Source organism: Benincasa hispida, chromosome 6 (genome assembly GCF_009727055.1).
Source record: "Benincasa hispida cultivar B227 chromosome 6, ASM972705v1, whole genome shotgun sequence".
Taxonomy (NCBI): Eukaryota; Viridiplantae; Streptophyta; class Magnoliopsida; order Cucurbitales; family Cucurbitaceae; genus Benincasa; species Benincasa hispida.
Window position 1 is genome coordinate 6,769,806 of NC_052354.1, and position 72,089 is coordinate 6,841,894.

General features: G+C 33.8%; 4 protein-coding genes and 1 long non-coding RNA gene across 7 annotated transcripts in view; 1 reads left to right on the forward strand and 4 right to left on the reverse strand.

Annotated features, from left to right (window-relative positions):
• Positions 1-14,075: 14,075 nt before the first annotated feature.
• Positions 14,076-17,159, reverse strand: LOC120079847 (6-phosphogluconate dehydrogenase, decarboxylating 2). 2 transcript variants are annotated; one of them, XM_039034280.1, is made up of 2 exons: positions 16,958-17,159; positions 14,076-15,782 (listed from the first exon to the last, which is right to left on the reverse strand). In XM_039034280.1, exon 2 carries the CDS (start codon positions 15,772-15,774, stop codon positions 14,311-14,313), a length of 1,464 nt encoding a protein of 487 aa, XP_038890208.1. In that variant the 5' UTR covers positions 15,775-15,782; positions 16,958-17,159; the 3' UTR covers positions 14,076-14,310. The 2 variants fall into 2 exon arrangements, with proteins under 2 accessions (XP_038890208.1, XP_038890207.1); XM_039034279.1 differs by having other exon boundaries at positions 14,076-15,785; positions 16,958-17,158.
• Positions 17,160-29,074: 11,915 nt separating this feature from the next.
• On the reverse strand, positions 29,075-30,450 carry LOC120079571 (basic leucine zipper 43-like). Its single transcript, XM_039033799.1, has one exon. The coding sequence runs from the start codon at positions 29,989-29,991 to the stop codon at positions 29,452-29,454; it is 540 nt and encodes a 179-aa protein (XP_038889727.1). The 5' UTR covers positions 29,992-30,450; the 3' UTR covers positions 29,075-29,451.
• Positions 30,451-44,224: 13,774 nt separating this feature from the next.
• LOC120080350 (E3 ubiquitin ligase BIG BROTHER-related) lies at positions 44,225-45,907 on the reverse strand. Its single transcript, XM_039034992.1, has one exon. It carries the CDS (start codon positions 45,836-45,838, stop codon positions 44,576-44,578), a length of 1,263 nt encoding a protein of 420 aa, XP_038890920.1. The 5' UTR covers positions 45,839-45,907; the 3' UTR covers positions 44,225-44,575.
• A 622-nt stretch (positions 45,908-46,529) lies between these two features.
• LOC120080463 lies at positions 46,530-52,092 on the forward strand. Its single transcript, XR_005482520.1, has 4 exons — positions 46,530-46,937; positions 47,448-48,168; positions 48,476-48,925; positions 52,040-52,092. It is a non-coding gene; the product is annotated as an uncharacterized LOC120080463 (long non-coding RNA).
• A 15,652-nt stretch (positions 52,093-67,744) lies between these two features.
• Positions 67,745-72,089, reverse strand: part of LOC120079766 (cell polarity protein mor2) — a 13,157-nt gene continuing 8,812 nt past the window's right edge. For both annotated transcript variants that reach the window (XM_039034139.1, XM_039034140.1), the window contains 2 exons: positions 71,444-72,089; positions 67,745-71,025 (listed from right to left, as the gene is read on the reverse strand). The exon at positions 71,444-72,089 is cut by the window's right edge and continues 125 nt beyond it. In XM_039034139.1, the coding sequence (XP_038890067.1) occupies positions 67,957-71,025; positions 71,444-72,089 (3,715 nt within the window). In that variant the 3' untranslated portion in view covers positions 67,745-67,956. The remainder of the gene's footprint in view (positions 71,026-71,443) is intronic.

Sequence of the window (72,089 nt, forward strand, 5' to 3'; positions counted from 1 at the left end):
GTGTTCTTGACAAATAAAAAACATCAAGAAAAGTTTCACTTGATATGTGAAAAACGTCAAGATATACTTTACTTGATCATTCAAAAATGTCAAGAATATAGATGTTCTTGACAAGAATAAAGTGTGAAGTGCAAAATATCTTGACATATTTAACTTGTCAAGTATGTTTGTGATTTTTTAAAATTTTTTTTAATATGAATGTTTACAAATTGTTCTTGTATTTTGATCCAACAATCACATGTGATATATTATATAATATATGACAAATATCCATCAAACCAAACACATTTTCAATCTTATAAACCAAAATTTCCTCCAATACCTTTGGCAAAAGATTACCTTTTTCAACATTATCAATATAAAACATACAACTCCCTAGACTTTCTAAGTTAGAAAAATATGAATAGTTCCATATGAACATTTCCAGAAACATAATTCTAACAGTCAACCTCATATGAATAATTCTAAAATTTACATTTCCAAAACTTCTATCAAAACTATCGTCCAACAATCGAGTGAAAAGAAGAGAGTACCTTAAGTATTGACGTTTGGATGATTAAGGATAGAGAACCTCCTAGCTTAGGATTAACAACTAAACACTTCCTTCCTCGAATCTAAACAACAAAATCCAAATTCAAAGCAAACTCCAATATATTACTTTTTCTTTTCTGTATAATTATTCTCATAAACCAAATTTTGTCTATTTTATTGAACATGTATATCAATCACATACATTAGCTCAAATTTTATCCATGTCAGTAACACTTTTATATTCAAAATTATTGGGAATACGCATCCTTCCTAACTCCTCCTCGAATTCTCCACTTCAGAGAAAATACATTGTTTTGATAGTAATAAATTAAGGATCACGTTTTATTAAGCATTAAGCAAATGATATTTATAAATTAATTGGCATGTACATTTAGTTAAAACACAAATTGATAATTTACCATCACTCTAACTTACATTTTCAGCCATATGATGTCAATAACCATATTTGGCATATAAGAGCTCAAACACTTCAATAGATAGTCAAAAGCTTGCTTTATTTCCGTCTCCTCATAAGTGAGTTCATAGATAACAATTATTGGATGTAAAATTGCAAGAGGGCAAAAATGATATGGCACTAGCTGCAGTAGCGAAAGATCCTTTTATGTTAACAGAAGAAAACAAAGCATCCATGTATATGATTTTTATTTTCAAAATGGAAAAAAAAAGGACTAAACATTAGATGTAGAGACATAATTAGGCTCCTAACATCTATAACCAATGAGATGTGCAAATATAATACGAGTTTGGTAAAAATGAAAAGGAAAATAGAAGAAAAATGGCTGTAATCTTAGATCTGCTTCAATGACATTGGAATGGAGCTTGAATGACGCTTCTCAAAGGAGCTTGAAGGGTTCAACCCTTTCAAATTGTTTGGTGCTTCCGAACAAGCCGACGAGCTGAGCACTGTCAACGCTGAAAGGAAGATTTATGCTGAACAGTTTGAGATTAAGAGCGTAGCTAGAATTTTCTCTATCGGCCGCAAGAGTGCCTTTCTTCCTGATCGTAATCGGATGAGACGACAACATTTCAGACAAAGCGTGAGGAGAAGGGAGGAGAAACCCTATGAGAACAAAGAACGAAAGAAGAAATGGAAATGGAATTTGAAAGAAGGAAAATGGAAGAAGGATTTTTTAGAGAGGATTTTGATTTTAGGTTTAGAAAGAGATGGGGTTTTGAGGGTTAGGGATGAGAGCATAAGCGGCGATGGAAGTAAGCAGCGGAAGCACTTCATGCGGGAACAAGTAGCTAGGTTTCATTTGAGAGAGGGAGAAGGTACAGGAATATTAAACCTAAATTAAACTTATTTTATAACTCTTGACATTTTTAATATGTTAAATATTGTCAATGTGAAAAAATCCAAAAAAGTCTCCCTACCTTGGCTTTTTTTTTTTTTACACTTTTCTTTTCGCTTTTCTTTAAAATTTATCTATTACCTGACATTTTTTTTATTATTAAAAATGTCAAGTAGTTAACATTGCAAATGTCAAGAAATGTAGTTTTTCAACAGCGACACAAGTTTCAAAATAAGAGAATCCTTTGTAAACTTCTTTTTATATATATATTTCTTTTTTTCCCTTCTTTCGATTCTCCGTTCTATTTCTTTCTCTAAATCTTGTACTCTCTTCTTCTTTCTAATTTTTTTCTCTAGACAATAACGCTCAATTCTCTATATTTTGTCTTCAACAATGACAGAAAAAAAAAGAGTTTTGTTTCTTCTCCCTCTGACTACGTGTGACAATCGGTTGTTACAAATGAAATTGTTTAGATGCCACATGAACAAGTATAAAGGATAAGATCAAGAATGAGAACAAAAATTAGAAAACGAGCTCTACTAAAACAAGAACGAAAAAGTGAGCTAAAGCTAGAAGAAATTAATAATCCGAAGAAAAAGAACTTGGTTATGTTAGCAAAAGATTAGAAAACTTTATTTTGAAAAGCTTGACAAAATTTTCATTTTCAAAGAAATTTAAGGTTATCAAGGACCTCACATTTCTCTCTTCTATTGATATCCTCCTCTCTTTTGTGGTCAATATAATGTTAGGGAGAGGTTGTGAATTTGATAACTATGACTCTTCGAACTTCACTTAGGTGAAGAATGCAATCGATGAGATTGGTGTTGCAGCAGAGTGTTTGAGATTTGTCTCTTTCTCTTTTTTCTTCGAGCTAGGAATCACTCTGATACCCGTTATGCGGTTGGTTTTTCGATTTTTTTGCCATTTTTTTTTCAAAACAGAAAATATACGTAGAAGCTGAGTTATTAATTTCCTTAGTTGGACTCATGATGTGATTAATAGAGATCTTTTATTCTCCATACCCTTTTGAGGATTTTTTTTTTGGATTTATGAAGTTATATTATTATAATATATATATAATATAATATCGTTCCATATTCATATAAATAAAAATGTAGGTGTTACGCTAGTATCTATAAAAATATACATGAATTAAGCACTAAAAAATATCAACTTCTTGTATTGATACATATTTCTTAGATTTAGCATTACTACCTATACCTATACTTAAAAATAAAAAAAAAAAAAAAAAAAAAACATTACTACTATATTTTGATTTGAATTCATCTAAAAAAATTGATTTAAATTCTCTTCCATTCACATGATTCAATTTCTCGTTATTTAGTTTACTAATTTGTTACCACACAGATTTTTTAGACCCAACCCATTGTAAATTTTTTCAACCAAATAACCTTTATTTTAAAAAACATGAACCCAACCCAACCAATGGGTTGGGTTGATTCAGATTTAATCAGGTCATTTATTTAAAATTTTATTCTAAAAAAGCAAAACGTAAATATGTAAGAATCTAATTTAATTATTTTCATATATTGAATTAAGATTAACAACTCAATTTCAATTTATATAGTGAAAATTTTCTTTCTAAAGTGCAAAGAAATTACTTTTAAAAGTTTTTGAAGAATAAATTATTCAAAATGTATTAGAATTAAATAAAATTAAAATCAATATATGTATAAATAATTGTGTTATAAGTAATAAAATATATATATTTTAAAGTTAATAATAAATTTTGGGTTAGTTTGAGTTATATTATGTGAACGTATGAACCAACTAAACTCATAAAATTTTCATTTATTTGAACTCAACCCAACCCAAATGAGTTGATAACCCAATCCAAACCGCACGAATTGGGTTGAGTTGATCGGTTTTTTTGGGTCATCGGGTTTTTTGAACACCCCTAACACAAATATATAATACAATATTAGTAATTAGAAAATAAGTATACATTTTAAATTTATAAGAACTTATTTGGTATATAAGTATACGTTGGCGAACTTTCAATTTTAATCATTTACCAATATTTTAATTTTTTTCAAAAGAACTTTGAATAAATACAACATTTCAATCAAAATATCATATATAGACTTCTATCCAAAATAATAATAATAAAAAAAAAAAAAAAAAAAAAGTATATATACACCGTATATGAATCATAAACTTTTCAATTTTAGTAAATAAATTTTATAACTTTTTTAAAATGATTACTTTACCTGGAAACATTCTAATTCCTCATCATTAGAATTGCTCCTCTAGTGCATCTCTTTTGACCAAATCTTTGATATAGTCCACATTATAATAATGTTTTTTCAAGCTGTTAAAATCTTCTTGAATTTTAATTCTCCTACTTTTAAAAAAGGTTAAATTTAGTCTTCATAGGATTAATTTTAAAATGAATTTATTAAAAGTATATAAAATAAAATTAGATAGGATAGAGATCTGGTATTGCCTTTATTTTTTTAAGGTTACTGTGACCGTTGCCTTACGGGGTGCTTTCAATCTATCCTTTAAATTGTCCTTTAGGATGTCTCTCGAAATGCAGATCCTATCATATATTCTTTTCCTTATTTGAAAAATTTTGGGTACTTTATTATTCCCCAAGGATTCTTTCTTTTTCAGTGTTGAGAATGCAAATTCTATTTTACTTATACTTTTATGTTGTGCAAATATATAGTTGTGGAATAAGGGTTTAGGGTTGCAATTTTTGAAGATTTGTTTTGAATCATTGTCTTGTGTTGGTGCCATAAATACAAGTGTATCAATCCATGTGATTGTGAAGCTTTTGTTATTATTGTTCTTACATATTAAATCTTGATACTGTATCTTGAGAAAGGATTTCGTACTTAATTAAGGAGGAACATAAAATTTTCCAAGTGAAATTTCCTTCATTTTAAGGTGGAAAGATAAATATTTTTATTAGAGGGAGGCTCACACTTAGGGGAGTTTAAGTGATTATTCACTAAGTTAGGCTATTCGTGTATCACTATAATTGTCATTTACTTATATAAGTACAAACTTATAATCATTTGACTTTATAGTAGTAAATTTATGTAACACGTCGCACATTTTTTTAGTAATAATGTAATTTCAGTCACTTTATTATTTGGATTGTCAGTAATTGTTATTAGTTGGGGGACATTTTTGGAATTTTGGACTTCAAGTATAAGTGCGGGAATTTAATTGTTGACGTGAAATTATTCATATTAGAAATTAATAGCAGGAATTAATTTCCTTTTAAAATGGAAAGGAAATAAATGTAATTATATTTATTTCTTTATTATTATTATTATTATTATTATTATTTTTTTATAAAAAAGTCAAACCCACATTTGCCTTTCTTCCTCACGCATCCGCCAGCACCTCCTCTCCCCCCTTCAATTTCTTCTTCCTCCAGCCGAGATCCTAGCCGCCGCATCAGTTTCTTCTTCATGACCTCCATCCACCACTGCTCAAGCGTCGTTTGCTTTTGCCGTCACTAGATCTATCGATTTGAGTAAGATTTCTGCCGTTTGGGTTGTTTTCGGTTGATTCTTGAATACTCATTTACTTTTGGCATCAATTGGTTGATACCCATTGTGTTTCAACTTTTGGATTCAAGTTTGTAAAGGTATTGAGGTATTGTTTAGTAAAGTTGGAGTTTGTTTTAGCGAGGTTTTGGTAAATTTTATGCTTTGATGACCCTCTTGTGGATTAATTTTGGTAAAGTCATTTGGAAGTGATTTTTTTTGACAAAGCTACATATGGATAATTTATTGAGAACATTGGTAGTGAAGTATGTATTTGATTCAAGCTTTAATCATGTAAGCCTAATTTCAAATATGATTAGGGGGTTGATTCAAGAATTTCATTCAAGATGAAGAAATAGTTTGGTTTGCTAATTATTTAGACTTAATATTGGAGGTTTGGAAGGTGAATTCGAATTGGACCCACCTTAGGTAAGGTTATCTGGAATATTTTATAATATTTGGGTGTTTGGATTTTGGCCTTAACTATTAATTTTAAAGCTTGGTTTATGTTTAGGCTTGATTAAGGATTCAAGAATTTCACAAACATTCAATTGCTTTTTGGTTCGACCTAATATCAAGGTAAGTAATCTTACTACTGGAACTGCCCACGAGTCAGACATTACATGTATGCTACCATGTTAAATGAAGGTTATGGCAGAATGACAATATGAAAGATTGATAGTATAACATGATTAAAGTATGTTCTGTTACGAGATTCGAATTATTTATTAACGCACATAGACACTTGAATGCTAGTATTAGATGGTATGTGCTTCCATGGTTGTATTTGATCTGATGATGTTGAGGTATATATGTATGTTGTAGAACCATGATGTTGAGGTATATGTGTATGTTGTAGAGCCATGATGTTAAGGTTTATATATATGTCATAAATTCGTACTGTGATGATTATGATGTTGAGACTGTGCAAATGTTCTTACTGATTAGTTAGATGCCCATTAGATTTTGTGTTTCCTTTGGGATTCACCAGTTTGTGTTTCCTTCGGGATTCACCAGTTTGTGTCTCTTTCGAGATTCACCAGAGGTAGTGGGCATACTTAACTACAGTAGGAAAGGACTCAGTCTTCTTCTTGTTTCATGTGCATATGTGTCCTATGAGGACTAGAGCAGTTTATATGTTTCACCAGAGGTGGGTATCTAGAGGACATAGATGCCCAACCTGATCTCAGTAGTGGGGTTACTTACTGAGTATTTTATAATCTGTACTTTTATAATTGTTCTCCGAATTGCTCTTACAAGTTTTATTGTGTGTTAAATAACTTTTATTTTAAGATTTTTATAAGTAAAAAGTTAAAACGAAATATTATTAAAAAAATATATTGACGAATATGATATTTTAACTTGAAATATATTTATGAAAAAAAAAACAAAAGTACAAATATCGAGAATTGAAATTGCACTATTGGAGTAAAACAACAATTTTTTTTTTTTTTTAAAGATTAAAAACCCTTTTATGAGGAAAAAGAAAAGGTAAAACTTAAAAAGGAAAATTACATTGGAGCTGCACTGTTGGACAGTGGCCGCTATTGAAGTTTGTTACCAGTTACGTAGAAGCAATATTTAAAATCTATTATCAATGAAAATATGGAGATCTTAATTTAAGAAAATTTCAATAAAAATTATTGACAAAATTTTAATTTCGATGGATATTTTTTTAAAAAAAATTATAAAAAATTAAATTAGTAAATAAATATTTCATGATTTTTAAACAAGTTAACATATCTATTATTTATATTATATTTATATTAATGATATTTTGTTATTTAATTATTATATTTCATAAATTTTTCTACGATATAATGGAAATATTGATTCACTTCTCATATCGATATCAAACCCATGAAAATGTGAAAATATGATATATTCACGAAAATTTAATTCTATGCATACAAGTAGTAAACAACCATATCCGACTTCTGTTAATGAATTTTGCAGCTTCAAGATGTGATTGTTTTTTTTTTTTTTTTTTTCTCTTAAGCAAGCAATACAAAAAAACCTTAAACCCTCTCAAGAACGAGAGAGACCGAAGCTGGAAATACGTCCTCGATCAAAGGAAACTTCGAAGAAGAAGCCAAATCTACTAATTTCATGCAATTAAAAGTTACAACAAACATACTATTTGAGTCCTGATATTTTAGTATTTTTTTTTTAAATTTTAATCCACATATGTATTTTCAAATATTTAAATTTAATCAAGTTACTTCTAATAAGTCTTTAAAATAGTCTTCATCGTTAGTTTGTTAACTAAAATAAAAAACCACAACTAGCATTTTTTTTCAATAATTTTGAAAACACATTCACATGGTGTCTTTCCTTTTCTTTTTTTTGCATGAAAATTATTTTTGATATTTAACTAATTTCAGTAAAAAATAATTTGAATAACTAATTTTTAGGATTTATAGAAAGTAAAAGAATTAAATTTAAATATTTAAAACTATACAGATTAAAAATAAAATGAAATACAAAATACAAGATCAAAATGATATTTTAACTAACACTCTATCTCATGAACATGGGCAGAGCCATGTAAAGGTGCCCATCAATTTATCTGCTTTTTATATTTTTAATATAAATTATAAAGCTATATATATATATATATGTTTAAATTGTGTAAGGCTTGTTGGCATGTATTGTTATTTGGATGACAGTAAATAGGAGTTTCTTACTATTAAATTTTTGTATAATGTTATTTGAATGGCGGCAAATAGGAGTTCAATTCTTACTATTTGCAACATTTGCAGATTTTTGTATGAGTTTTTATCCACATTTTTCATCAATAATGGGCCTTTAAATCTCAAAGTCATGTAAAGAATAATAAAAGAAAGTAGGTCAAATAATGTGACATTTAAAATATAATAATGTGCTATTTTTAATAAATAATTAAGCAATATTTTTTTTTATCAGCAACAAGACTTGATAGTTTATAGACTTTTTTCATTCTTTTCGAAATTCAGTTTTCAATCTCAAGATCATTCGATTAAAAAGGTATCGTTCATTTTTTGCACATAATTTTTATACTCACATTACACTTTACATATTTTTGTTTGTTTCCATATTATCTTTATGTTCACATTTACTCGTATAGGTTTTTAAATTAATTTCACAGTTCAAGCAAGATGATTATTTGCTACCACTCATTTAGATATACAAACTTGATAAGTAAGTTTTAAAATCTTCTTAGACTTTAAGTTTTTATGCCTTTAAATCTATATAATAGAATATAATATTCTTTTTATTAGTACTTTTATATAGTTAATTCAAAATTAATATGGAGAGATTATAAAAGAAGAACAACACTAGAGACTGTAGAGATATCATCTTTAAAGAAGAAAAATGTTTTAGATTCTGATCGATCTTATACAGAAATCAATCTATAAAAACTACCTACACATCCTGATCTAACAACAAAAATTTATGATTATAATTATAATATTCGAGATTAGCATATTTACTAAAAGGTCCTTGTCAGCCTCGGAATCATACTTTTTTACTTAAGAATTTTGGTACAAAGTCAAGACGATTTAATATAGCTTGGTTAAGTGAATATTCTAATTAGTTAGAATATAGCATTTCAAAGGATGCTACATTTTGTTTATGTTGCTATCTATTCAAACCAGAAGTAAGTGAAGAGTAGGATTGATTTCAAAACATGAAAACTTATAAAGGGCAATTGTAATGTAATAAATTAGTTAATATATGAAGTTATGGATACTTTTTTTTACATTTATTTATAGTTTTTTTGTTAGATTTGTACATATAGTGTTCCCTTATATAAAATTCTTGGCTCCGCCACTGACTAAAAATTATACCTTCTCAGAGAAGGTGTTTGGTTCATAGTTGATTTGTATAGTTTGAAATTTTAGAGTTAGCTTATATTTGATATCATGATATGCAAGTTTTCGTTAATTTTTTTTTTTTATCTCTATTAATAAAGAAAGATTGTTGCAAAAATAGAAATTAAGACTCAAAATGTTTTCAGATATAGTACAATGCAAAAGAATTTGTAGATATAGCAAAATTTAGATTCTACTTTCAAAGTCTATCAATGATGGACCATATATCACTAGTAGAGGTTTGTCAATAGTAGACTATATCGTTGGTAGAAGTCTATGAGCAATATCAACAATAGAATATATCATGGATAGATTTTACTATATTTGCAGTTCTTTAAAAATATTGTTATACTCTTAATTATTTTATCTAAAAGTGCTACCCAATCCAATTATTAGAAAAAAAAAGGAGTTGGGAATATATAAACTTCAACTTTAACAAATTTAATTTAAACTTCTCTCTTTCTACAATCTAAATACAATAAGGAATTGACTTGGCATGGAACTAAGTATATATACATCAATAAGGATTATTCAATTAAAGATAAGTAAATAAATAAATAAAGAGAGGAGAGAAGAATCTCCAAAGTCTAAATTTGAATATGAATGTGGCATGAAAAACAGCCATTATGGGGCCTATAATATGTAAATGGGAAGATGAAAAGTTGTTAATTCATAGTTGACTTACTTTATGAGCTTATAATTAAGCATCTAAACCAATCAAATTGGAGTATTACTTTTATTTTGAAGTATATCCATAATATGTATAAAATGGATAACAAAATAAAGGAAACCATTATCAAAATAGTTCTTCCAACTTTTTAAGTGATTTGAACTCTGTTGATTAGTTGGATCTCTTTTTCAATATGACTAGACATATATATATATATTTTGTCTAATATTCAAAGTTAAGGCAAAATATGTGAATGTTGGTATATCACCAAAAAGAAAAGGAAAGTTTTTCTTTTTATTATGAAAATGATGATCCTCCAATATTTTTCTTTTTACTTGCTAAAAACAACAAACAAAAAATATCAGCCTCCCATGCGAAGAAATCATTCCTTATCCAATGTAAAAGTGAAGGGCACATTTATTTATTTATTTATTACTATTATTATGAGAAAAACATGACATTGAATAGTTACGATTAAGGGTGTCTATGAGTTGAGTTGAAGAACTTTTTAGATCCAATCAATTGTTCGAGTTATAAATTTATTCAGCCCAGATAACTCTCATTAAGAAATGAACCCAACCTATCTCAACCATGTAACGTTTCGATTGGGTTGGTTCGAGTTACTCGGGTTATTTATTTTTATTCTAAAAGGAAGTAAAATGTTAATATGTAAAAATTTGATTTAATTATTTTCATATATTGAATTAAGATTAACAAATCAATTTCAATATATATAATGAAAATTTCTTCCCAAAGTGCTAAAAAACCTATTTTTAGAAGTCATTGGAGAATAAATTATCCCAAAAAAAACTAATGAAATTAAATTAAGCTACATATATATATATATATATTAATATATATATATATATATAAAAGTGTATCTGAGTAAAAAAAATATACATTTTAAAGTTTATAATAAGTTCAAATTGACTTGGGTTCTTTTAGGTGAAACCAACCTAACACATAACTTTCTCATTTATTTGAAACCAACCTAATCCAACCCAAAAGAGTTGATAACTCAACTAAATCACATGAATTGGATTGGATTGATCGGTTTTTTCAAGTCATCAATTTTTTTGAACACTCTTAGTTGCAATATCAACAAGGCTAAATTTGCCTCAACCAAACCACATCATCTATTAGAAAAATTGGTTGCCGTTGAGCTAACTGTAACCACATAACCAATCAGGAAAATCTAAATTTTCCTTAATGGTTAGGGAGGGACATGAAATTGCAATTATAATAATTGCAATTGAAGATCTCATGTATATTCAAGCTTTTATCTAATTTTATCCACATCATAAGGACCAAATTTACAATTTAACATATTTCATATTGTAAATTCAAATAATTTTTCTTAATAATTATACAAAACTTTCAACTTAAAAGATGCTATAAATTAATAATTAATAATTAATAGTTCATATTCAACCTTGTCACCACGTGCTCGAGATGATGCGGACGGGCCGACATCCTAAAAAAGGATTAATTCTAAAAATAAAATAAAAATGAGTCACCACCTATCTTTTTTACGGTGTGATTGGACATTAGAGTAAAATAAACAATTTTTAGTTAGAAGAAACAAAAATAATATGCAAAAACTAGAGTTGAGTTCATGAGTCATTTGTGTATGTGGAATGTGTTAGCACCCCCACAACACCAAAACGGTGGCCAAAACCTAAATCTTGAATTGAAATTATTCTTTAAAATAAAATTCGTTTAGAAAAAAAGTTTAAAATAAGTGTATTATTTTACCCTTCGTTACTCCAATATTTGAAGTTGGAAGAAAATTCCATCAATTGGGCTATATTAGTATTAAAGGAAAATTCTTCACCTCAAGAATGTGAAAAATTATTACAATTTCTCGAAATCTGTCACAGGAATAGCCTTTTAATAAAAGAATTTTTTAAAACATCAATTAGATTCATTTTTTCTTGGGATCAAATCTCGAACTCAAAAAAATGTGATCTCTCATCTCAAGAGTTTTAGAAAATCGGACTCCTGAATTTTCTAGATTCCATCGAAAAAGTGTGATCTTGAAGAAAACAAATGATTAGAAAACCTTTTGAAATAATATACTAATTTTTAAATGTTCAAAAACACCAAAAGAATGTAATTTAAAGAAAAATTTGGATGACTTAAAAAGAGTTTTAGAAAAGATTTTAAAAACTTAGATAAATTTAAATTAGAAATCAAATAGGATTTAATATGAACATTACACAAGTAAAAACATAACTTAAGAAATATGATAATAAATTAAGTAAACATAAAATAACATATTAAGATTTTAATAAAAACATATTGAATATCATTTTCGGACTTCCAAAGAACCGATTTCTCACCTCAAAAATTCTAGAAAAACAAACTCACAAATTTTCTAGATTCCGTCGTCGGAATTACAACAACATTTTTGAAACAAATATTTGAGAAAAGAGATTCAAACTCATTTAATAAAACTCAAAAGGAGTTAATTTCAAATATTTGAAAATAAACCTATAAGTGTTGAAAATGCTAGAGAAATTTTACTAAAAAAACAACATTAATTTAAATATGCAAAACTACATTTACAAAATATAAAATTTAACAATGCATTTAAAGCAATCAACGAACGAATAATGATATTTACAAATATATTAAAAATTTAATAAACTATATTAGAGATCGATCTTGCACTCCCTAAAAATCAACTTCCTCATCTTAAGATTTTAAAAAACTGGACTCCTAAATACTTTTAGAATCCATCTTCGGATATTTTTTTAAAAAGAAAATTAATTAAAAATATTAACCAATTTAAACAATTATTATCAAGAATATATTAAGTTGACCACAAATAAGAAAAAAATATATATTTAAATATACATATAAGAAAAATGGAAAAATGCTAAAGAAACAATAATCAATACTATAATAAAAAAAAATTAAATTACTAATTATAAACATAAAATAAAGATAAACACGTAAAGTTTAGGAATAAACTAACGGAGGAAATAAATAATAAAGAAAAAATAATAATATTAACAAAAATGAACTTTTGTTTACCAAGTTATTTTTTCTTCATCTATTTTATTTTACTCCATTCTTTTTTCTCACTCTAATCACTCTAATTTTTTTTGAGAAGTAAAAACAAACAATGAATAAAAATAAATAAACAACAAGATGTGAAACAATATGTATAAATAAATAAAAAGACTCACATATTTAACTCTTGGGGAACAAAAAAACAATAACCGCATATCTAATCCTTTGGCTTTTTTTTAGAGGAGCTTGCAGAAAAAAAGAAAAAGAAAAAAGGTTGCAAAACACTAAATTCTCTTGTTGTTTGAAGTATGAATCCTTAGGGCCAAAGCTCTATCAATAAGTTAGATTTTTCTTGTGTGTTGGATTCTTGACATTGTTGAGATTTTTTTTGAACTCTCCCTTGATGTATGAAAGGATGAGGCTCTAGGGTTTCGAAAGAAGAGAGGATTTGGGGTATGGTTGCTATGTTTACTTTCGGAAGAGAAAATGGGGATTTTCGTGTTGTTGTAGATGAAAGCTCTCTAGGGTTTCTAAAGAAGAATGAGAGTTTCTTTAAAGGTTTTTTTAAGGAGAAAGTTGGTTATTTAAAACTCAAAAACCTTACTCCAAATGTTATTTTTTTTTATTGATTTTTATTTCAAATTTGAAAATTTACCAAATTCATCCTATCTCTAGAAAGGAAAGACAACATTTGGACAATTAAAACCAAATTCAAAATTTTTCCATATTTGTTTTGTTTTTTTACCCTAACTAAATTGGTTACTTTAACCAAACTAAAATGAAAGTTAAAAAGAGATTAAAAAAAATACCATGAAAAATGTGAAAAATCATCAAATTAAAATTAACAAAATTAAGAAATTAAATTTATTTTAAATAAAGTTGGACAAAAATAGATGACTACATAACTAATATTTAGTAGGTATTGGGTAATTCTACTAGTTTTATAGTTTATTAATATATTATTAAACAAACTATGAACTGAAATACAATTCCTTAATATCATACCCATTCGATTTTTTTTTTTTTTTTTTTTTTCATTTTCTACCTGTATTTAACATAAGACAATATTTTAAGAATTATTTATATACGACATATAACCGTCATTATTTCTTATCTACAAGTTTGTAAAGATTATATATATATATTTTTTGCAGAAGCTCAAGAGTTGAAGTTTAACTCCCAAATTTTAACATTTCTTGGAAGAAAATCAAATGAAAATTCTTCCAAAGCATAACCTTATCAGACAACATATTCAAACTCAAAAGTCAAAATAACACAGTAATGTTACCAAATTGACACCAAAATACATATGAAATGAGCTCTGATCAACAACATTACAGAGCTAAGATTATTGAAAATAAAAACTGTTCTTACTTTCGGGATTATGGCAACAAATACATTCAGTTCTTAAGCTGTTTGGCGATCTTGAACCATTCGGTGTGGAAAGACCCTTCGATATCGGTTCTTTCATATGTATGGGCACCAAAATAGTCTCTTTGAGCTTGGACCAAGTTTGCAGGCAATCTCTCCCTCCGGTAGCTGTCGAAGTAAGCGAGACTAGAGGACATTCCTGGGGTGCTGATACCCGAGTTGATGGCCAGACATACAACTCTACGCCAAGCTGACTGTCGTTCGACGATTTCCTTTGCAAACTCTGTATCCACAAGGAGATTGGCTAGATCGGGTTTTCGATCATAGGCCCTCTTGATTCTATCAAGAAACACGGCTCGGATGATACAACCTCCCTTCCAAATCCGGGCAAGTTCACCTAGCTTCAAATCCCATCCCTTCTCAATACTCTTGGCACGGATCAGATTCATGCCTTGAGCATAGCTGCATATTTTGGATGCATAAAGAGCTTGTCTCACGTCATCGATCAACTTTGCTTTATCGACCTCTTGAGGCACCAAGACATCATTAAGACCTGATCCAAAGACTTTTGCTGCTTCTACCCTCTCTTCTTTCAAACCACTAAGGAACCTTGCATCAAGAGAAGAAGCAATGGTAGGGATTGCAACTGAGAGGTCAGCAGCTTGCTGAACAGTCCATTTACCCGTACCCTTCATCCCGGTCTTGTCCAAAACTTTGTCAACTAAATAGCCGTCGGCTTTGTCGTCCTTGATGCTGAAAATATCTGCAGTGATTTCAATCAAGAAACTTAGAAGCTCGCCTTTGTTCCATTCTGAGAAAACCTGGTGAAGTTCCTCATTTGACAGCTTCCCCACAGATCTCAAAACATCATATGCCTCAGCAATTAGCTGCATATCACCATATTCTATTCCATTGTGGATCATCTTGACAAAGTTACCTGATCCACCTTTACCGATGTAAGTCACACAGGGACCGCTATCGGGAACTTGGGCTGCAACCTTAACAAGAATGTCCTCAATGTTCTTAAAGGCCTCGAAAGATCCTCCAGGCATCAAAGAAGGACCATTCCTAGCACCTTCTTCACCCCCTGAAACTCCCATTCCAAGGTAGAGCAAACCTAATTCAGCCATGGCTTTTTCTCTTCTCTCGGTGTTCTCATACCATTCATTACCACCATCAATAATACAATCACCTTTCTCCAAGTAAGCAGAGAGGGTTTTAATGGTTTGGTCAACTGGAGCTCCAGCCTTAACAAGCATGATAATGACACGAGGTTTTTGAATTGATTGAACAAAAGATTCAGGATCATGGAAGCCATAGAGAGGAAGGTTTCCTTCTGCCTTAGCTCGTTCAACCGTTTCATCTACTTTGGAGGTCGTTCGGTTATATACAGAAATAGGGAAACCTTTCTCTGCAATGTTGAGAGCCAGGTTTTGGCCCATTACAGCCAGACCAGCAAGGCCAATTCTTGTAAGTTTCGCAGGAGCAGCCATGTTTTTATCTACTGCACATTCAAGATTTATAAGGTTTCAGATAAAAACAGATATCTAGTTTGCTACAGATCCAAAGATAACAACTTACTGTAAATACCAAGTGAACAGAACAAGGAAAAACCAACCAGTACTGCTGCGTATGTCAAAGAAATACTCATCATGAAAGCAACACATCATGCAAAGTGTACATTTTTTAAAAGTAGCCCATCGAAGAAGAGCTAATAGTCCCTTAAAAAAAGTATTAATTTAAAATTACAAATCCCGAAATTCTTAAACTCACATTATGGATGCGTTTGATATAACTTTTGGAATGGTTAATGTTGTTAACCCATTAAAAACACTTTCTTTTATTATTTTTCACAGTGTTTGATTACAGAGTTAAAATTGATTCTGAAAATTTTAAAAAGGACTTTAAACCCACTTTGACCTGCATTTGAAAGAAGCATTAAATACTACTTGTTTACAAATTGATTCGGTTAAAATACTAGCTCCTCTGGTCTTTCTACTTCATTGTAAGTTTATAACAATAACAAAGGAGAGGAGAAGAGTACAAACTAAGAATTACTGGTAAATAATTGTTGCTTTAAATGTTTGGACTTAGCCTCTAAGATGCCAGCAAAGAGGCTAACCATCTCATTCACAAAGAGGACTCAACAACCTCCATTTTGTTTCAGAAACTCTATATTCAATATTCATGCTTTAACCATAAAACCCAAAAGTTTACAATATGCTCAATTTCCACTCAGACAAAACTAACAAATAAAACAACCATAATATCACAGACCAACAAGAGAAACTTCTATGATAATAAACATAATGGCCATAAATCACAAGATTAAAGCAAGATCTAGAATCTCCTTTTTATGCCAATCAAAGACAGATCAGTGAATCACATCAACAACATAAGAATTAGCATCCATCTAGGACTTCTAAATCATTGTTTAAATCAAACAAAAAGTAAGAAAGAACTCTATCTAAAAAAATGTGGGAAGGGATTGAAATCTGAAGCCCGTAATGATCTACATGAGTAATCAAAATCAGAAATGCAAATTATAATTAAAAGAGTAGCACAACAAATGGGCAGAACCACACTGGATTGGAGAGGGGCAGGGGGATTTCCATCAAACACATAAAGGGCATAATGAAGATGGGCAATTCAATGAAGACCCAGAAGAAATCAAACCTGAATATTTTCTCTTCCGACGCCAATGGATCGAGAAAGACACAAATTTCAAGAAATTAGAGATCTGGGGTTCTGAAAAAGCCGATCAAATGAAATGGGTTTCACAGAAAAATGGGAAATTATTACACAGATATTGGTTAAGCACTCCTATATAGACCTTTTGCAGGTCAAAATTGGAGACTCCCGCAGTGGAGAAACACAAACAACCAACAAATTTTTTTATTAAATTATATTTTTTTAAAAATAGATTTTCTTTTGAGGTGAAAGTACAATTTTTCCTCTTATCCCTCGACGTTGGTTCTATTTTAATTCATGTCCTCCTAATTAATCTTAAACTTAGCCTTATGTCTAGTTTATTGTTAATTTTATTTTTTTTAACATTTTTATTATAAATTTAAAATCATATGCACGTATTGTATTTTATTACTATAAAAATTATAATTACTATTTAACCAGTTTGATAAAAAAAATTAACTTAGATGGACTAAGTTTAAAATTTATTTGAAAACACAAGTATTAAAGCGACAATCAAACATAGACTAAAATTGAACCAAGTTCAAAGTATGAGACTAAAATAGTATTTTTAACCTTTTCTTTTCTTTTTTTTAGGAAACCTTTTTGTTTCAATTATATCCAAAGTTTAAAACGAAAATATTGAGATTTTAATTTTACAAAAATTTTAATGAAAATATCGATAAAATGTCGATTTCGATAGATACTTTTGAAAAAATTATAAAAGTAACATATTCAAAAATAAATTGCATTAGTAAAATTTTTTTATGACTTTCAATCAAATTAATGTCTATTAATTTTATTATATTCAGATTAATAACATTTTGATGCTTATTTTTTTGTGTTTCGTAAGTTTTTTTTTACAATAGAAATAGAAAATATTGATTCACCCCTCAAATCGATGTCAAATCTCATGGTGAAAATATCGACATGTCGATGAAAATTTAATACTGTGATTATATCTTAAACTTTGAAAAGTTTCATTTTATCCCTAACTTCAAAGTTATAACAAAAATTAGGAGCACGAAATTAAAAAGAAGAAGGACAACATGCATGGTTGATTGATGTTATGTTTAAATTTATAGTTATTTTCAAATACAGGAAAATTGGCCTAACTTGTTTACAAAAAATAAAAAAGTGTCACTATCTATTCTCTATCATTGATAGACAGTAACATTTTACTATATTTAAAAATATTTTTAACAGTCTTATCATTTAAAATAATTATCGTTGAATTTATTTGAATAAGTAGACAATTTTTTCGTTATGAATTTATTGGTAAAAATCTCTAGATTGCTCTAAAATAAATTCTAAATTTAGAGGGTTAAAATGGAAATTTTCAAAGTCATTTAAGAAATAAAAAATTGAGCCACACAATAGGAAAAGGGAAAATAAAAAGCAGCCTTGGGGAGAGAGAAATTGGTAGGTGGACAAAATTTGAACAGAAATTGCAAAATTAGTTGGATGGAGCTTTTCGCCCAATGGAGTTAGGTGAAACTATCAAAATACCTTCGTCATACTACGTCTATATATCTTATATTTATATACAAAATTAGAAAATTAGGATTTTGTTGTGAAATTGAAGAACACAATGGAGAACAATGGATATGAAAAAAATATAATATAATAATAAAATAACAAAAATTATGAAAATTTAGTGGAAATTTGAAATGAGTTTCTCACAAATGTGTGTGATTTTAAGATCCACCAAACGCTGCTATTTATAGGCAAAGTGACAATGGTCTTACATGGACACCAAACATGAATATGCCACATGGATAAAATGAAGATTGACACATGGCTTTTAAGACACTAAACAATGAATATTTTTTTTTAATTTTTATAACATTACTTAGATGCCCATATATATATGAAATATATCTCGTCAAAACCTTACTAGAAAAAATCTAATGAGAACAAACCCTAGTGAAGGAAAAAGATTACATATTTCATATAATATATATGAAAGAACTCGTTTTGGAAGGAGATCCTTGAGCGGAAGCGGATTGTTCAATTTATATTAATTATTGAAAACATAATTTACAGTAAACATACAAGATATGCATTCAAAATAAATTACGGATGCTTGATATAAGAAAAGGTTTCAAGATACATTACCCTTGAAGATCTCTTCACGTAACTCCCTCGAACAGTCATGAACTCGGTAACTCTTGAAGACCTTCTTCAAGAACTTCTCGAACCAAACAAAGACACAACCACAACGAGCCTTTGGTATTCTTAGGATGAGAACCCAGGAGTGGGGGCTCTGACTATTTTGATTAGGAGGGAAAGTTTGAGTTTGGAGGAAAAAGAAGATTAAGCACACAGAACGTTTCTGCAATCTCAATCATTTAGCAATATGCTTAGATTCGTCTAGAGGAAGAAGAGAAAATAATTTTCTTTTATTCATTTTTTCCTTAAAACAATAATCACTCACTAAGGTAGTTGGAGAGAAAAAAAGGGAATTTATTATTCAAAATAATAAAATAATATAAATAAATATGATAACTAACTTATCATATTATATTTATATTAAATTATATATTATATCAAATATAACATATAACCTATAGTTTTAATATTGTATCATATACAATATAAACTATTGATTCTTTTCTCTATTTATGATATTTAATATAAATCATATTTATATTAAATTTAACAATTATGAATCACATTCATAGAAAATATATTTGAATCTCATTCAAATATTTATTTCCTCCAATTAAACTATAATGTATCATATACATTATAACGATTATATCATATATAATCGAATCAATTTAATTATATCATAAATAATTAAATTCCCTCTTATTAATCTAAACAATTCAAATTAACCCAAAAATTGATTCTCAACTAAATTCTTTTGAGCTACCAAGCGGACCTTATGGACCTATAGCTTGAAACTCCAACGGTACATGAATAATTAATTAAATTCTTTAATTACATTATCCACCATTCGTTAACTATCGAGCACTCCACCAAAGACCGACAACTGCACTCTTTGCACTACAGATATATTTTTGTGTCCATTGGATATAACCAATCAACAATATGATGACCCTTCACAAATTGCTCGTAAGTACAGTTATGTAAAATTACTGTTTTGTCCATGTAGTTACATCTAACTCCTTAAGTACTACTAATCCCTCTAATGAACAATATATCATAGTCTTACTATGATTAAACCCCTCTTGGGTCAGAAGAGTGTCACATTGTTCAAGACCCGAAATCAACCCTTAAAGAAGCAATTTATCTACTTACCCTACTTTTAGGGAAGGACTGAATTCCATCTTGTGTAGCTGTGTTCCCAGCTCCCCAATAAGACGAATCCCTAAAATGGTAAGCTTGTTAAGTCGGCAATCTGGCCACTCTCACACATACAAATCAAAGGACTACCCTCATAGGCAAGAGTTCACAACTCACTCAGGATTTAGGTCATGTTACCAATGATTATCCTAGTGAAATGAAAGTATCTATTATGAACGGTGTTATATAATGAGACTAAACATTTCGTGGTCCAGTCTTATATAAACTCTTTTATATAGAATATCCTCGCTCGCATGTCTAATACATGAATGATCAGAATCAAATCATTTGTAGCACTTTACAACAATTGTAACACCTACAAAACGGGTCATACTCATAGTGTCACTAGGATAAGATACCTAGCTTTATCCATATACTACAGACCATTTAGGTTATCACTTAAACATGATTCACCTGTTTGCCTCCACATACATGTTTAAGTTACAATGATAACCTTGGATGTGTTATTGGTTTGTGGTTAATGCAACTAAAATATCACATATTTTATAGACAAAGTGAATAAAATATCATATATTATTAATCACATAAGAGTTTGTTCATACAATGTTTACAAACTATAGGACCCTGCGAGATTTAGGGCATCAACCCTAGCAATCTCCCACTTGTCCTAAAGCTAGTGGGGTGTACAAGATAATAAAATACAAGTATACAAAACAATAAATTAGGGCATAACACGCCCAGTACAAGATCTTCCACTTGCCCTAGTACAACCGTGGTCTATCCCATAGACCCATACTTTATAGGTGACCTTCAAACACTATAGTCGTGAGGGCCTTCGTAAATGGATCAGTAACGTTGTGCTTCGAAGCTATCTTCGTGACAATCATGTCCCCTCGATGCACAATCTCTCGGATGAGATGATACTTCCGCTCTATGTGCTTTCCACGCTTATGACTCCTAGGTTCTCAGAATTTAGCCACAACGGCACTATTATCACGTGATGAGATTTGACATGTCTGGAACAACTTCCAAATTAATCAAGAATTTTCTGAGCCAAACGACTTCCTTAGTAGCTTCACAAGTCGTTACATACTCAGCCTCCATAGTGGAGTTCGCAATGCACCCCTACTTGGTGCTTCACCATACTACTGCTCCTCCGTTAAGTGTGAACACTAATCCTGATGTGAATTTCCTAGAATCTCTATCAATCTGAAAATCAAAGTTCGTGTATCCTGTAAGATTCAAATCCTTAGAACCATACGCAAGCATGTAATCCCTCGTTCTCCATAGATACTTGAGGATGTTCTTAACGGCTATCCAGTGATCTAATCCTGGATTAGACTAATATCTACTAACTATCCCCATTGAATAGCAGATATCAGGTCTAGTACATAACATCGCATACATCAAACTACCCACGACAGACGCATAGAGGATCTGTCTCATCTCTTCAGCCTTTTGAGGTGTCTTAGAACACTATTCCTTAGACAAAGTAACTCCATGCCTGAAAGACAATAGGCCCTTCTTGGAGTTCAACATCGAATATTTGAAAAGCATCTTGTCAATATACGATGCTTGAGACAATGCTAGCATTATGTTCTTTTGATCTAAAAAAATCTGAATACCCAAAACAAACTGAGTCTCTCCCAAATATTTCATTTGGAATTGGGTTGCTAGCAAGTTCTTAACTGTAGTTAGTAAACCTACATCATTCCCAATGAGTAAGATATCATCTACATACAACACTAAAAAAACTACTTAACTGTTGATGATCTTCTTGTATACAGAGGCTCATCAACATTTTTATCAAAGCCATAAGATTTGATCGCAGTGTCAAACCTTATGTTCCAAAAAAATATAATATAATAATAATAATAAATAAATAAATAAATAAAATAACTAAAATTATGAAGATTTAATAATATGAAAATTATGAAAATTTGAAGTGGATTTCTCACCAATATGTGTGATTTTAAGATTCACAAAATGCCACTATGTATAGGTAAGGTGACAAATGGGATGTGGTCTTATCTTATATAGACACCAAGCATGAATAAACTATAAGACACATGAACAACATGAAGATTGACACATGACTTTTAGGACACTAAGCAATGAGCATCTATTTATTTTTGTAATATTTATATTAGATTTGTCTTTCTATCTTCAAAAGTTTATTTCTTTTTATTTCTTTTATTCATTTTAAAATTTTGTTAGAAGTAGATCATTGCAAATATAGCAATCAAACTCAAAATATTAGTAAATATAGCACAATGCAAAATAATTTGTAAATATAGCAAAATTTAGATATAGTTCTTAGTATTTATCGATGATAAATTATACGGCTTATATAGAAGTCTATCACTAGATTTTTCTTATATTATTATACACTTAATTATTAACCTTAAAAATACTATCTTTTCAATTAACCAAATCACTTTAAATCATTGTAAGATTAGTCCTGAATGCACTCGCCATGGAGTAATTTAGTAAATATTCTATTCGGTTGGTTAGATTCAAAATATGTATTTTTATAGTTTGAATTTAACTGGCTTACAATCGTCCATTATAGATACTAATTATTATTCCTCTCATGAATAATGGTCCTTGTATTTCTAAAAAAAATGTCTAGCTAACTATCAAGTGCAAATTTTGTTTCATTATTTTAGGTCAAAATCAACTCATTAGCAAAACATCTATATTAAATCTCTATTCACAACTTCGTCAATTTGAAACAAGAACTTTCCACAAGTTATTGAATTTATAAAGAAAGAAAAGATTCTTAACTTACAAAGAAGGAAAAGAGAAAGAATCTATATAAGAAATAGAATAATTGTTGTTACGAAATCGACAATTAAAGAACACAAAAGGAACGTAGAGATAGAGAAGATCGACACACAGATATACGTGGTTCACAAACAATGTGTTAGCTACGTACACGGATAGAGGGAGAACAATATTATTTGAGAGAATGTTTTTCAGAAATTACATAAAAAAAACGGCGTCTCTAGGGTCAGAGAGTTTATATAGTGCAATACTCTAAACCCTAGGGTAAAAAACGTAAATAACTACAAATAAATAAATATGCTCAATACGAAATCCATACTTGGTTGTTCGAAGTGGCAACAAACAGATTCAAGGCATTTTAACAATTGTTATAATAACTTAACTATGTTTAGACAACCAAAGCAGACATTATTGTATATAGATGTGTTAGTTACTAAGAGCTTTAACTATATATACCTATTATTAAATTAATAAGAAAATATATCTTTTTGGTCCATAGATTTTGAGCTTAATTTCAATTTGGTCATTAAACCGTTACATAATTAATTCGTAAGTTTTGAGTTTGATTTCAATTTAGCCCTTAGATTTTAAAATGTTATCATTTTACCTTTGAAATTTAAACTTTATTTTAATTTGATCTCTAAATTTCAGGATTTACCCTTTTAACGAATTATTTATGATTATTATTTTGAATTCAAAGAAAGTTAGTTTGAAACTTCATATTCAAATCCACCTCACATGGGACAAAAGATCAAAATTCTTACATTCACATTTTTCATATCTTCCTCTTCCCTTTGAATGCTTCTAGACCGTCCTGATTTTCTTGAAATATCATGGTGCATTTTCTATAGACAAAGAAACCAAAACTAAGTGCACTTTTTTTGACCAAAATAATTAAATAAAGGTCAAATAAGGTGATCTTTATTATATTATACTCTTCTTCCATTTTAAATCAATATTAGACCCAAGCTAATAGAGTTGTGACTAAATACCATAACAATTTTATATTTTTACTGCAAAAAGTAATTTAAAAAACACGGTTGTTGTAGAAAAAAAAAAAAGAAGATAAAATCAGGTGGAAATGCCATTTGACCCAATAAATTAAGAAAAACTCTAAGCATTTCCTGCTCCTCACATTTGCGTTCGACTCATTAAAAAAAGAAAAAGAAAAATAGTGTTTTAATATGCTGACTCTTTTTCCTTCACTCTCTTGCACTCGTTCGTTTTGAAAAAAGTATTGTCGAGTCGTATATGGCATGAACAAAAGGTTATTCTCTGTTGTTTTTAAAGTATAAATATATTTTGACGTTCAAAAAAATCTAAATTTTTTTAGACTATAAAAGTAGATCAAAGAGTTAGGAATTTTTTGTATGGATGACATTCACAAGCGTTTTTATGATAATGATCCGCCTCCCAAATATATAAAAGCTAATATTCTGTTTACGTCATAGCGCACCATCGTATTTGTGATCTCTACTTTTTTCATCCAGTAAAAATGGGAAAAACACAACAAACTGTAAAAATGGGAAAACACAACAAGTTGCACATATTTGCAACACAATCAATACATTATAAAATGCATTGTGGTAGTGTAGTATGACATAAGCAAGAATGTTAGATTTCATATGTTTGTAACGATAGGTCATCAATTTCATAAAGAAAAAAAAAACTCAAAAGTTAGTTCATTTGTAGGGTAGAGAAGATGAAAAGCAAACATCACCAAAAATCCCTTTTTATCCACGGGGAAAATTGCACTGTTGACCTATTTTGGAAGCCTAAAATGTCAAATGCCCCATTTTTTAAAAACCATTACTAATTGACCTTTTGTTGACATCATGCATGTGTAAAATTATAAATTTGCCCTTCTTTCAAATTCTTTTCTTTTCTTCTTCTCTACGAGTTTCTTCTTTTCTTCTTTTCTTCTTCGGTGAGCGACTTTTTTCTCTCTCTCTCTCACTCTTCTTTCTTCTTCCTCCTCTTCTTCTCTGTGAGTAACTTTAGCTAAACTGTTTTTTCTTTTTTTTTTTTCCTCTTTCCTTCTTCTTCTTCTTTGCTGCGACTAACTTTGACGAAAAACCACACATTAGCTCCAGTTGTAAGAGGAGAGTGATCTGTGAGTGAGGAAAAGAAGAGAGAGAACGAGAGAGATGAGAGTAATTTGTGAGTGGGGAAAGAAAGAGAGAGAGATGACATTTCTACGTTAGGAAAGTTATTTTGTGAGTGAGGAAAGTTATTTTGATAATTTCACCTAAATATGACATTAGCAGAAGGTCATTTGTCATTTTTTTAAGAAAAAAGTCATTTACCATTTTGGACCCAAATTTTGAGTTATCCCTACAAATTTACCTTATCTACTTCCCGTATCTCATGAGGAATTTGTATGGATGACCCCTATTTAGGGGCCAACTCGCAATCGCAATTTGGCCCCACTTTAAAAATGTTCGAAATTTGGCCTTCTACTAACGTCATCCACATGTGAAAGTATCCATTTGATCTCAAAATACTTGCAAGGGCCTGTTTCTAGCTCCTCACTCTCGCTCTCATTCCCTGCTCCCGCTCTCGCCTCTTGCTCCTTCGTCTTGATCCTCATAAGACATAACTACAAATTTTTCTTCAATTTTCTTCTCATTTGTTCAAATTCTTCCTTTTATTTATTCTCGCTCCCGCTCTTCTCTCCTTCGTCTTGTTCTTCATCAGACATACCTGTAACATTTTTCTTCAAAAAAAAAAACTGCAAAGCTAATAATAAAGAGAGAAAAACGAAAAAAAAAAAGATGACGAAATAAACAGAAATCGCAGGAGAAGAAAAAAGGGAAATCGTCTAGAGGATGGCATAAACGAAAGAAATCATTATAAACGAAAAAAGGAAAAATAAAGAAGATGAAGAAAAGCATGAAAAACGAAAAAAAAAAAATAGTTCTACAAAAGAGGGGAGGAAGGAGAAAGAAGAAAGAAGGGTTAAAGTGGTAAATTCACAACATGATGACATCGACAAAAGACCAAATTTCATTTATTTGTAAATGTGAGACCAAATTTCGAGTGGATCCCTATTATTACAAATTTCCCATTTCTCATGGGAAAGTGGTATAGATGGTCCAAAATAAAGGACAAAAATGAAAAATGGGTATCTTTTTTAAAACCGAAATTACCACTTTAACCTTAAATGCATTCTTCTTCTACTTTCTTCGCTTTGTAGCATTTTTTTTTCTTTTTCATATTTTTTTTTTGAGTTTCTTCCTCTTCCATCTTCCTTTTCTTGCAGTTTTTTTCTGTAATTTAAAGGAAAAAAAAAATGAACCTTAAATGAAAAATGAAAAATGTAATTTAAAGGAAAAATGAAAAAGGAAAAAGGAAAAAGGAAAAATGAAAAAAGGAAAAAAATGAAAAATGAAAAATGAAAAATGTAATTTAAAGGAAAAATGAAAAAAAAAAAAAAAAAATCCATCTTCCTCTTCCATCTTCCATCTTCCTTTTCTTCCTTTTCTTCCACTTTAACCTTAAATGCAATATTTTTCTTACTTTCTTCCTTTTCTTGCAATTTTTTTTCTGTAATAGAGAGCCCTAATTTAAAGGATGGGAGAAGAATCACCTCACACCCCACAATAGAAGCCCAAACATTCAGCTTATGGGGAGTACTGTTGAGGGCCTATACTGATTGAAGAGTTGATCATTTAAACCTTTCAATTCATCAAGCTTTTTTCCCTATTAATTTTTAGGCCAAAGATCAACTCAAAGAATGATAAAAAGTCATTCAATTTAACAAAGAAATTATCACTCCCCAAACAAAAGAAAACAGTATTGCCTGCAAATTGGCTCCTCCTTGTGTATGTCAAGTGTATTGAATGGCTCTTTTGCCAATCAATTGTGTACATAACATTTCATGATTTTGTATCGTTGTCGGCCTTGATTAGTAATTTGGATGAGGAGTTAATGTATCAGAACCAATAAATTAAGAAAAGCTCTAAGCATTTCCTACCAAGCTTCTGGGATAGTATCATGTTGTTTCTAATTTGCGTAAATGGCTAAGAGGTCAAGGGTTCAATCCATGGTGATCACCTACTTAAGAATTAATTTTTTACGAGTTTCCTTGACATTCAAATATCGAGGGTCAGGTGGGTTGTCTTGTGAGATTAGTTAAGGTACGTGTAAGCTGACCTGAACACTCATAGTTATCAAAAAAAAAAAAAAAAAAAAAAATAAACGAACTTGAGGATCTCTTCAAAGTGAAAGTGTGTTAGAGACATAAAAGTAGATTAAGTTGGATGTAATAGGGTGACTTGAATATGATAAAACACTTCACTTTTCCCCCTTCTCATAAGGTAGTTAATAGAAGAATTGTGAGAAAGAGAAACCAGAGGCAAGATAATCTATTGCTATAGGAGCCTCCATCAAAATTTGCTGGAAGTGTGCAGAAGATTATGGAAAAATCTTCTTTGGGAAGGCAATGGATTTATCTTTTCAATCTTCTTGTGCTCAAATCTTTGGACTATAACTAGAGTTGGCTGGTTTCCTTTAATTTTGTCTGCTGTTATTGGATCTTTGTGGTCCTACAACATCTGAATTTTGAGGATTGGTAGTTGTACAATATCAGAATTCAGCATTGGTTTATATTTTTGGAAATTGGCAGAAGGTGCTAAAGAATGTGTTAAAGAAACAATCTTTACTTGGCAGGGATCTTCATGGTCGGGCTAATATGTTGGATAGGCTGGTAAGGAAAATGCCTTTACTGGTTGGGTCTTCTGTTGTATTCTTTGTTGGAAGGCGGAGAAAGATCTGGACCATATTCTCTAGTGTTGTGATTATGCGAATTGTGATTGGAATTCTTTTTATCAAACATTTGGACTGATGTATGCTCGTCATAGAGACGTTAGTGATATGATCGAGGAGTTCCTCCTAAATTGTCCTTTTGGGTAGAAAGGTAATTTTTTATGGTGGGCTCGGGTGTGCACGATCTTATGAGTTTTGTGGGGTGAGCGAAATGGTAGATGTTTAGGGAAATGGATAGGGATCCTTTGAAAGTGTGGTCTCTCGTTTGTTTTGATCTCGAAGACTTTTTGTAAACTATTCTATAGGCATGATGTTGCATAGTTGGAGTTCCTTCTCGTAAAGGGAGCTCTCTTTTTTATGGGCTTGTTTTTCATATGTCTGTGTATTCTTTCATTTTTTTTCTCAATGAAAGTGGTTGTTTTTAATTAAAGAAACACGAGGTGAAATGGCTTTGTTTTATGAAATAATTTAAAAGGAAAAGAGAGTATTCAACGGTCAACAGAAGACTGTTCTTGGTCCTATGTAAAAGTTTTGACACATTGCTCTGGTCTGTTCACAAACAAGAAAGCTCTCAAAATTTCATTGGATATCTTTTTGTTTGTTTTAATTTTTAAAGGTAATCTGTATTATAAGTTATAATCAGTACAACCCACCACCACTTATTTCTCCATCACATATAAATAATCCAATCCATGCTGCTCATTGCTTTCCTTGTTCAGTACACTCAACATCACAAACGACTACGACCATCTTCACTGCACAATATGAAACTTTATCATTCAGGGGAAAAAAAAAACCCTTCCTGTACTGTTTTTTTTTTAAACACTTCGCCCCGTTTGGTAACCATTTCGTTTTTAGTTTTTTGTTCTTGAAAATTAAGTTTCTTTCTTCTCCATTTCTTACCATGTGCATCTTTTCTAAGTATAATGGTTGAATTCTTAGCCAAACTTTTAAAAATTACTTTTTTTAGTTTTAAAATTTTGGTTTGATTTTTTAAATCATTGGTAAAAGATAGATAACAAAATAAGAAATTTGGAGATGGAAGTAGTGTCTATAGATTTATAGATTTAATTTTCAAAAACAAAAAACCAAAAAACGAAATGGTTATCAAATGGGACCTTTGAATTTTTAAGCTTGTACAAAAGGAAGGGGCAGCTGAAAAAAAAAATGGTCAGAAAAGCTACAAAAACGATATGCAGTCAGCTAAACAAAGAGATAAGATAGCTGGTTTCAAGAGGGAAACTATCTTGATAGTCCACACCACTCAAAGAAGATACCAAATTGTGGTTAGCCAAAGGACCATTGCCCTTAATTTGTTGTCCTGTATTTGTTGTGTATATCATAAATTGTTTGTCATTAGTTTATAGAATTATTTGAAATAGGATTATGATGGATCTCTCATTGTGTTTCGATGTGGAGCAAGTTCAGAAGATCTAAGCTGTCTTTGGATGCCAAAAATATAAATCATAATTAAACATTAATCATCCAAAATGCTCAAACAGAAGTTATTGCAGTTCTTCTTTACATACATGAAGCTACAGACTGAATGGAGGAAATGACTGAAGACAGAAGAACTATAAACGGAGAAAGGGAACTGGAAAAAATTTCCTCCTCACCCTGGCTTATCTATATAACTTGTCATGACTGGTGCAGACTCAGCTCTCAGATGGTGTGTTAGGGGGGATTTTTTCAAGTTCTCTGAAGTTGGGGTAATGATTATTGACCTGTAGTTCAGTGATCATTCGACGAAGTTCCAAAGTCTGCTCTTTGAGTTGAGCATTTTCTTGAACAACCTTGTCATGGCAGTCTGAAACTTGGTTCAGCTTATCTATAAGCTGATGGTTCTCATTCCTTAGCCAAACCACTTGTGACCATAGCTCATCCAAATGCTTCTGTTTGCGCATACGTGATCGACGTGCAGACTCTCTATTGGATATCATCCTTCTCTGCTTCCTCTCATTGATGAGGCTTTGCTGTTGCTCATCTGCTTCATCAGAAGTTGAATTGCTACTCAAACACGGCTGTCGATTGAACTCATGGACTTGAGAAGGACCTTGGAAATTATATAAAGGATTGGCGAATTCGTTAAGTTGCATTGTAGGTAAGTTGTTCTGTGCCATGGGAAAGTGAGTAGCATATGGAGATAAATTGGAGGGGATGAGATATTGGAGACTAGTGACTTCACCAGGCTGCATTTTTAAGGCCTTGTTGAAAGAAAGCTTTGCTGAATCTTGGAAGGGGAGAAGACAATGTTTAGGGAGAATGGGAAGTTTGGTGGTGAAGATGCTTTATAGCATGTAAAAGGTTTCATTGGCCCACTCTTAGGAGCATGGAGTGATTTTGAGAAAGTAGTTTTTCCGAGCTTGAATCACTTGAATATCATGCAGATCTTGTCTATGTCCTATTATGGCACAGCTGCTTTGCTTTCATGTCACAAGATCATTCAGGTACTCTACTATATCTGTGTACCTTCCTTCTTGCTATTACTACTCATGTCTATTAGTATATGTTTGTAATATGTGCATGATTCACACACATATATATATATACATGAGAGTTTGATTATGTCTGATAATAATTTTCACATCAGAGAGAGCATACATATTGTGGGAGGTATAATTATTGTTATGGTAGAATGATTAGAAAAAGAAGCACGGTACATTAAAGGATGTCAAGATTGAGATGTATCTCTACTAGACAATTCAATCTAGTGATGTAAGCAAAAGGAAGATGGACAAGGCAAGCAAAGCCTTCTTTCACATCCCTATTCATCAACTATCATAGGGTAGAGCTCAAAAAGAAACCATAATAACCAATAGTGTTAAAGATTTAAATTTCGTTTTAAAATACACCGCTCCAATAAATGAATGAAAAATTTTGTTTCCTTTAAAAAAATCACTGCTCCAATAACTTGACCCCGGAATCTTATTTTTTATATTTTTTAGAAACAACTGTTTTCATTGAGAAAATATGAAAGAATACAAGGACGACAAAAAACAAGCCCGCAAGATCCCTTTAAAGAAAGGGTTTGCAACTAAAAAGTCTTCGAAACCGAAGCTCAAAGAGAAACATAGAATCTCACCAAGAACCAAACAGAAAACTATAATTATCCTCTTTTTAGTGCTATGATTGAGGGTTAACCAATCATAACACGAGAGGGAGGTTATACTATAGGTACGTCTCTTTCTTCTTGGTGTCTGAATTGTATAGGTAGAGATACCAACTCTCTTAGTATAACCTTTTCTTCCTCTATTCTTGTGTTTTGAGATAAAAGACTGTAGGAATACAAATTGGCCCTGATGCAATCTCTTGGCAAATACTTTTTCTCCCTTCAGGTTCATTTTGGTTATATTTAGTGCAATTTGATCCAATCATTTACACTTATCCTAGAAATTCCAGAGCAATAATTAAAGATAATGGATACAATTTTAAATGCATACTCAACCTTCTCCCACCTTCCCACAAAAAGGTAGAAAAGGAGAAAGAAAAGGATGGAGGGTATCACTACAAAGGCAGAAGTAGCTAAAAAAAAAAACTTCAATTTTTCAAGGCACTAACTATCATAATATATTATATTCATGTAAAGTTATAAATTAAGATTTGTAAAGATAGATAAGCCAAGGCTTATTTATTGCGTCACTGGAAATTGACTACATTTATAAACAACACTACTGAGAGAAACAGAATACTCAAATTTTTTATTGGTGGCCTCATCTTGTCTCTGATTTCTCTTTAAACAATTAGAAAAAAGGCCAATATTTTCTAACCACTGCTTTCTTACCAAGTCCCTATGTATATTTGTTTAGCACAATGAAGACAACTGTGACATCAACATAAGGACAAAATTTAAAAGTTGAGGTGAAAGAAGGCACTTTTCTGCAATTAAGATCTTTAATTTCTTTAAACTATACAATCACACTCTCTGATTGCATGGAAGTAGTAGACATTGCAATATCTTCTCTAAATATGTAGGAAAATTTACATGATATATGAATTGAATTCCCAAAGTTGACAGAGATCTAGATCTAGATTCTAGACACAGTAGAAAACTTCAATGTCATCCCACATCATAATAGTCCTAATCGACTTAAACATCGTCGCATAAAAGTTGTCGACACCAGGCACTCCTTTGTATAAAGCATTTTTTCATGATGATATTGTTGAATTTATGAAGATTAACTCCCCTTAGTTCATCATATCTTAGTCTTGTTGCTTCAATCATTGTGAAGTTTATGTGATCCGAGCGAGGGACAGTAGATGCCCAAGTTGTTCGATGTCGAGCTGCTAAAAAAGTAATGGCGAACCGTGTAAGATTGCTTGGATCAAGCATGTTATTTTAAAAATCTGGTCAAATTTTGAGCTTACAATTTGCTAGCTAGCTGCTAAAAGACAGAGAGAGTAGCTGAGGTCCTAAGCTAACCACACTCACTCAACAAGGTAAAAAGTTACTTTCAGAGTGGAAAATCTTGTCTGATTGGTGGAGGGAATAGCCACACTTGCAAGTAATTGTGTACTTGCTTTGAAAGTTAGTCTTCCACTCAATAAAGAGCTTTTCTCTAATTCATGTAATACCATAATCTTTACTGGAGAAAAGAGCAACTTGAAAGAAAAGAAAAAAAAAATGCTGCTTCCCCACACTTGAGGCTCTTGTCTGATTGAGTGGACTGCTTAGTCAACATTGTCATTAGAAAGATTTTGACCATCTCTCTTTCTTTCTGTCTCTTTTTCTCTCCCTCACTCATTTGTGAATGTTGTGAGATTTGAGTAGGAAAGTACAGATTTCAGTATGTTTTCCTGTCCAATTGTATCAGAAACTGTACAGTTTGTTATGTCATTTTTGCAATTGTACTTGTACTTGTAGTGTACATCACATATGGATATTTATATACCATGTGGTCATGTGGTCCTTTACCGTGGTGCTCGTATGGGATTGTTTGGGGTTGGAATGTAATCAAAATTACTGAGAATTTGAGGGGGTGTTGGAATGCGTGTGAAATTGAGGACGGAACAAAAATAGGATTGTGAAGCGTGAAAACAATGGAAAAAAGGGTTGGATTGAAAACTATGTGAACGGATTGAGTTTGGTTTTACAATTCAAGCCCAAAACACTCAATCCAAACATGGGTTTTGGATTACATTACATACATTCCAATTCCATTACAGTCCAACAATCAGTCTCTATTAGGAGGTATTTCGACCCCAATTGTAAGTGGGTGGAGTTGGCCATTATAGTTCACTCTATGTTTGGGGTTCCCATCATCATAGTTTGTATTTCTAACTATTATAATCTACAATTAATTACAGTATTACTATTTCAAACCCCTCAATGTTACAATGTTTACTATTTCTTACTTATCATCTTTTATCCTATTTTTTCATTTGTGTTATAATGTTTACTATTTCTTACTCAGATTAAAATAGTCTGTACCCCAAACACAGATTATTATAAGCCACAGACTATAATAACTAATTCAACATCTCAAACACCCTTTTTCCTGTTTCCTTTGCCTTTTGAATGAAGTCATGAATTTTTGTGCAACTTTAAAGTAAAGCTAGAGAATTCTTCCATAAATACTATTGAATTTGTTTTTGTCCATTAGAAGCACTTCTCAAATTTGACAGTGTTTTGTTAGAAGTTTGGCCTAAAATGCTAATAAGCTTGAGATTGTGAATTTTGGGATTTGTAGTCTAAAAGGAATGGGTTATAAAAATATGAGTTTGTGGATAATTGTAAAGACGGTAAAACAAGCCTGGCGAATTTACAAACTAATAACTCCAGATAAGTCGATCAACATATCAAATAAATGTCTAACTTCGTAACTCAATATTATACAACCATGTTGATGAATCATATATCCTTAACGTAGAATACATTACCATTAGACCTAACTAAATAGCTTTAACCGAATTAGTGATATTTTATTTCACTAAAAGCAAAACATTAAATAAACGTACACGAACTTGTTTATCGATCTTTTTTCTTTCTCTCTACATTAAAACTTTATGAATCAATATCGTATAGAATAATATATATTTTTTAAAAAAGAGTACTTGGACTGATCCATTATATACAAAAGTGAAAAAAAAAATTGATGGGGAAAGAAGATTATGTTAAGAAGGATGATGAAGCAAGCAAAGGAAGAAAAAAAAAATAAAAAAGAAAATAAAAAATAGAGAGATTAAGACAAGAGAGAGGGTGATGATAGATGAAAATTTGTGGGGCAAAGTGCGCATGGGTTAGTGCCACCACCCCCTACATCCTACCCTTCCTATTGCTTGACTTGTCAATTAAAGTTTTCTTTATATAAAAGAAAGTTAAATTAACGATCTAGTCCCAATACTTTAGAGTTTTGTTCGATCTTAGTTTTTGTACATTTCAGATGTTCAATTTTAGTTCTGATATTTTCAGTAAATCTTAAATTTAATTTTTACTGTTAGTTTATTGTAGATTTTTGTTCAATTTTCAACTAATTTCGAGAGATTAAATTTAATTTTGTTGAGAGTGTAGAGAGTAAAAGTAAAAAAATTCGAAAGTATAAGAACCAAATGGTATTTTAATCTGAAAAGAATTATATAGAGAGAGATTGAAAAAAAAAAAAAAAATATATCAAAATGGGCAACTCTTCAATGCACCCAATTAAAGCAACCTCAATATATGTATTTGTTGAATGGCATTTGGTGATGTTCCCTCTCTTCTTCTTCTTTTTTTTTTCCTCAAATACAAATTAATCTTGTGGTGGGTGTCCTATAAAGTATAGGATAGAGTCCAAAATGTACATTATTGGAGCTTTGTTGGATTTTATAATTTGGTGATTAATTTAGATAGTGTGAGAGATAGAGAGGAAAATGCCCAAAACATCTTTACAATGTTTGTCCTATTTTAGATGCTTGTTTTGTTGCCATTCTATTCCTTGATATTGATCCAATAGTGTTCTTCATACAAATGACCAAGTTTCTCTTTTTTTCTTTTTTTTTCCCCTTTCTTTTTCTTTTTCACAAACCATCTTTTTCCATTTATTTTGCATCCCCATTTTATTTCCTTTTCATATATACCTTTTTAAGGAAAATGAATATGAACATGGTGAATGGAGATTTAAATGCATCCCCCTAAAGATTCTTTTTTTTTTTCTTTCATATTATTTATGAAATTGTTAGTGTTTTTATGTTACATAAGTTTTGAAATAATTTCATTCCATGTAACTTTAAAAAATGTTCACTTGTGCTCCTTTCCAAAATAAATTTAAGTCTTTTTTTTTAATCGCTTTCTTAGTTTGTTGTTACATTTTGTAAGTTTTACCATGGTCAAGCATGATTTCAATCTACCATAATTGTATGTTCATATGGTTGTACATTGCTATTTCTCGGAAAAAAAGAATCTTTAAATCACGTTTTTGTTTAATGTTGTTTTGTGGCAAAGAGACGATCTTTAATATTTAATGTAACTATATACTTTCTTGAGAGTGGATGATTGACTCTCGAAAATACTCGATGGTTGGATCTTTTAGTGAAGATGAGATGCAAATGTCCTATTCACGCACCCTAATATAGATTCATTAGGGATAAAAAATTAATAAGCAAAACTTTGAAGATAAGTTATCTTCTTTTAATTCTTTTTTAATTAACATGCAGCATATATATTGTGATTCTTGTTATTTGCGCAAATCACTTTATAATTATAGCCCTTTGATGATTACTAACAATGAGAGATTTAGCACATTTTGTGATACATAAATCCCCATTCTCTTCCTTTTACCATTTGATTTTTCATCTTTCAACCATTACATTTCTTTTTTATTCCTACTCACTTTAATTTCTTGCTTCAATTATCCACACTAATAGATTAATTCATTGTGTAACATCAATAAATTATGAACTTTATGAGATTTTCCTTATTTGAATGTGCAATGAATGTATGTGCTTTAGTTCATGATGTTAAAGAAGTGCATTTAAGGGAGTGGTAGTGCATTTTTAATTTGGATTAAGACAATCACTTGAGCATTTCTTTTGCTCACAAAAATTTGGATTAAAATCTTAATCCACTATCAAAATTTGAGGATAACCACAATAACATTATTTGGCAACTTTTGACATGATAGCTACCACTTCATCTTCTTGCCCTAATTTTGTTTTCTTTACCTTGGAATTTTAGAGATCATTTCCATTTATACTTTAAATGGAAAATAATAGTATAAATTTTGAATTTGCAAACATTTTCATAGATTTTTATGCATTTGAAATTCGAAGGAATGGTTTAACAACCCTTTTGGGCTAAATATATTGTTAATATGTTAGATTTGGTTTTTTTTATTAAAAGAAATGGTGTTTTATCAAAATGGATGTTCCATAGATGCTATTAATTCTAATTATGTTAAGCAATTAGGGCTAAATCTAAATAGTTTTGCACATAAACTCTATACAAAAGGTAGGAAGAAAGAATATTTTGTTTATTTGTTTCCTAAACTTTGTGAAGCTCCTCTTCCTTTAAAATCGAGGTATTTTATTCTACTTCTAAATAAAGATTCTTAGTTTTCTCTCATTATTTTTTAACTCTCCATCTTTCTAATGGCACTCACTTTGATGTGGGGAAAAAAATCTTTTTGATCCTTATGGTTCTGTTTAATAGAGAATTTAAAAATAGAAATTTGATAACGGACAATTCAATGAAAACAAAGTTGTATTTCATATTTTCAGATATGTATTTGGTAACAGATTCAAAAATTAAATTATAATTTATAATTTTATTTAAAGTGTGTTTGATACTATATATTTATAAATTATAAAACTAGTTGTAGTTACCCAAATATTTAGTTGACAATGAAATATTATTAATTAATTTATGAATATGATTTATGTTAAAAATTATATAAATATTATTTTATAAAATTATATAATTTATAATACATTACATAATACCTATTATATTTGTTTAGAAAATTAATTAAGTTTATAACATGATATATTATATTTCAAAAAGTTTTTTTAAATCTTTATTTAATATAATTCTGCATTTTAAAATTTAAAATTTGAAATCTTGATACAATGAAAACATAAAAATGTTGTTTTCAAAAATTTCATTATTTGGATCACATGATCCAAAAACAATTTTCATAAACAGAATCTGTGTTGTCTGCAAATACAAATTTGCTAAACTCAATGAATCTAAAAACATAAAACATGATTTAGATTCTCTACCAAATAGACCTTAAGTTTTTTTTTTTATTATTCATATGTTTCAAAATCTAACATTTCCTTGCTCTTGAGATTCCAATGATGCTTCATTTTAGTTCTTGAAATTAAATAACCCATTAATTAACCTAATGAAATTCAAGTATTGGATTTAAGAATTAAAGGGTATTTTACCCTTGATATGGAAACATTTCTTTCTAAGTTTTGGCTTTAGCATCAAATTTTAATGTAAATGACCCAAAAGAAAACATATTTCATCATTTTATAACTATGATTAGAATTTTTAATTAGAAAATATTTCTACACTCGAAAATGTAATTTTTTTATAGTTCAATTGACATAAAGTTATATTATCAAATTCGAAGTCAAAAATTTAATTCTCCTCCCACCTATCGTTAAATAATAATAATAATAATAATAATAAACATTTCAATTTTTTTTCTTAAGGCAATAGTAAAAATGTAAAAAGTCTTTATTGGTGATCATTACATAACCCCTCACATTCACTTGTAGTGTGACAAGAATCAATAGGCAAGAAGCTATAAAGAAATGCAAAAAGATATATAAAGCTAGCCACTTAAATCTACTAAAAAATTTACCTAAGAACGACAAATGAATTCTAGAGTTGCTTATCAATAGTTTCACTTCCTTTGTGCACATTCACGCATTTTACCGACCTTTATCCATGTCGCGAAAGATTGTTACAATGACTTAGAACCCATGTTTATCAACAAGATTTTACATTGTGATAAACAAATGGCGATACATATTGTATATTGCTTAAAGTACACTTTCAGTAACACGTGAGCATCAATGAAAGTTGCATTTTAGCAATAATTAATTTATCACTAAAACTTTTTACTACAAGACAACTGCGACATTTACAAAGATGTACTTTTATGTGTTGTTAATACCTTTAATGACGTTTTCTAGCTTTCAGCAACGTGATTTGCTCATTACTAAAAGTAATTTTTCTGGTAATGATCACTGTTGAGGGTTGCTCAAGGCAAAGTCCAAAACCCACAAGCAAGCCCAAGCTTAAGGGTGCCGAAAAAGGGCATAGGGGAATGCACGTTCCAAAAGAGAAATGATAGTGCCTTGAAGTTTGGGCCAACTAGTTGAGCTAATAATTATATGTCAATAGGGAAATAAACAAGTCAAGGTTGGACTGGTATCCTACTGAAGGAAATCGGATCTGAGATTTCTATGAGCAGTGGAAGAAAGATTATTCCCAATCACAATCATAAATGAACAATACATTTACAGTCGACTTCAAACAAACGGTTATGCGATTCATACAGAAATTATAGCATGTAAAATACAAATGCACAATGAGAAAAACTCTACGCACATTTGAATATGCGTCTCCACGCTCCTTTGCACACGATTGCTCGAACAAACAGCAAACCTCGAACGCTCGATCTACCGACCGCAACACAGCATAAACACTTCGCACTCGTCCTCAACGATCGCCTTGGTCATGAACTCCTCAGCAACAGCACAAAACGGCCCCAGAACACCTTGACGGTGTCGAGTTGAGTCTGACACCACCAATAAGGCTACTTTGGTATTCTCGGTGTGAGAATCCAGAGGGTGGGCTCTGTTTAGAGTTGGTATGAGGCAGACCGAAGGAGGAAACACCGTCGCATACACGACTGGGCAAGTGGGAGATGGCGGAGATATATCGTATAGGTCGATGCTCAATCTGTTAGATAAAGCTAAAAAATCGTCTAGCAAAAGCTATGCGATCGTTTGACTCATCGTTTTAGCTCGGCCTTGTCGCCTACAAACTCTACATGATCGTTTACTTTGGGCAAGCGATCGTCTTAATTAAAACTATGGATCGGTTTAGTCAATATGCATGATCGTTTAGCTTGTCTAGCCATCGTTTAGTAAATCCGTATTTACTTGACGACTCTATGAGATCCCTTTTTTCGCCGAGAGAAATCTCAAAAAATTTTATCAACCTTTTGTAAAACCTCTTTCAAAAATATGAAAACCACTTTCCTTTTAAACTCAATGGTTACCATGAAAATAACACCCACTTCATTTTTGGTTTATTAAAAGAAAAAGAATTAATTACTTCAATAATTTTAATTATTTTTATTAATAAAATGTATAACTATTCTTTATCTACTATATATTAATACCATATAGTTTTTAATTATTTCATTCTCAGAAACATATAAACCATTAGTTTCCTTTCTATTCATGTGGTGTGTGGGATACTTAAATGCTAAATCTCATTTACATCATCCATCCACTAGATGTATCTCATACATTCAAGACCGTTATATTCATATAAATCATAATTACCTCTTTGTCAATTTGAACTTTTCAATATCAATCAGCTTTAAGAACTGATTCCTCACTGAATCCATTGAGCTAATCAAGGGGTCTCTATTTGACCTGTAAGCTTGAAGCTCCAACAGTACGTGAATAACTATTAAACTTTAGCAACAGATCCACCATTCGTTAACTGCCAGACACTCTACTAAAGACTGAAGGCTGAAACTCTTCTTACACAGAGTTATTATGTGTCCATCTTTAACCAAATCAGCAGTGCGACAACCCTCACAGATCGCTCGTAAGTATTACAGTTGGCCATAACCGTTTGCCCTTGTAGTTACATCTGTTCCTTAAGTACCATTGATCTCTTTAGTCCTACTATGATGGGTCTTCTCTTCCAAAGAGAGGTCGTGGCCACTATGTTTTTTCAAGCTCCGGATCAAGCCCTTTAGGGGAGAATCTTCTCTATTATCCCTGCTTCGGCGAAAGAGTGAATCATTCTTGTGGATCGAGTTCCCACTCTCAGATCAGACAAACGTCCCCAAAAAGGTAGGCATGTTAAAGTTGGCAAATCTTGGCCGTTCTCAACCCTATACTAACAAAGGACATGCCCTCAAGGCAGGAGTTTTTCCAAAAACACTCAGGATTGAGGTCGTGTCACCTATGGTCGTTTAGATGAGATGCAAGTCTCTAGTATCAACGGCGTTATATATAGAGTCTAGTCATTCTGTGGTCCAGGTCTTATAAAAACTCTTTGTATAGGACACCTCGCTCGCACGTCTCCACATGAATGGTCAGAATCTACCATCTGTAGTAGTTTACAACACTTGCAAACCTCTACAAAGCGGGTCGTATCCGTAGTGTCACCAGAATCAGGTATCCCACCTTAATCCTTATACTACAGACCTATTTAGGTTATCACTTAAGGCATGATCCACTTGTATATCACATATACATGCTTAAGTTCACATAAAATAACCAAAGGGTTTTGTTTATTGGATATGAGTAAATGTCAGAATTAAATAACACTTATTTTATTCATTGAACAATGTGTATCTTTACAAAACAACGAGACTCCGGAAAAATTAGGACACCAATCCCAACACCTACAATCTCGAGCACCAGAAACGTCTCTAACACCCATGTTATTACACGCAACTATCGGTATATATCAGAGGATTGGTTTATAAATTGTCTTCTTTGACCACCTCAAAGGGGAGGATAAGTAATCTTTAAAAAAGAGATCCTACCTTCTTTTCTTTTTTTTTTAATGTTTAGTTGAATTAGTCACTCCTAATACTAACTTAAGCACCAAAGTGCAGTAGACTTGGCACCGAATAGGTGCAAGGATCTCTTGCGTAGGTTACTTCGTACAAGATTGAAACTAGACCAGAGAGAAGCAAGCCAAAGGTTAAGATCACTAGACACCCGTAACATAACCCGACACGAATGGGATTTGAGTGCCAACAATCACATACATGTATACGTGTAGGCTAATATGGACATAGTTTAGCATAATTGATATGTACTTTGTCAGAGGTTCAAATCTTTAAGGACAAGACTAATTTCCATTGCTTGTGCTTGTCCAAAATAACAATTTTATTCAATCTATATCCCCTTCCTCCCAGAGTTCACACCAACTTATTTTTTATAGTCACTTTTCCTTAAACCTCAACCCTTTTTAAGATCTCTTCTAGAGAATTTTTTATTGGTCTACACTAAGCAAGTCTTGATAAGTTGTCCCTACATTTCATATTTCATTTGTTTTACTCAAAAGAGGTGATAAAAGAGGTGGTGAAAGGTTGAAGCCAACCTCTTTACACACCATATTCTAATTAAAAATTATAAGACGACTCAGCTCACTCCCAAATCAGACAAAAAGAAAAGAAAAATATATAGAGATCAATCTTGATGAAATAGGAGATCGATTGCCCCAAGTCATTCTCATAGACATAAATAATTACTTGAAGGCTCACTCATTAGAAATAATCCATATGGGAATGATTTCTTGCCCATGTATAAATATACTAACTTGTCTCAAGTAATAATAAAAATATTTTAAGAAAGATACATAATCATCAAACTTCATTACATAGTACCTACTAAATTAATGCAAGTTATATCGTTTACAATCTTAAAAATGATCATCAAAGTAAGCACAGCTCAACTAACATGTAGTATGTGTTAGCGATCTAGAAGTCTGTGATTCGAATTCTCCACTCCTATTATACTAAAAATAATCTTTAAAATAATCTTTAATTCACCAATCATATCAATGTACGCCTCTTCAATTTGACCTGAAAAGCTTATAGATACACCATTTGAATAAGTATTGATGTATAATTATCTATATTTAACCATGCATCTTAAGCATAGTTGAAACCTCTTTATATATCTCATATGATTGATTATCTTACGAACAATATTTTTATATGCTTAAAACAAAACAATTATTGAAGAAGACAAAAAATAATAAACAATTATTAAATGTTTGTCTTGACTTTTAGTCATGGAATATATGTCATAAATATATAATTAAGCTTTTATTTCATATCTTAACTAATACCTCTTTTTCTAAATTTAACATTGATATTATAAATATCTGAATTCATCTCATGCTGCCAAAACAAATTAATATCCAAAATATTGTCTTTTAAGAAAACGATGAAGACTCAAATATAACTAATGATTTTCATATCATCACTTCTCATAATTAAAGTTGTCCCAACAAAATTTTGCTACATTAAATTTTTGGAATCTATAATCCAAATAATACAAATTTAAAAATAATATATTTGTAGTATAACCAAATTTTGAATTTTCAAAGTTAAAATAAAAATAAAAACATTTAGAAATACATATTTCATGTTATAAACTCAATTCTTCATTTTCTTTAATTAAAATAAATATGATAAATAAGATAATGTTACAGAATAATAATTTATACAAATTTTTATAAAATAAAATATTTTCATAAATTAATTAATAATAACTTGTAATCAACTTAACATTTAAAGTGTGTAATTACAGCTAGGGTTCACAATATAGTATCAAACACAAATTAGAATTCAATTTTTAAATCTCCTACCGAACACTCTATTTCATTTTTAAATTTCTATTTTCGAATTCTCTACCAAACAAACCCTGAACTTTTATAACCGTATGAATTTATATGATTATATCCTAACAGTGTGAAAACAAACATTTCCTTAGCACTATAGCACAAAACATGACCTTTGGAATAACTTTCAAAGTGTTTAACCCATCAAAACAAGTTTGAAACGTTAAAAATAATAATTATTATTATTATTTTTGTTTATAAAAGAAAAAAAAAACATTCTAAGATTTGGAAAACATGGTTGAAATAAGAATGTGATTTGATAACATAGCCACACTACTAAAAGCTTCAGCAAACAATTCCATAACCATTTAACCAACACAGCAACCTGGAAACAATACTTCAAACCAACTTTTATAGGCAGAGATCCCAGCAATACACCCAAGGCATGAAATAAAAAGAGAGATAGCAGAGGTGCAGTATAAACACCTCAATAATTTCAGATTCAATTTCCAATTCAGAAGAAAGAGTCTCACTCAACAAAATGAATCATTCAATCAAACCTTGGAAGGGGAACCTGGATAAGAAGAATATGGTGACAACTAACAAGTATGGTTCTCAATGTTAATAACAGTAAGTACCAATCCACAGATTCACAAATCACAACTGATAAGAGAGAAGAATCCTGATCCAGAATATGAAGATAAATTATGGAAGTTGCTACTACACAACTCACCGTCTGTTTAATGTCGTAGTCTATATATCGTGTTCCAGCAGCAACAAGCATCATATAAACCATGAAAGAAATGCAGGCACAACTCACGCTCAGTTTAATGATGCCATAGTCTATATTTTGTTCTAGCAGCAGCAATCATATAGATGATGAAAGAAATGCAGGAACAGCTAACCCTCTGTTTAATAATGCCATAGTCTATATTTTGTTCTAGCAGCCACAAACATCATATAGACCATGAAAGAAACAACATCGGCACATGTGGGAGTGAATCTAAAATGGATCATGTCACTTTTGTTATTTTCAAAGTAACTCCAAAATCTGTTTTTAGACTTTAAACTCATTTTTGAAGATATGAAAATTGCATTCAAATGTGTAAAATTAAACATTAAATTGATTTTGCATGATTAAAGACAAGTTTCGGAATGATTTAAAACCTGACAAAAGTGATTTTAACACTTTCAAAATCACTCTTAAACATGCTCCAAAACAATTAATCAATGGATAATCTGACAAAGCATAAAAGCAAACAACAGTCCTTTGTATCTGCTCAAGTAAACCGAGATTCAATTCATAGCAACTAACAACATAATAATATTTCATATAACAATTTCCAGAGATTTTAAAGAAGGGGGCAATAAGATAACAGACGGGTAAATGCAACAATAGCTAACACCAGAATTTAGAAGTCTGTGACTTTGGAATGATAAAAGAAACGCTTTTCTAAAAATCTTAAAGCAACAAACCCACAAAAACTCCAATATCATGAATGATTAAAAGTGACTTCTGGAGTATTTTAAATTAAAACACTTTTATACTAGCGTTTTAGGGGGGTAAAACAAAAGATTAACTAAATGTTTCTTCATCCATAAAAAAATTTCATACGTACCAAAAAAAGTGATTTTTTAGTCAATGCACTTAATATACTGGGGGAAGATAACAATCCCAAACACACACAAAAGGCCAAAGCACATCCACTAAGATTTCTATGTCCAATAACCGGATGAGTAAGTATTAATAATCAGAACCCGATGACAGAAGCATCATCCTCCCCATGTCTATTAAGCTAACTTAACAGAACTATTTTTACCCAAAATCAAGCAATTGCGCCACACTAAAGTTTACGCCAGGAGGTTCCTATTTTAACAAGTTTACCAACGAATACTCAAGCATATAAATATACATTCACACGTAAAAAATTTCAAAGCCCAGCACTTAGTATGTCTTGTGTCTCAATCATTATAATTCCTAAATTGAATTCAACAAAGGTAAGTAAGAGATGAAATAATTCCCCCCTACTATTAGTAACTAAAACTTACCAAGCATTGAATCGCTATGGATACCCTTGAGGACAATTTGAGCGTATCAACAGCAATGCTAGTAGTTCCACGCGGAGAATTTGTAAAACAAATACTTACCACAAAACCTTTACAAATGCAAAATCGTAAGCAACGTTCTTCATCTAAGAGTGACCCTATTCACAGGTTGCATTTCACATATTGCACTAATAATATTAAGCTATTAGCTCAAAATTGTACCTGACCTGCAAATCCGATTGCAGGCCACCACTCGCCCTCTGACTCTGCCTACGCTCATAATCTGGATCATCTGTTGGCAACTCATACCGACAAACAGGGCATGTGTTTCGAATATTCAGCCATGGAAGAATGCAATCATCATGGTAATAGTGGCCACAGGGAAGCTTCCTCACCTTCTCTTCCATTGAGAATTTATCCTTACAAACCGCACAAACAACAACTTCCTCTGTCAGCTTATTCTCTGTTTTTAACTCAACCAGAGGAAGATTTTCCACAGCACTCTTAGCAGCTGGAGGACTACCCTTCAAAGCATTATCATTTTCAACGAATTGTCCAAAAAGGGTATCGTATTCTGCTGCATACATGTAATCATCTTGGTCCGCTATGTACGCCTCAGTATCATTATTCCTTCCGATATCGTTCATTACCAATAGGATTTCCCATCGACCCGCCTCTTCTCCCGATTCTTCTTCATTGGAAAAACCCGATGCAAGAGACAATTCCTCAGCTCTATCTACCACTACGCTCGAATTTTCCCTTTCATCCACCCGTTCCTCCACCTCCTCCCACTCAAAATCCTCGTACGAAATCCTCTGGCCCTGAAAACAAAAGCTGAAGTTATCCGAGACAGGATTCGAACTTTCAACCCAATTACCATCATTCAACCCATCGTCCCCTGTCACGACTTGCAAAGCACCAATCATCCCATGATCAGAATCAGAATCCGAATCCACATCAACAACACGAAGGCCACTAGTAATGGAATCCGCAATTTGCATGCCTATATCCACCTCCGAAACCCGTGTATCAGATTCAACAGCGAACGTCGACCAGAGCTCCTCAATATAATTAGATTCAATCTCACCGCTATCTTCAAATCCCGAAATGCCCAAATCATTAGCAGAACGCGTAAATGAGTCCAGCGCAGAATCCAAACCTCGATCGTTATCGCGTAAATGATCGGTGAAGCTACGATTCTCGAAAAGATCAGTGACAAAGCAATTGACATCGCGGTCGGAGTCGGAATCCGAGTCGGAAAACCAATCGGTCTCGAAAGGGAGGGAATCGTCAGCAGATGTGGCGATGGTAGCAAAAGGATTGAAATCCATGGGGTCTGGGAGATCGTCGCGACGGTGGGATGGGATAGACGGCGCCGGAGAAGGTGAATTGGAGTGGGTTTGATCGGGAAGAGGCATGTTAGGTTGAAGATGAAGTTTAGGAATGGAGAAAAAGGCCATAGAAATTTTGGGGGAAAATTTACAAATTGGGGATTTTGACGAAGTCAGGCATTTTATATGCCCTTCTTCTTCATTCCTCCATAAAAACGTACATTTTAGATATTTATTCTTTTAATAATATTTCTTTTCAAAATAAAAGTTTTGTAATCAAATTTGATGTATAAGAGAGAGTAAAACCATGTGCTTAACAAAACATTAATTTTAATCAAAGTGGTTTAATTAATATCATTAATTATTTGTGTTTAGTCAATTTAGCATAAATAATGAGAATATGGGTCAATTTCTACCATTATTATAAATTTCAGAGTCTAATTTTAACGCGGTAGAAGTTTAGAGGTTTAATTTTTACAATTGAAAGTTTAATGGTGTAATTGCCACTATCACCATACTAATGATTTTTGCTATTTGCCTAAAAATTATATATGATTCAATTAATAGTCCATAAATGAAAAAATAATTTTAATCCAACCGAACTAACATATGATATATGTGTTAATGAAATTCTATTTTACCCTTATTCTTTTTAATAAATTTCTATTTTACACTTTCTAGATGGGACCCTCGACTATAAATAATTTTATATATTCTATTTTATTCTTTTTATAACTCCAATCTTATTTAGCTTGCACATCAATTCCAGAATTCAAAAGGTTTATAGCATAAAGAATTTCATTTTTGTTTTACTATTTACATTCTAGTTTTAGAAAAGAATATGTATGCATATATTATAGAAAAATGGTTTTAAATGAAAAAATTGTTGAAAATATTTTTAAATATAATAAAATGGGTCAAATTTCATAAAATGACCCAAAAACCAGAAACTTTTCTACCAATGACCTCTTCCTAAAAACTTTTCAACTACTAATCTTTTGCCCATGCGAAATTCCAAAATTACTCCTAATTTTAAAAATCCTTCAGACTGTTTACTTACCTCTACGAATATTTTACAACGATAGGTCCTTTCATTTCTTTCATTTCCTTCTCAATCTTCGAAGATTTTTCTCTCAAATTTGCTCCCGTTTTCTCTTCGAACTTCAGCTGGGAACTCCTCACACGTTTCTCTTCAAACTTCATTACCACCGTCGTCGTGATCTGAAAGGTATGAGATTCTTCTCCTTGAAGAATGCATGTTGATATTCGAGGTTTGACTATCTTTTAAGGTTTAATCGCATATTTATTCGTAATCCATCGTTGAAAGAATACTAAGCGATCAGATAGAGAATACTAAGCGAGCATTTAGAGAATATTGAGCGATCGTTTAGATATTGCTAAGCGATTAGATATAGATTACTAAGCGATCGAATAGAGAATACTAAGCGATCGTTTAGATATTTATTGTGTGATCGTTTAGGTTTATATCGTGCAATCGTTTAGATATTTGTTATGCGATTGTTTAGCTAACTGTTACTTGATCATTTAGATATCTGTTATGCGATTGTTTAGTTTTCATTATGTGATCGTTTAGTTTTTGTTATGCAATTGTTTAGGTTGTGTAGACGATCGTTTAGATTTTCTAGATGAACGTTTAGATTTTCTTGTAATGTACACGATTGTCAGTTTGGTAAGATGGTGATTATTTACTAATTTTTGTAATGTGCATGATTATCAGATTGGTAACATGGTCGTCCCTACTACAGTCGCTTGCCAAGTCCACAAAATTGTCCCTATGATTAAGAATCAGTTAACAGAAGATCAAATGAGACTGTATAGGAAAACGACCTTTGGTCCACTGCTGGATATAGATATTGTTTTTAATGGACAACTTTTGCACCATTTTCTGTTAAGGGAGGTAGCAGATGCAAACCCAGATGTTATATCATTCAACATTCTAGGGAAGAAGGTAACATCAAACCCAGATGTTATATCATTCAACATTCCAGAGAAGAAGGTAACATTCTCCCAAGAGAATTTTAACTTGATAACTGGCTTGTGGCCGACCAGGAAAATAGTAGAAAGAGAAACAAGCGGTAAAAGGTTGCGAGAACTCATTCTTGGACCTAAGGACCCAAATGGAAAGGATAGTTCTTGCAAGGACGTGGAGACCGCATTCGAGAACTTCAACTTAACTGGGATGCTGTCAAGGTTATATTAGCACTGTTTATTGAAACTATGATGATTGGAAAAGACAAAAAAAACCCAGTTTGATGTGAATTGTCGATGACCACGACGTCTTCATACATTACAACTGGTCTTCTCTCTTTTATCGATGTACATTGAATAGCATGAAGATTATCACGCGCAGGAAGAAGGAGGCATATGATTCAAAGAAAGTAAAATGTGATCATCATGCCTTACATTACTGTATAAAGGGATTCGTACTTGCTTTCCAGGTATTTACTTTTGTTTCTGATTCACTTTAATATACATTGAACCTGTGTGTTATGTACATGTAACAAAGTTTCTATATCATAGGTTTTGGCTACGAAATTTTATCTACATCAATTAAGTTCATAACCACCAAAGTTAGCAATGTTGAAATTCCTAAAATTCTTAGATGGACTTGTTCTCGTGCTCCATCTTATAAATCATTAAGCAATAAAGTTTTCCACCCAAAAAAAGTAAGTAATTGATCGCTTCTGACATGCTCATTTGTTTATAGTTTCATGCATTCTGACTTGCTCATTTGTTTATGTACAGACTATTGTTGTGTCGAGACTTGTACCTAGCGCAGAGGAGATAAGGTACAAGGAGGACCGACTGGAAGGACTTAATGTGGTTCCTGTTGTTGGAGCAAGAAGGATTGAAGGGGTTGAACACTAAATCGATACTCACGAGTCCTTTAGGGGGCATAAAGAGCATGAACTCCATGTAGAAAGCTCTGAAAATGTGCAAGGTATAGAGCCAGAACCATGTATGTCGGTTCAGGATAACCTAATAAAGCCGGAACCACGTAGGTAACAGAAGTCCTCAATACATCGTCATTCCAAATCATACAAGATTCTTAGGGCTGAAATTAAAGAAGTTCACAAATATTTGGCAAACTTGACTACCATGGTCTGTCAAATGGTAAATACATTTACTATCCAGCATCATCTGATGGGCCAACAATTGAACGCAATAAAGATGATGGTTCATCGTCTGAATAAGGTATGCATTTCTAGATGATAAGTTAAATATTCCGATCGTTTAGATCATATTAAACAATTGTTTTGATAGTCTTAAATGATCTTTTAGATTTTCTAAACGATCGTTTACATATTCTTAAACGATCGATTACCTTCCTTGAAAGAATAGTTCGTTTGATATGTTTAGGATAGTAATTGTAGGATTGTATCAGCAACAGCGGAAGCACAAGGATCATCTAAGCACTCAAATTCACTAATTTTGGCAAAATATAAAGCATGCTCTTGCAGAAAACAAGTGAGTTTCAAGACATACCTCTTGTAGAACTTCTTTAAAGCTCCTTATCCAGCTGTTATCTTCTCCGAATCTTGTTGCAGACCACCTCAAAATCTTCCCCACTATTCTCTTGGTGCACTAGATTGAGTTGTGGGACTCAAAACAAGCTTGAATCAAGGGATGAAGGAGAAAAGTTTACAATAGCAATCTTGGTGAAGAACCCTTTCTTCAACCCGAATTTTCTCTGAAATTCTCTATAGATTGCATGCCCGAATTTCACTCCAATCTCTTCATTATATTGTAGATTAACATGCAAAAGAGAGAGTTGCATGAGTTGCAGCTCATGCTTGGAGAAGACAAGACAAAGATGAAAGCTTTTGTGTGAGCAAGTTGAAAGATGGATAATGGAAAATAAGATTTTTCCATTTTGTGTTTTGTTTTCTAATTTTTCAATTTTATCATAAAATCAAAAATTATTTTTCCAAAATACATTTTGATTTTAAAAATTGAAAAATGTAATTAATTTCATAAAATAATTTTTAAATAAAACTAATTAATTTAATATCAAATATTAAATTAATTTTAACACATATCCATCTTTATATATTTAAATCATATTTAAATATAAATTCTCCTATTCCGTTTAATTCTCAAATTAAACACGTAATTATATCTCATATAATTACTAATTTCCTTAATTCTAATTTGAACGTTTCAAATTAACTTATCACTGCATTTTAGAGCTAGTCTATTGCGAGCTAGTAGGGAGACCTGACGAACCTACAGATCATGGGCTCCAACGATCCGAGATTAATTGGTTAAACTCATTAGACCAGATTAATCCACATTCGTTAACTAATGGGTCATTCCACTAAAGCCCATAGTTGCACTCCCCTCACTGTAGATATATTATGTCCACATGATTTAACCATAATCAGCAAATCGACCCTTCCCAAGTTGTTTATAATAACGATTGGGTCAAATATTTTTTTTACCCCCGAGATTACGTCTTATTCCTAAAGTCCCTACTGATCCTCTAATGAACAAATGGGTTTTGATCCAATCACTAAACCAAAGTCTCTCAGCCCAGTGAGAGGGTGGGGCCCCTTGTTCAAGATCTGGATTCAGTACTTGAGAGAACAACCTTTCGCCTATCCCTAAATCGGGTAGGCGTGAACTCCGTCTTGCACCCTATGTCTCCAGCTATCTATCCGGTCTTACCCCTGAAATGGGAGTCTTATTGAGCTAGCACTGTTGAGCCAACCCTCACTTATGAAAATCTAAGGGCAATCCCGAATAAACAGGAATTCATAGTTATCTCAGGATTAAGAGCGAGTTACCTAGGTCATCTAGGTGAAATAGTCAATCTTATACAGTAAACATCGTTATAAAGTAAGAGTGACTTATTTCTTGGTTCTGGTCTTATGCAAACTCATTGCATAGGACGCCCTCACTCCTCATGTCATAACATATACGAATTAGGATCACATCGTATGTAGCATTTTACAACTCTTTGTAACAACTACAGAGTAGGCTGCATTCAATGGTGTTACCAGAATAAGGTACCTAACCTTATTCATGTACCATGGATCATTTTAACTATTTACTCGAACCTGATCTACTCTTATATCTCCACATAAAGTTCAAGTACTCATAAAATAGTCATGGGTCTTAGTTTATTGGTTTAGTTTATTGGTTCACGTCATGCTTTGGATGTAGGGCAAAATTTTTAGGTTGCTGAAGTTGTCGTCAAGCCGAGTAAAGGGGTAGTCGACGAATCTTGGTGAAGAGTAAGGCTCTAAACTTATGTGGGTTGTTAAGCATGTTGTATGTTTATGAATTTCTCGATTTAAGTTTGACTGAACCATGGACTGCGGCCTAAAATAATTTGCCATGATGTTGGGTGTTAGGTTTGGATCTTGAGGTCCTGGTGTCTTTGTTTAGGGTGTTTTTAAGTTTGATCCTGTGGGTTTTCGGTTTCGTTGGACAAGGAAGAGGTTGAGCTTGCTAGTTTTTGGAGTTTGCGAGTAAAGGTAAGTAATCTTATCACTGGAACTGCCCACGGGCCAGGCTCTAGTTATATGTTAGCATGATAAGTGTATGTTATGGTAAATGTCAGCATGCTGATTGACAGTATGACTTGAATCAAAGTATGTTCTGGCACAAATTCTGATTTATTTACATACACACCTAAGTGCTTAATCGTTAGTATGTGATAGTATGTATTTTCATATGTCGATGTCTGATCTGCTGCCGTTGAGGCATACTTGTATGTTTTGGATTTATGATATAAGTTATACATAGATGATGTATAATATGTTGTTAAGAATTATGGGTATGTGATGCAGCCATGGTATTAAGGATTTTTATGTATGCTTTAGAACTGTAAAATGTTGAATCTTAGCACGGTAGGGCTGTGTGAATATCCTCATTGATTAGTTAGATGCTCACCAGTTTGTGTCTCCTTCGGGATTCACCAGTTTGTGTTTCCTTCGGGATTCACCAATTGGTATTTCCTTCGAGATTCACCAGTTTTGTGTTTCCTTCGGGATTCACCAGTTTGTGTTTCCTTCGGGATTCACCAGTTTTGTGTTTCCTTCGGGATTCACCAGTTTTGTGTTTCCTTCAGGATTTACCAGTTTGGGTTTCCTTCGGGATTCACTAGTTTTGTGTTTCCTTCGGTATTCACCAGTTCTGTGGGCATACTTAACTACAATAGGATAAGACTCAATCTCTTATATGTTACATGTATTTATGTGCCATATGTGGGTATCTAGAGGACATAGATGCCTAGCCTGACCCCAGTGGTGTGGTTACTTACTGAGTATTTTATACTCATTCTTTCTTATGTTGATGTTTCAGGTAAGGGTAAAGATGCACCAGCGATGACGCAGCGGAATTCATGATCGAGCCACTAGGACTAGTTTTTACGCTTCCGCATCATGAGATTTAGAGTTCTTTTCATGTTTTCCTCAATGTTTAGTTTTGATGTTTGAAACTTATTGATAAGAATTGTTTTCATATGTACTTATTAACATTTATGATTTATGGGTACCCTATTATTGTTTTTAACAATTGTATTTAATAAATATCTTTTGAACTTCTCTTGTTTCTAATTAGTATTTATTTCAAATGATTGAGCGTCGTTTTAAATTCTTTGTATGCATTTATTTTAGTAACGACCTTACCTAAGTCCTAGGGGGTCGGGTCGTTATAATATTTGTCGTCATCTTGTCATACCTACAATGAACTTGATAAACATTTCCCCACCAATGTAATCCAACCTTCTTAAGATAGGCTGTCACACCAGGATATTGATGGAGCTTAGGCCAATACATCTGAAACTCAGACATTCTATAAGCTTTCGTCGCTAGGTAGAAGTATGGGATTGTGTCCTTATTCTTGAATTTGTCAACCAAATTGTTTTGAATATGGTATATACATAGAACATGAAATGCATTAAGGAATATACTTGCAACGGCCTTTGCACTTGAGATGTGACGAACTGATATAATCACTAAATTCATAACATCTCCTATTAAAGCCTTCAAATGAGTCATGGATCAAGTCTATAATGCATCGTTCTCACCATCTACAATACTGAAGGCGATAGGATATATGTTATTATTGCCATTGATACACATTGTTATTAACAACACACCTTTGTATTTCTCATGCAAATGGGTCCCATCAACAACGATTACTAGGCGGATGCAGTTCAAAAAACCCCTAACACACAGACCAAGTGCCATGAAGATGTACTTAAAGTATTGCCCGTCCTCCACTTCAACCTCAAATCGTACCTAGATTTGCAAGCTTAAGTACCTCGCCATATGCCCTAGCAATAGCATATGATCCTTCCGGCGAACCTCGTGTGAACACCAATCCGTATTCTCTAGCATGATGTGAAACCTGGATCTCAATTTCTCTACTTAAGCAGGTAATTAAGGGAATTAACTAAGTATGAGTTAAATCCTATGTTGAAGAGAAGGAAATTTCAAGTGTTGAATGGATTTTCCTTGAGTAGCTTTGAGATAAGCCTTAACTTATAGAATATTGGCTAAATGTAAAGGCAAAAGAAACAATGCGTTGGGTGTTAGGAAACATTGAACGGATGAGATGAGGCTAAGTGTAGTATGAAGTCGAAGGTGTTGGCATGGCCAAGAGTTGCTCATGTGTAGAGGTTGCGTGAGCGAGAGCGGAGAGAGCGAGATAATAAGCGTAAGGCGATGAGCAAAAAAATTATTATAAGCGGAGAGAGTGGAGAGAACGGATGTGTTTAGTCAATTTAGCAATGAGAATATGGGTTCAATTTCTATCATTATTATAAGTTTCAGAGTCTAATTTTAATGCTTTAGAAGTTTAGAGGTTTAATTTTTACAATTGAAAGTTTAATGGTGTAATTGTCACTATCACCATACTAATGATTTTTTCTATTTGCCTAAAAAAATTATATATGATTCAATTAATAGTCCATAAATGAAAAAATAAGTTTAATCCAATCGAACTAACATATGATATATGTGTTAATGAAATTCTATTTTACCCTTATTCTTTTTATAAAATTTCTATTTTACACTTTCTAGATGAGTCGACTATAAATAATTTTATATATTCTATTTTATTCTTTTTATAACTCCAATCTTATTTAGCTTGCACATCAATTCCAGAATTCAAAAGGTTTATAGCATAAAGAATTTCATCTTATGCAGCTGAGTTCCCAGCTCCTAAGAATTTCAAAATGGTGGGTTTGAATCGATGACCTGGCCACTCACACCCATACAAATCAAAGGACCACCCTCAATGGCAGGAGTTCCCAACTCACTCGGGATTAAGGTCATATTACCTATAGTCATCCTACTGAAATGAAGTCTCTGTCATGAATGGTGTTATATAACGAGGCATTAATATTTCATGGTCAGGTCTTATACAAACTATACAAACTCTTTGTATAGGATGCCCCCACACACATGTCCCCAACACGAATGATCAGGATCAAACCATTTGTGACAAGTCACAACGCTTGTGACCATTCCACAAACCGAGCCGCATCCGTAGCGTTACCAGGATAAGGTTTCCCTCCTATATCCATATACTACAGACCATTTTAGTTATCACTCAAGATATGATTCACTTATATGTCACCATATACATGTTTAAGTCACATATAGATAACCGAGGATTTATGTTTATTGCTTTGTGGTAAAGCAAATAAAACAATTAACCGAGCAAAAATACAAGTTGTGAAGTAAATATCATATATTAACAACACAAGCATTCGTACAAACTGTTTAAAAACTACATGACATGATAGTTTAGGGAATCAACCCTAATAGTTGCGTGATAGATGCAGATGCCCTAGTCCAACCGCGGGCGATCCTATAGACTCATGCTCCGTAGGTGACCCTTAAACACTATAGCCGTGAGAGCCTTCGTAAACGAGTCAGCAACATTAAAATGGCCTGGGTTAGACCGATCTGTCTCATCTCCTCAACATCTTGAGGCGTCTTAGGACAAACTTCCTTAGACAAAGTAACTCCATGCCTGAACGGCATTAGGCCCCTCCTAGAGTCCTACATCGAGTACTTGAGCAACAACTTGTCAATGTACGATGCCTGAGACAGTGCTAGCACTTTATTCTTACAATCTGGAAAGATCTGTATACCTAGAACAAACTGAGCCACTCCCAAATCTTTCATTTGGAATTGGGTCACTAGCCAGTTCTTAACTGCAGTCAGTAGACCTACATCATCCCAATGAGTAGGATATCGTCTACATACAACACTAAGAAGACTACTGAAGCGTTGATGATCTTCTTGTAGACATAAGGTTCATCAATGTTTTGGTCAAAGCCATACGACTTGATCACAGTATCAAACCGTATGTTCCAAGATCAAGATGCCTATTTCAATCCAAAATGGACAGATTCAGTTTGTAAACCTTTTGATCTTGACCTTGGGATATGAATCCCTTTGGCTGCACCATATAAATGGTCTCCTCAAGATTGCCATTCAGAAAGGCTGTCTTGACGTCCATTTGCTAGATCTCATAATAATAATAAGCTGCAATGGACAGGAGGATGCAGATCGACTTTAACATGGAAACAGGCGAGAAAGTATCCTCATAGTCGACTCCCTCTACCTGGGTATAACCCTTTGCCACAAGTTGAGCCTTGAAGTTCTATACCTTCCCATCAACACCCCGTTTGCGCTTGTAGATCTGATCTACAAGATCCCATACTGAGTTGAAGTACATCGACTCAGTCTCTAGATCCATGGCCTTGACCCATTCATCCCGGTCAACATCCTCCATTTCCTTCTTATAAGACAACAGATCCTCAATGTCGCCATCTGCTACCATAGCAAGGATTTCCGTGAAGCCCAAATAGCGAACGGGTGGGTTCGCAACCCTCCCACTACATCGAGGTTCCTTCAACTCTTGAGGTGGAACAGACCTACTGGATGAACTCCCATCAACAACTCTTGTTGATGTAGAAGGCTCTTTAATAACTCTTGTTGAAGTTTCAGTAGTTTCATTGGAAAGTTCACGTAACACGACTTTACTTCATGGACTGTGCTCCCTTATATGATCCTCCTCCAGGAAAGTAGCATTTGTTGAAACAAACACCCTATTTTCCGTTGGATCATAAAAATAACCCCCTTGTGTACCTTTGAGGTAGCCTACAAAGAGGCATAACCTCGACCATGGTTCCAACTTCTTGGGATTAGCCTCAAGCACATGTGCAGGGCAACCCTAAATGCGAAAGTGACGTAAACTAGCTTTACGCCCGTTCCACAACTCCAGAGGTGTTCTTGCAAAACTCTTGAAGGAAATACAGTTGAGTATATACACCGCAGTCTCCACTGCGAAACCCCAAAACGAGTCCGGTAAGGAAGCGTAACTTATCATCGAGCGAACTATGTCTAACAAGATTCTATTTCTCCTCTCCGCTACACCATTCTGCTGAGGTGTACCCAGCGCTGAGAGTTGGGAAACGATTCCATGTTCTATCAAATAGTCCTGGAATGTCAAGTCTAAAAACTCTTCACCCTAATCCGATCGAAGTGTTTTAATCCGTCTATCCAATGCATTTTCATCTTCAACCTTGAACTCTTTGAACTTTTCAAAGGATTCAGACTTCCGTCGCATAAGATAAACATACCCGTGCCTGGAGTAATCATCAGTAAAATTGATAAAATACTCATAGCCATCTCGGGCTCGTACATTCATAGGACCACAAAGGTCAGAATGTACTAACTCAAGATGCTCCTTGGCTCTTGAACCTTTTCCAGTAAAAGGTTGTTTAGTCATCTTACCCTCAAGGCAAGATTCGCACACAGGTAAAGAATTTTCTTCTAACTCACTTAGAAGTCCATTCTTCACCAATCTCTCAATCCTATTGAGATTGATGTGCCCTAAACAAAGATGCCAAAGTTGGGCATTTTCTTTTGGAGAAATTCGTCGACGTTTTGATTGAGTTACGGCAGTTATGAACAATTCAGTATTATAGAGGGAATTAATAGCTAACGGCCTTAGCACATATAAATTTGATTCCAGATTTGCTGTGCAAATAAAAACACCATCTTTATGAATAAACGCTTTATCCATATTAAACGAGATAGTATATTTATATTGCAATAAACACTTTACAGAAATAAGATTCCTTTTTAGTTCAGGAACTATATATACATCATTTAAAATAAGAAACCTATTCTGTAAAGCTAACTGGAGTCCTCCCACTGCCACAGCTAAGACGACGTACCCGGTGCCTACTCGCATCGTCATCTCACCTGCCTCCAGCTGTCGCCAAGATCTAATCCCCTGAAAAGAAGAACAAACATGATTAATGGCCCCTGAATTAATTATCCAGGCAGAATCATCATTCTCCACTAAACAAGTTTCAAGCACAAGTAAATCACATTTACCTTTATCGGCCTTGGCTGCTTTCTTTTCTTTCAGATATCGAGGACAGTTCCTCTTCTAGTGTCCATCTTGGTTGCAATAGAAACATTTTCCCTTAGTAACTTTTGGACGCCTCCTTGAGGCGACAGGCGGTAGGTTAGCAGGTGCCTTCCTTTTTCCCTTACCACCCTTCTTCTTCTTCCCCTTTGTAAAGTTAGAAGCAGAAGGTGCAGACTTTGTGCCTGAGGTCGAACCTCTATGGAACGTACTGGAGGATGAAGCAACATTTGCCTCACCTTTCTACCTCTTCTTACTTTTCAATAAAGATTGGTATGTCTGCAACTCGTTGAGGAGAGTTGTAAGGTTATACTTCACTTTGTTAAGAATCACATTACTAACAAAGTGCAGGAAGCTTTTCGGAAAAGAATGCAGAATTATCCTAACCTAGTTGCCCTCATCGATAGTAGACCCATTCAACTCTGCCACATTAAAGTGGACCATCATGTTTAGCACATGTTCACGAATAGAGGTGCCTTCTTACATTTTGGAGTTGAATATGTATTTAAGAGCCTCATGCATAAGCTGTTTAGACGGTTGTCTAAACATCCCCCGTAGGGACTCCATGATCTCACGCGCTGAGACCATAGGCTCATGTTTCTTGGCAAGGACTTCAGAAAGACTTGCCAAAATGTAGGCTCGGGCCTTCTCATTTGCCCTTGTCCATCGCTCGTATGCCTCCTGAACATTTCAAGCGGTATTTGGAGCTGAAATAGGAGGAAAGCCTCCGTGAGAGCAAACATGAGATCCTCGATGATTAGGATCGTCGTGATCATGTGTTTCCATGTTGCGAAATTATCGCTAGTAAGTTTTTCGGCGCTTAACAACGATAACGTGGTTGTTGCAATTTGAAAATGTTACTGAAAATACGAACAAAACTTTATTAGATTTTGCTAAACCACTTTTAAACGAATCAGTTTTGCAAAATAGTTTCAAGTACCCTAAATTATAGACTTCTATTTTGCAATGATGCCCCAGTGAGGCAGAACAAACGCCATCGATGGGGTGATCATTTTCCCCTTCGCTGGGATGAGACATTCTCAACCATTAGGCAGAACCAACTCTTGGAACTGAACCTAACAACCACCATTTTTTGGTCCAGAATCATTAACCTTTAACTATTCTGCGTAAGTGTAACCCCTCGCTTTCGGTGCCAGAGTCCCGCCCTAATGCGCTTACCGTAGGAAAAAGACAGATTAGGACAAGATATTAAGTTACCTTATCCTCTTATAGGAGATCAAATAAAGAAACGCACAAAACTGCTATTCTTTAGGGGGACACTCCTAGGGTGCTTCGAGGCGATGCGCAGTAACTTTATTAAACCTAACGAGGGAGATCGAGGGATATACTGTCGCACTTCCCGCTCCCACTTACTACTGTCTCTTATACACATCTAGATGTGTATAAGAGACAGCCTTGATATTGCCTACCCAAACACCATCCGTTGGGGGGACACGCCAAAGGTGCCGCGAGGCCGAGGATAGATCGCACGATGTAGACTATTTAGGAGAAAATTGAAGGGTTTAAGTGAAGCATCTTATGCCCCAAGTACCTCCCACTGAATGTTCTACCTAGGGATTCATTAACCTAGAAAATCCAGCTATTGATTTTAGTCTAAGTCATCTTTTTAAACTCTGCTCATAAATAACGTTTGTCTATGAAATATGAACAAGTTCAAGTAGTCACATTTAAACACTTTAATGGACTGTCCTTAACTTGAATGCATGCATCAAATATATCTAATTCACCTTTCCAGGTAAGTTCCCAGGTAGGGGTATTACGTTTCCGTCAACTTAAATACCCCAGCCTAGACAGAACCCACCTTAGACAAAAGATCCCTTATACATAGATTTGCTACACTTTAACCTTTTATTAGCTAATTTAATCCCATTAAACTGACTAAAAGATTAAAGCCTTAGGGTTGCTAATCATATTAGAACCGTGATCTTAGGTCTATGTAATCCAAGTTTTAAACATTTTAAAACCATGAATTAAACCTAAGTAAGCATGCATGTCTTTCTTATTCTTTTTAGTTCTAATTTCTCTTTAACTTTTAAAAAGAAACAACTAAAACCATTGCGCACAACGAGGCATTTATAACTTTTATAAAGTAACCTATGTGTCATGCTTCATGCAATGTTCGGTCATTACTATATATAACTTTTATATAACGCGTAACAACCAAGCAAAATATGTTATCATTCACCCTTATACTATAGTATTTATAATATAAAGATGATGCATGTCAATGCTTTTTATGCATGCATAAATATAACTCTTATATTATACGATGCATGAGCATGCTCTTACATAATTAAAATCATGCTTCTCTAAATTATAACAATTACAATAAAGAGATGATGCATGACCATTGCATAACCTAAGGTGGGATTTACTATATGTGCATACCATATGACATATAAAAAATATACATCGCATGTAATAAATAAAGGATTAATGGACCGGGATGAGTCTTTACAAAAAACTGGAATGAAAAAAATCCTATCTATTACATTTTTCATCGAGCAAACCGGTTCACAAGCGAACCAGGTCTTGAACCGCCAGGAGATCGTCATCATGTAGCAAATTCCAGCAGGTAGACGATCGTTCAGCGCACACTAGACGATAGAAGAATAAGTAAACGATCACGTAGACAACGCGAGGTTGCGAAGCCTGACCGTCCATGTGATCGTGTAGCGTGACGACAGGTAAACGATTTACCTTGAGTTACTAAGCGATCATTTAGTCAGTTACTAAGCGATGAAGCTTGCTGACCTAAACGATCATCTAGCGTTCGCGCTTTAAACGATACGCGAGCGTCTCATCGTCTATATGATGCGTGCAACCAAATAAACGATTTACCTTGCGATACTAAGCAATCGTTTAGTCCTACTAAGCAATGAAGCTTGCTGACCTAAACGATCGTCTAGCGCACCCGTTCGTTAAGCGATCTGCGAGCATCTCATTGTCTACATGACGCGATACTCAGCGATCGCGTACTCGATCGTCAACCCGATGCGACCAACTCTTGATCGCATTCCCCATCGACCAATGCATTCATCAACAATCATGTACTCTTTCATCTTTACGATGCGATGAATAGCAATCGCGTAGAACTTCTTCTGCACGATGCGATCAACCCTAGATCGCCTCCTCCCTCGAAGATCCGCAACGCTTGCCCAGAACTTCGACGAACGACTCAAAACTCCAAACAAACTTAGAATACATACTCGATAACAATTATTAATTCCCATAAACACAGGGGCCTTTACAAACATCTAAAAATGTAAAAGGATTTAAATTAAACTGAGGCTAAACATCCCAAAAACATCCATTAATCTGGCACATCCACAGCAGATTTAACAATTAAACAGCGTAGAAATGCACCCACCTTGAATGTAAAAGTCATTTCGTTGCAACAGATGAAATCGGAGTATCAAAACCTTGCTCTGATACCAATTGAAGGATCTCATACCGAGAGTTCCATGAGCGCGTTCGGATCGCTTCGATCTCACCGTGACCGAAATATAACATTATACATTCAACACATATAGTTATGCAATCAAAACTTAATTAACGGCATGCTACGAACAACAAATAATAAGGGAAAGAGTTTCATACCAGTTGAAAACAATCTTCAATCTTCGGAACTCCAACGCAGCGAAAACTCCAAGCAATCTACCACCGCCCAACAACAGCGTCAACAAAAGCAGCATGAATAACTGCATAGGAACGTCATGGGGACGACACCACCACTAATGAGCCCCAGGTATTCTCGGAGTGAAAATCCAAAGGGTAAACTTTGGTGAATTTGGTAGAGGACGGAGGAAAAACGAGTCGTGTAGGCGATAAGCAAGTGGGAAAGAAACAACGCTATCGTATAGCAAAAGTGCTTATCGCATAGAGGAGCTACGCGATCGTGTAGGATTTGTTGAACGATCGTTTAGGAAAAGGTATACGTTCGTTTAGCTAAATCGGCACACTATACGATCGTTTAGAGAAGTTATCCGATCGTGTAGGCGAGAGTGTGTGATCGTTTAGCGCGAAGTGGACAATCATTTAGGCGAAGAAGCGACTATCATATAAGCTCTCAAGCGATTGTTTTCTTTCACCAACGCGTGCTTCACTTCTCCTTTTGGGATGATTGACGGGCTATCGGTTGCACGATTCATAAACAAAAACTTTTTTCATTTAAACTCATCGGTTACCATAACCGATGCTGTCCACTAACCCACGTCCGAATGTTGAAAAGGGATTAATTATCATATAATTAATCAATAATTAATTAATTAATATAATCATATTATATTTATATCCTATAGTTTGATATCACATATCTACTATAGTATTTTCTCCTATACTTGATATAAATCATATTTATATCTAATTTTCTCCATAAAAATGTATCTCATACATTTACCAATTATATCATATATAATTAACCAGTCCAATTATATCATATATAATCGAACTTCTTCTTGTCAATTTGAACATTTCAAATTAACCCAAATACTGGTTCTCGACTTTATCCAAGCTACCCAGGGGACCTAATGGACCTGTGGGTCGAAGCTCCAATGGTACGTGAATAGCTGACTAAACTTTTTAGCCACGAGATCCACCATCCTTTAACTATCAGTCATTCCACTAAAGACCAATAGCTGAACTCTTCTTACCACAGATATATTTCTGTGTCCATCGGATATAACCAATCATGGGTATGATGACCATTCACAGATGCTCGTAAGTACAGTTAGGCCAATTTACCGTTTTGCCCCTATAGTTACATCTCACTCTTTAAGTATCATTGATTCCTTTAATAAACAATACAACATAGTCCAATTATGTGTGAACACCTCTCGGGCCAGGAGAATGTGTGTGGTGTCACATCGTTCAAGCCCCAGAATCAGCCCTTAAGGGAGCCATCTATCTACTTACCTCTGCCTCGGGGAAGGAATGAATTTCATCTTGTGCAGCTGAGTTCCCAGCTACCAAATCAGACGAACCCCCAAAATGGTAGGTTTGAATCGACAACCTGGCCACTCACACTCATACAAATCAAAAAACCGCCCTCAATGGCAGGAGTTCCCAACTCACTCAGGATTAAGGTCATGTTACCTATGGTCATCCTAGTGAAGTGAAGTCTCTGTCATGAATATAACAAGGCGTTAACACTTCGTGGTCAGGTCTTATACAAAATCTTTGTATAGGACGCCCCTGCTCGCATGTCCCCAACACGAATTATCAGGATCAGACCACCTGTGACAAGTCACAACACTTATGACCATTCCATAAAGCGGGCCGCATCCGTAACGTTACCAAGATAAGGTTTCCCTCCTATATCCATATACTACAGACCATTTTGGTTATCACTTAAGACATGATCCATTTGTATGTCACGACATACATGCTTGAGTCACATACAGATAACCAGGGATTTATGTTTATTGGTTTGTGGTAAAGCAAATAAAACAATTAACAGAGCAAAAATACAAGATGTGAAGTAAATATCATATATTAACAACACAAGCATTCGTACAAACTGTTTAAAAACTACATGACACGATACTTTAGGGAATCAACCCTAATAGTTGCGTGATAGACGCAGATGCTGGGCGATGGGCGATTTACGATAAGCAAATGCGCTAGACGATGAGCGTGTGTGTTACACGATAAGGCGTCAGCGCAGCACGATGGAGCTAAATGATAGGCGCAGCAGTTATGCGATAGCCTATGCGCGAGATCTTTGAGAGCGAGATATCACTAAACGATTGAGCTACACGATGGGGCATAAGTGCTATCGATGGGACGTAGTCACTAGACGATTGGTTACAATGAGAGACAGTGAGAGGGCTGAATGTTAAGCGATAGCGAGTGATTCATTAAACGATGGAGCTAAGTGGTGATGTGCAGGAGCTATAGATGGACTAAATGATGGATCGGTGTTGAGGCTTGCGTTACGCAAGGTTGATGAGCTCATCCGAACAAATGGTTATACCGAGAGGTGGTTAGACTTAAGTTAGTAGGAGCTGGACAAATAAAGTTTCATGCAAAGGAAATCTTACGCATGAGGAAGACAACTCAAGCAGGTGAGTGGCATAAGAGTAGGTGAATGGAAAAGGAGTAGGTGGTGGTAAAACATGGTGCAAACACTCCAAAGAAGGAGGTGTCTTGCGTTGAGGCTTAGTAAAGATGAGAAGGATCATTTCTTTTGGCCTATAAATATCACCACAAAATGTCTCTTCAATGCATAAGCCAAATCCTCTCAAAGAATGTAAGGAAGAGTGTTAGAAGGTGGATTTGGAGGAGACCATGCGTTGATCATGAAGCGCATGCATTGGTAGCAAGACCATGTGTTGATCATGAAGTTCCAAGAGGAGGAGATGTTGTCGGACAGTGAAGTCTAGAAGTAGCATCAACTTGGGATGAAAAGTTCTCCTAGAATACTTGTGCATTTTGAGTGATTCCAAAGCCATCTGAAAGCTTTGAGAGTCTAGTTTTCAAGGTAGGGCTGCCGAAGAAGAAGCTCTAAGGAATCAGGCTGGCAAGTGAGGAAAAGGTAGAAGGGTCGAGCTGTCGGGTAAGCTTGGTCTAGTCTTGATGTTTTGAGGATTCCAGTCAAACCACGAGGAGTTCTAAGCTAAGATTTTAAGGTAAGCTTTTTGAGGCATTTTAGAGCATGTTTGTAGAAGGAAGTATCTCGAGATAAGGCTTATAACTATAAGTAATATAAGCTTAAATTTGAATCGGGATTTTAAGGTTCAAAAGGGAGCCGGGGTAACTAAAGAACTTCTAGAGAGGAAGATTCTTAACTTACCAAGGTGAGTGGTATTTCCCTTAAGTCTTAAAGCATATTTTTTAGAATAAATTGTATATGTTTATGTTATGAATGAATAAATAGCATGAGAATGAGATTATGTGATCGGCATGGTCAGGGGGTCAATAGATCTAGTTCCTAAGCCTCGAATGGAACCTCACGGGATGGTCAGGGGACCGAGAGGTCTAGTTCCTAAGCCTGTGGGGAGGAACCTCGTATGGGATGGTCAGAGGGCCGGCAAGCCTAGTTTTTTAGCCCATGAGCAAGGAACTATGTGCACATAGGGAACAGAGGGAACGCAAAAGAGTAAGCGTTTATGATTTGTATCAGTTAACTATCTACCGTGTGTGCAGGTAGAAAACATACTCATTCTAAGTAGTTATCAGTTTAGCTATCTACCGTATGTGTAGATAGAGTTGAGAGCAGACTCATTCAAAGCTGAAGTTTGAGTATTAACCTCGTATTTATGATATGCTTGTATTATTATGAGTTGAAATAAACTCTAGAAGTTGTTTACCATTCATTGAGCTTTGTGAAGCTCATCCTTTTCTTTCATGTTTTCTTCCCAGGTAGCGAAAGGTGAGGAGTTCCAGGGTGCTACTAAGGTCAAGGTCTGCCACAGCCACAGTCATACTTCTGGGTTTTTTGAGTTGTTGATGTAAACTTTGTAGCTAAGTCTTGGAGTTGTATAAACATTACATTATTGCATTTAAAATTGGCCTAATTAATCAGTTGTTTTATATCTCCTTGACTTAAAGTTTACTGAGAGTAAAGAGGTTCAAATAGGCAGTAGGTATCATAAAAGGGTGGTATCTGCGGTCCCTCACGCCTCTCCTCGGGCTCAGGAAGCGGGCTCGAGGAGGGATGTGACACACGATAAGCTCGCCCGTAACTTATGTTCACTCCATAATCTCGTCGAATGTCCTCAATTATATCTCTCGAGCGGTATGTTCGACTAACTTATTCGTATTTGGACTTGATTAAGTGTCCAATAACCCAACTTTTTTCTTGTCAATAATTATCCATTCTCATTTCAAAAGAACATGTATGTTTGCTTGGATATTTCATCACTTTAAAAGAATCACTTTCTTTCATTTTTTTTCGCATGGACTCTCCATTTGCATTCCTCCATCGAACATGGATAGTTAGGGAGCTCTTTATTGACTTTTTTACACGGCAGTCAAAGTTCTTTCTTATTGCAAGCATCGATAATTTAACTAACAAATCATATTTCGAAAATAAATTTTGACCGACCTTTATATCCTCATCATTCAAACAGTCATGAGGTATTGTGATGAGGTCGTCATACGATGTGCCCTCTGATAGTCTGGGTATATCTACAAATGGTTGGATTGGAATGGTGGAATGCATTTGAACTGAAGGCATCACAACTGGTAGGACGGGAGCAAGTGGGGTTGGAACATGGATATAAGGTATTGGAGAATTTTGTGGTCCTGAAGATTGTCCATATCCATGTTCAGTATCGAACTGTGAAGTACATATGGGTTCACTGTTGTGACCAAACCAAGCTTCACTTCAGTCATCCCCCAAGTTACATGGTTCAATATGATCATTTAGTGAAGACATGGTGTGAATATAACGTGTTGGAATGGTTGCAAACCCATAGTTTTAACTAGTTGAAATGGGTTGATTGGTTGGATTGTAATGTTGGTACCTATTGTCTGTGTGTACTCCATGACTTTCGCAAGGTGTAACTGATACAAATAATGGCATTCGGGATGTATCACTACCTTCTAAAAAAAAGCCAAGGTCTTCATTGTCGATTATGTCGATCATGGGAGCTGGGACCAATAAAGTGTAACAAAATTTGATGTGTATATCAAACATGTCTAGATCGATATTCAGTTGTTGGTACATCATACTCACTAATTCACTGACTGTTATAACTTTCAGACCTTTCATATGACCTCCAACATAATTCCTTTCGAACTCATCCCAATCCCTACCAAATCGTACAAAGATGCGAAGTAGCGTCATTAATCTATAATGGGATAAGCAAATCTTAAGCAAATATTGTAATTTATGATCGACCATTTATAAATACACACACAATCGTATACTAAGTTATAAACGATCGTGTAGTAATTTATAAACGATCATGTAGTAATTTATAAACAATCGTGTAGTACTGTATAAATGATCATTTAGAAATTTATATACGATTGCATATACAATACTAAGTATACAATCATTTATAAATTACTACACGATCATTTATAAATTACTACACATCATTTATAAATTACTACACGGTCGTTTATAAATTACTTCATGATCGTTTATAACTTAGTATACAATCGTCTAATGATGTTAAATAACACTTATATTGTAATGAACGATTGTGTATATATTACTATATGATCGTTCATTTAAGGCTAAACGACACTTATTATGAAAGCGATCTGGGCAAGAAATATTGTAGAATATCACTTACATTCCCTCCATTTCTGAATCTGATGATGAAAGCGATCACTAAAGATGTTGGACTGAAACTCTGAGAGAACACTCCGAGAGAACAATGGGAGAATTTCGTGGGGAGTTCAACAGAAAGTTAATACTGAGAGTGACCTTCCATTCTGTTCATACCAATGTTATTCAATACTATTGGTATAATATTAGTTGGGAATAAATGCTTTGGTGGAATGTTGATGTTGTATTGAATACACATTGAATGATTAAAGGAAGAAATGGAAAGTTTTGGTCTGAAAGATCTTTAAAACTAAGGATAATTTTGAAATTTTGCATGAGCAAAAAGTCGGTGATAGAAAAGTTTTTAGGAAGAGGTTATTGGTAAAAAAGTTTTTGGTCTTTGGGTCATTTTGTGAAATTTTCCAATAAAATGTTAGTCTATCACTAATAGTAATGATAATAGTCTATCAATATCTATCGATATCTATTACTAATAAACAATGATATTTTGTTATATTTATAAATACTTTGGTTCATTTTATTATATTTGAAAATATCCCTATGTTGTATCATATATTTGCATTGAAGTATATTTTTTCTTTATAAAACTAAATACTACTTTTAAATTTTTTATTAAGCATTTTCAACTCTTGAATTTTGTTGCAAAATTATATAGTTTAACTTTGTCATACCTCAAATAGAAAAACAAGTGGACTAAAAAATTCATAGTTTAGATTCCATTTGGTAACTATTTGATTTTTTATTTTCGTTTTAAAAATTAAGTCTACATCATCTACATTTTCTATAATGATTTACATCTTTCTTAAATACAATAATTAAATCCTTAGTCAAATTCCAAAAACAACCAATTTTCGAAAGCTACTTGTTTTAGTTCTTAAAATTTGGCTTGATTTTTTAAAACATTAATGCAAAGTAGATAACGAAAAAAGAAATTTAAATATAGTAGTGTCTATAGACTTAATTTAAAAAAAAAAAAACAAAAATAAAAAATAAAATGATTACCAAACAGAGTCTTCATTCTTTTCACTCTTAAAGTGAACTCTTAAAGTTTCTTGCACATAGCTGGAGGATGCTCTTTATAAGTCGTGTGGTGTTCAAGAATATTGTATATACCCCTCTCCTCACTCGACTTGTGCACATTATCTACATTATGTTATAGAGTTCTAGTCATATCATAATTGGAGGGCTGTCTTGTTTAATTTTGTGGAGGTCTTCTCAACCCTTCGCCCTTAGGCTGTTCTCTCTTTCTCCATTTTAATACAAGTCTCTGTTTCTTATCAAAGTTCTAGTCATATTATAGGTTCCACGATCAAAGAGCTTGAATTTATCTTCGAGGTAAGAACTCTTAGGGGAAAGGAAATAGGAAACAAATTAACATTGTAAGCAAGAAAATATACGTACATTTACAAAGCTTAAATAGGAATCTATAAATGGAAAGGATCTCAGCTTGCTAGAACTACATAATATAATTCAACACTAGCTACAAAACTACCTCTTGACGTGTATATATATACATTGCCTCTACATAAAAGAAGTTACTTACAGAGACGTGGAGTTAAGGATTCCCAATACTTGTGACGAAAGGAACCAACCTTCTATAGTCTCTCCTCTTTCCCAGTATGCAGCTATCGAGAACCCGCCCGAGAATAAGTCGTGTGTTTTGCAGAGCCACCTCTCTTGGAGAAGGTCCTGGTTCATTTGAAACCCCCGGCACAAGAATGGAACCTGGTGCGGATGTTGATACAATGCCATATTGTAAGGGTCCACTGCGAGCCTTGAACGATGTCTGAGGAGCCAGTACCTTGTCCTCAACTCCACCATGTCCGTTTTCGAAGGACCCAGGTTCGTGTGGGTGTGGACCTGTCATTGAACTACAACTCTGTAAAAGTGCTTCTAATACACTCAATGCCTCCCAGCATAATGTACTCTCGACTAACTGCGAGACGATTGCGTACATATGCGGACTTTGGGAAGCATCCACAGGAGTATGTTGAAGCAATGCCTTTAGCATCAGCAGTATTACACGCTGGTACTCGACCGGTCCTTTCTCCAGCAGGCGCAGCAAGTGGCCAAAAGCCAGTGCAGAGTGCTTTGGAAACCACTCATTGCAAAGTAGAGGGGAGACGCAAGCAAGAAGGATCTCAATACTTTTGATCTCACCTCGAGAGTATGCCATGAAAACAGTAGCTAATTCGTCCAATGATTTTGCACGACACCAGATAGAAATATTAGATGCAACTGAGCATGCTTTTTGATGTTGTTGCAGGAGTGGTGAAGCTGGTCCTGTCAGTGGATCCTTACTGAGTTGCAAGCAAAGCCATGGGAGTAAGCCTGTGATGTGCATCAAAAGTCTTGTTTCTGCATCCCCAAAAATGGAATCACACGAGTGCACCGTAATTCGTGAAAGAACCTCTATTGAGACACCATGACTAACAGTGGACATCAGCCCTTTAAGTACAAGCGGCTGAACCCCTTCAAATGTTGGAAGATTCCCAGTAGATGGAGGCAGCTCATAGCCCATTCTAGATTCAATCCGTTGGAAGTCTCCAATGTCGTTATTAGTATCAAGTTCATCCCGAGGCATGCTTGAAAGGAGTACATTTTCAGTTGTTCTGTCCCGGAATGATAAACGATCAATCACACGGGAGAAGAGCTCAAGAACCTGGCAGTAAACGTGGACAAAATCTGTGTGCATCATAGCCACACACCCCCAGAAGAGTTGAGGATAGAGTATAACCTTTTCAGGCTCCATGTTCTCAACCATTACCTGCAAGGTCAGCAAGATTTCCATAACGAAACCTAACACAGGGGGTACTGGATTTCCCAGACATCTATGTAGACAACGAAGGAGAGATACACAAGTATCACTTGTAACACTCGGCCGCAGTGCACGGTATATCTGGTGTGAGCGACAAGCAAGGTGCCGTGATGTACATTCCATGGCCCATTTTAGTGCCTCTGATCCCCAAGTCTCACGTAAGTCACCTTGAAAGAAGATAGCATCCACCATGCTCTGAACCAGTGCAGAAAGAAGTGCTGCACTAGGAAGTTCGGTTCTCACAACAGATGGGTCTTCATTCTCCCACATCATGCTTCCACGCTTTGATTGAACATACTTGATCAGGCTCACAACCTGTTGCTTGTTCTCTCCATCATTGTTTTCAACTTCATAAAGTTCCAAGTGTCGGCCAGCAAGTGAATATAGTAGATTAACCAGCAATTGCTGGCAGTGTTCTAGAACAATGTCTTCTGAACTATCCATTGAAACAAATGTGACATGAAAAAGCAGAGGCAAGTGCTCACGGAAATCTTCATCATTCTCATATGCAATTTCAGCGAGAAGGATCAATGCTATGTCAGCATGTGTAAGAGAATGCTGCTGATGACCCTGTAGCGCGGACTGTAGTTCTTTAGCACTAACCCCATGTGCAGCAACCCCAGAATGAAGCCCATCTTCACCAGAATTTGGCGTATCAATGAGATAGTCACCACTATCCCTGGAGACATGTCGACTGCGTATGGTTCCAGTTGAACTTCTAACACCCATCAAAGGACCAGACATATTTACTAAAGCTGGAAGTAGCTGGCCTGATCGACCTGCTGCATTTACTGGAACAATGTTCAACTCAGGAGGCATTGGGCTTAGGGGGCCAGAGACACTTCGACCAGTTACGCCAGCTGTTCTCCAGCTTAAGCTCCCACTAGCATTCCTGAGCGGACCATCAAGGGATCCACGTACAAGTAGTGGTGACATGTGCGGTTGGCTGTCCACAACAGAAGTAACTTGGGCCACTGGAGGCCCCTGAGAGAATTCCAACACAAAGTTTCCACCCAAATCTCCCTTGGAGCCTAAACCAACAAGCTCAATGCTGTCCTCTAACATGCGCTGGGCCAATTGGTAGACTAGGTGATCAATAGTACGCTGAGGACATATCCGTGCTAAATACAAACTCACCCGCTTTGCAACTGAAAAATATGTGGCAAAAGCACCACTTATTTCTGCAGATGCATTAGAATCACAGTCTTCAATTCCCTTTGTGATTAAGAAATCCAGAACAGGACTAATGTTCCTTGGTTTGCTAGCAATCGTGCTCCAGAGCTTTTCAATTTCATCTGGGAACTGATCCCCATGCCGCCACGTAACATAGTAAAGGCTTTTCAGAAGTCTATCACTCCAACCCGAGTCTTTGAGTTTCCAGAAATTAAGATTCTCAATCCACGGAGCCATGCATGTGAGAACCTGATGTTGAGCTATGATATCAACTGCATCAAGTTGCCTTTGCATTATCTCCTCACAAAGGAGTTGACTCAATTCCGGGTGATCTTTTGCAAGTTTACAAGAGAGCTTATACTGAAATTGTTGGTAAGAATCAGGAAGATTACCAACAACAGCTGCTCGATAGCTCCCCGACCCCTCCGTGCCATCTTCAGCCCATTCACGAACAGAAAGAGTTTCAAGCATTTGAAGAGCATCGTCACGGATTTGTCTACTAGGGTCCACCACCTTGTACAGAATTAAGCTTAAAAGCCTTTGGATTTCACATTTTGGTATCTCTTGCCGCATATATACTTCTGCCAGCACACTGAAGTAACCATCAGCTATGGCAGCATCGGAGTAGTAGCACTGAAACAGAAAAGTAGCCAATTAGCCATGAATGCTACCAAATGCAAACCTCATGAGTAAAAATGTTGAGTTTGAGAGAACCTGAACCAAACCTCACAGACCAAAAGTGTTATTTTTCCTAAAAATATTCTAATTCATCAAGCACTAATCATTATCCTTAGGCTTGACCATATGATTCTTGTTTCACCATTATAACTCAATGATCAAAACCCTTACATTTCAAACATTATTAGATTTTTAGCCTTTGCATTTGTGCATGCAAATTTGCCTTTTGAGACCACGAAAATCTCCAGAAAATGTATGAATATAGACATATCCTATCAAAAACTCTTTTTCAATTTATAACCTTCAAAAGAGAACCCGGTTGAATTTTAACAGGACAAAAGGCATCATAGAAGGTAAAAAAGAATAAACTTACCTGATCAATGCAAGCAGGAAACAGGTCCAAATTTGTAAGCAGGAGATTCTTCAAAGCCAACTTTGCTAAAGAGACGCGGTTGTGACCCCCTCTTTGCCTATCACGACCAGCAGTGCCACGACCGCCTTCTACAGACTTGGAGTATGATGGAGTTCTAGGATCAGCTGGTGAGTAACCAAAAGGAGCCCTGGGTGCAGGTTCGATAAAAAGACTGTTTATCCAAGAAATGACCCTGCCACTCATTTTCCTAGCATTATCATCAAAGCAGGGCCCATACAAGAGTGAAGCCATGGCAGTCATGGATGCCCACTGGATTGCTTCAATTTGTTCACTAAGTTCTTTATCAAATGATATTTTGTCAACTGAATCTTTCGATCGAGCATGTTGAGAAGATTTGTAACGTTCTACCTCACGTCTATAATCGCTGACTCCATCCTGGCTCCATGTTCCGCCTGTATCGTCAGACCAGGAGAGTAGAAGATCAAATAACCGCTTTCTAGTTCTAAGGTCAAACTTCTCTGACCTTGACTCAACAAATTCTGGGGCTAGAGATCTCAGAACAGAAGCAAGTGAATAACGAAGAGGTTGCATTTCCTGAAAGCTCTCCAGAGGTGCTGTCAAGATTTGTTTGGTTGTATCATCAATG

Coding starts and splice junctions, on each gene's coding strand:
- LOC120079571 (XM_039033799.1), bottom strand. CDS start 29,991: ATGCAGCCTGGTGAAGTCACTAGTCTCCAATATCTCATCCCCTCCAAT.
- LOC120079847 (XM_039034280.1), bottom strand. CDS start 15,774: ATGGCTGCTCCTGCGAAACTTACAAGAATTGGCCTTGCTGGTCTGGCT.
- LOC120080350 (XM_039034992.1), bottom strand. CDS start 45,838: ATGGCCTTTTTCTCCATTCCTAAACTTCATCTTCAACCTAACATGCCT.